This window comes from Pristis pectinata, chromosome 9 (genome assembly GCF_009764475.1).
Source record: "Pristis pectinata isolate sPriPec2 chromosome 9, sPriPec2.1.pri, whole genome shotgun sequence".
NCBI lineage: Eukaryota > Metazoa > Chordata > Chondrichthyes > Rhinopristiformes > Pristidae > Pristis > Pristis pectinata.
The window spans coordinates 47,533,091-47,605,179 of NC_067413.1; positions in this window are offsets into that span (position 1 = coordinate 47,533,091).

Here is a 72,089-nt window from a genome sequence, read left to right on the forward strand (position 1 = left end):
GAGCCCATTTCTGTGCTGTATGACTCTGACTCTATATTATAGGCAGCTTAATGTATCAAACAGGATCAAGGAATGTCAGCCCATTCAAAGTCTGCATTATCCAAAGCCCAGAACATACCAGGGGCCTGAAAATATATCAACATTTCTGGCCCCTGACAAGAGGAACAGAAATTAGCAATGTTTTCTGAAGGGACTTGACAAACTTGGCCACCACATATGTACAAGGTATACCCTAAATGACACAGGTATTCATCACCACATTTACCGCAAAAGAAGGCAGAAGTTCACTGGCACTAAACACGCCAAGTTCCTGCCACTGCACATTACATTACAGGTCTGAAATTTGCCTCCATTAAAGTCAATAGTAGCAATCGCTACTACATTGTGCATTTACCACTGTCAAGAGAGGATGAATTTCTAGGTAATGATGTTTCCTAGATCACAGATGGGCATCCCTCAGAACCAACGCCAGGGTGCTTGGGTCACAGATTTTAGCCAGAGAGGAATAATCCACAAGGTAAGTAAGCAAAAACAACCTCATGTTCAGCTTCCTCTTACTTTTTTAAATAACTGTGTTGCTAAAGGTGAGAGATGTGCTGAGGAATTGAACACTTTTCATTCTGGTTACATGAGGGATAATTTGCTGACCTGCTGCTCCAGACAGCCAGATTGCCAGAGTGCATGTTAGAAATTCAGGCACAGGCTTTTTATGTTTTTCATGAAAAACATGATTTTCAGTCTGGTTTGATCATCATGCGATATGTGTCCAGTTTTCCAATGCGCCAAGGAAACATATTCCCAACTGGGAACACAGCCTGAAAATTAACCCTCCAAGTTCAGTGTTGGTCACTCACATATCAAGTACGGTATTGCTGGATAAAGTCATAGAGTTATACAGCATAGAAACAAGCCCTTTAGCCCACCACATCTATGCCGAACATCATGCCTGCCTCTATTACTCCCACTTGCTTACATTAATTTCCCTTCTCTCTACGAACTGCTCATTCAAGGACCAGTCCAGATGCCTTTTAAATGCTGTTACTGTTACTATTGTTACTGTTGTTGCTGCTTCTACCACCTCTTCTGGCAGCTCATTCCAGATACCAAATACTCTTTGTGTGAAAAATGTACCCCTAAATGTCCCCTTTAAACCTCTTCCCTCTCACCTTAAACCTATGCCCTTTAGTTTTTGATACCCCCACAATGGAAAGCAGATACTCGCTATCTACCCTCTTCATACCTCTCATCATTTTATAAACCTCTGTCATGTCACTTCTCAGCCTCCTTTGCTCCAAGGAAAACAGACCCAGACTATTCAATCTCTCTGATAACTCAAGCCCTCCAATCTAGGTAATATCCTTGTGAATCTTTTCTGCGCCTTCTCCAACTTAGTCATCTCCTTCTCATCATGTAGTCACCAGAACTGCACACAATATTCCAACTGCAGCTTAACCAACATTTTGTACAACTGTAACATGACATTGCTACTCTTATACACAATGTCTTGGCTGAAATTGAACAAGGTTTACTGCTAGTCCACACCTCAACTTGCCATATGTTGAGGGATGTTTACACTTTTTCTTCAGCACCCATATTTAGGCCAGTCTAAGTGGTAATGCCAATTTACAGCCATTTAGTTTTGCAGTTTCTGTCCTCCAAGAACAATATTGAGAAAGGCTTGACTTTGCCCAAGGCCTCTAAGGCAACTGATAGGGAGAACCTCTAACTCATCAATAAGATGTGCATTTTAAAACTGGCTTCCAGACTGAAAAGAAAATCTCAAATATATGATCCTTTCCACATCCAAAATAAAGCTTTATTAAGTGGGTTGGCATGGAATATTCTGCAAACATTTACCATTTTACCTTTTTATGAGCCCAGTTATCTACTGAACTTGCAAAATACCTCACTCCTCCGTAATAGCTCACTTTTTTTCTTGACCTTTGCATTGCATTGATGTCCACTGTCTCAACACAAGGGTCTGGCCAATTAGGACAGAACTGGGAAGAAAGTTCTTCACCCAGACAGTGGTAAATCTTTGGAATTCTCTACCCAAGTGAGCTATGAAGTCTCAGTCACTGGGTATACTCAAAATAGATATTGTTGTATTTTTAGATATTAAGAGAATGGAAGGATATTGGGTTAGTGAAGGAAAGTGGTGCTGGTTAAAAGATTGTCCAGAATCTTATTGAGTCAATTGGTCTACTCCTGCTTCTATTTCTAATGTTCTACTGTCCAAGGTACTTTTATTTCTAAATCCAAGGTGTAGACCAGAATAGAAGGAGTTCTGTACTTCTGTTCAGAAATATCATGGAATCTATTAGAGTTATTTGTCTAGAAATGTATCATCCCTGGTTGCTAGCACCAAATGCATTTTATAATGGTGGCATGGTGCGGGACCCTCCTTCCAAAATTTGGTTCCACAGTGGGTTTAATACAGGGTTACAGGGTGCATTTAGTCAGATGAGGATCACCCAGAGGGAGTCTCTAGATAAAGGTTAATGAGAATGCACAATGAGATGAGGTAATGTGACACCCCCCCCCCCTCCCCCCCACCCCCCCCAGGCAGCAGTGTGAGAACCAAGGAGTATGCTTTGGGGGAAGGGGGAAGTCCAATCAGAACCTTACATGGATCTTTTGCAGAGCCTGAAGCCAATCCTTTCCAACATGGAAGTGGGGCCAAAATTCTTGTCAACACTTGTAAATTCTGCCATGTTGCTGCATCAGATGGCAGGTGTCTCACATTCCGCTGCAGTACGAGGCACCCTGCCTGGGAGCATTGCAAAGAAAGCTCTGATTCTATTATGCTTGTGCATTCTTGGCTCTGGATTCCACTGTTGCCAGAAGTTTTATGGCTGTGATCACATTTCAGTGGTTTGTGCTGCAGCAGATGTCCTGCCCTGTAGAGGCAATGGTGGCCCATGGAGTATGAATCTCCTGATGTCCCACAGGACAACACATTCATGCTCCTAATACTGCCACACTGGCACTCTGTCAGTGCTCCCCTGATTGCCATATCCCAGCCTGAAGTTGGTCATAGTGAGTTGGTGCCGTCCAGGACTAATTATCCATACTTTGAGCTGCTTGTTCTTCATGCTTACCCTTCTTATCTTTCTAGGAACTGGTTCAGGCTTCTTCTTTTGATGGGAAGGAAAGCCTTCCTGCATTGCTGAGATTCAGTTTGAAGCCAGCAGGCGCTGTGAACCTTGCTTCATTGTTGGAGCTCAGGGTTGTTACAGGTCTGGCAGTGCAAGGAGCTGCTGTACAGTGAATGTGCCAAAGAATTGCTCCGTGTCTTCGTGGCTACACTCATGTAGACAAGACTGTCTTTCGTGTGATCTTTGTGCTGTGGCGAACTTTATCCGTAGCCAAAACTTGAGCTTTTTGGACAATGCAATGGCTTAATAAGGTCAGGAACTGATTCCCTCAGTGCAGCAGATGCAGCCACTATATCCTATTAGCCACAGTACTATATTATCAGATTCAGATAATGTTCTGGTCAATGGTAATTTCTGTTCAGGAAGTGTTGCGTGCTAATAATTTCAAGAGGAAATCTTGTTGCAGAATGGCCATTGTTAGGCCATATTGTGGTACAATAATAACTGCCCACATAAAATTCTAATTCCACATGTTGACCAGGCCTTTCTGTGGTCAGAGATTGCAGTTGTGCTCTCCTGCATGATTTGGAGCCCAGGCTGAAGTAAGGAGCCAAGATCATTGAAATCATACTTGTTTCTCTGTCAGTCCACCCAGCATGGCTGAAATACTGCAAGCACTGTGGGCTCCCTGAGGATGGATACAACATGCACTTGTCCAGAAGAATGTTGATTCTTTCATTGGTCACATAATTGACTTTGTGGTTCCTGAGGTGCTCCAGGTTCACATGTGGAGCTCAGAGTAATACGTGATTGATATGTCACTCTCTGAACTTTCAGGAAGTCTGACATCTAGAACATAGAACAGTACAGCACAGGAACAGGCCCTTTGGCCCACAATGTTGTGCCAAACTAATTAAACTAATGACATCTAATTTCTTCTGCCCGCACACGGTCCATATCCTCCATTCTGTGCATATTCATGTGCTTATCTAAGCGCCTCTTAAAGCCCTTTATCATATCTGCCTCCACCACCACCCCTGGCAATGCATTTCAGGCACCGACCACTCTCTGTGTAAAAAACCTGCCCTTCACATCTCCTTAACTTTCCCCCTCTCACCTTAAATGCATGCCCTCTAGTATTGGACATTTCAACCCTGAAAAAAAGATGCCAGCTGTTTACTCTATCTATGCCTCTCATAATTTTATAAACTTCTATCAGTTCTCCCCTCAGCCTCTGCCACTCAAGAGAAAATAACCCTGGTTTGTCCAACCTTTCCTGATAATACATACTCCTGGTAAACCTCTTCTGCACCCTTTCCAAAGCCTCCACATCCTTCATGTAATGGGGTGACCAGAATTAAATATAATACTCCAGATGTGGCTTAACCTGAGTTTTATGAATAATGGAAAATCTGTATTTGGAACATCTACTGGTCTGTGTTTCAAGAGGAGACAATTTTCCCTCCCCTTGAGTGCAGCGCATCTCTGAAATCCTGAATGTAAAGAAGAACTGCAACCTTGGAAATGTGGCACACATTAGCTGCCACACTTGGAATGATCTGGAGGCTGAGGATTTCAGGGTGGGAATGAACTTCACAGATATGGAACATTCCAGGCATGGATGCACAGCTGGATCCCTACCTAGTGAAGTTGGTAGATATTTGTTAACTCTGTCTTAGTAAGTAGTCTCCAAATACATGTTTCTATAGACAGTTGAAGATAGGATTAAAGCTCCCAATAAATTCTTGGGAAAAATCCCCTGCTAAGTCAGAATCCACTGTACTTTCTTCTTTGGCTTCTTCTGACAAGTCACTCTTGCCTGTGACTCCTCTCTTCCTGCTTCTCCAGTGTCTCAGACCCCACTCAGACCTGCAACATAACTTCAACATGCATTCTTTGACCTTGTGCGATGAGGAATTCTCCTCTAATGGAATCTCTAACAGGCCTGCAAGGTATTGCTGATTCTTTTTGATAGTTCAGTCTCGTCTCTGCTGTATACATCTGTTTTCCTGGATACTGTTTACACTGAGTGTTAATTACATATCCACAGCTTCACACGGGAGTAGCCAATTGGACATCGTTGCATGAAAGTTGATATGATCCATGTGCTTGGTTTGAACGTGGGCATGGAAGTGCATGATGGAAAGTTATGAGTGTGATAAGATCCCAAATTCATTTTGGGATTGATTTCATGCTGGGTGACTTCATGCTGAAAGTCAATCATGCACCATGATAGAATTTGGAGACCAGATTTTCATGCAGTTAATATATATGTCAATGACCATATGCACTTAGCAATGAAGTTCCACAGCTAATTTCAGCTGAGAGAATATATTAGTCAAGGAAAGTGAGTGTGTAGCACTTTTATTTTTTAAATCATGTGAATAATAACCCTGGAGTGTAATGCAATGAAATTAATTTCAGGTTGTTTTATGTCACTGTAGAAATTCAACCAGGCATTTCCCAGGAATGATTTGCACTCATGTGAATAATATGTTTTCAGCCATACAGCACCACATCATTCCTTGTGTAATGCTCCTTATCAGTGTTGCTGAATGAAGCTCAGTATTGTTTTATCAAAACCTAGACAAAGGAGGAGCTGAAAAACCTGAGGGAGGATATCCAGAAACCTCAAAAGAAGAGGTGGAACTACAATACATAGTGAGCTGGGCCACTGGGTGATCAGAATGCCAGACAGTGCCAAACTAAGCCTATCTGTTTATACTGTCAGGAGTTGTCCAATCTATAGAACCTCACGATACTCAGAGTGCAGCAGTTTCTAGCCCCTTCATGGACATCAGACAGTGTTGGTCCAATAATGCCCAAACACGATAAATGCCATTTGTCATCATCTTAGAAGAACCCTTGGTATATCTCAGAAACTCCATAAGTGAAGAAACTGTGATATAGTTTTATTCATTTCTACTCCATTTTTCCATTCCAGTAGACCACATTGAAGTTTAGAAAAAGGTGCTTAAAACTGCAGAATTGTTCCTTAACTGAATTTAATTTTATCTTGCTAAATCAACTTGATGGGCCGGATGGCCTACTTCTGCTCCCTTGTCTTGTGATCTTGTGTGATCTTGTGATAAATGTGGAACCTTGGTTCGGGTGTGAAAAATTACTGTTTCAGCATCCAGCGATAGATCCAAAAATAGCAACACTGCACTCACTGAATAGTTTCTTTGTCTTAAATTATTGCACATCAATGGTTTCGTTTGTGAAAGAAGTTTAGAATATAGGCCCATTATACCTGCTATAATTGATATAACTCTCCAGACAGGCTAATTCCTCTTATGGAAAATAATTATTTCATTATGCATCTTTGGATACTTCAATCAACTGTAGTACTATAAAAAGTTTGGAGTCAGTCACCGTTTTTCAATTTTGCAAGTCAAGTGATAGCTTATAATTGATGGCACACATTGTTGAAAGAGGAGGTAAATGGTGGAAAGAAATAGATATTTTGGGTGGTGGATGGTCTGCCAATCAAGCAGGCTGCTTTGTCCTGCATGATGTTGATGTTCTTAAGTACCACCAAGAAGGGCAAATATAGCAGGCACACGGAAAACCATCACCGGTAGGCTCCCTTCCAGGTCACACATTATCCAAATTTGGACATGGATTGTAGTTCCTTCATTGTTGTTGGATCTAAATCCCAGAACTCCCTGCCCAACAGCATTCTGGAAATATATGTCAGTAGCTCACCATACTTTCTCAAGGCAATTGGGGATTGGTAATAAATAGCAGCCTTGTCAGTTATGCCTACATCCTGTGAATGAGTAAAGAAAATAACATTTTCTTCAGAGAAAATAACATTTCTCTTCTCCAACCTCATCTGCTGTCTTTGGTGCTCCTGATGTGGCCTCCTCTACATTGGCGAGACCAAGTGCAGACCTGGCAACTGATTTGCAGGGCACCTGCACTCTATTCGCAACAGCCAACCCGATCTCCTGGTTGCATTCCATTTCAGCTCCCTTTCCCATTCCCACCTTTTTGACTGTCAGGGTGAGGCGAAACAAAAACTCGAAGAACAACGTTTCTTATTCTGCCTGGGTAGTCTACAACCCAGGGTTATGGCTCCATCTGCCCATCATTCCTTACCCTTCATTAATCCACCTGTCACCCGTTGGTCCTTGCCTCACCCCTCCTCCTCTCCTCTTTATACCAGCTACATTCCCACTCCACTCTCAATACTGATGTAGGGTCTAAACCGACAGGCCAACAAATTTTTTTCCTTCACAAATGCTGCTCGACCTGCTGAGTTCCTCCAGCGATTTGTTTATTTTCGCTCCAGATTCCAGCATCTGTTGTGTCTCTATCTCCCTTATCATTCTTGCCTGTTACAATAATTTTACCCTTGAGCACTAGAACCTCTTCAAGATTACTGTGAATTGGCTCACAAACCAGTTTTTTTTCTTTATCCTCCCTTTGATTGGCCTGGATGTGTTTCTGCGATATATTGTTGGTTTTAAATGATTTATTTGATGAACATCAAATGAGAAAGTAATATATTTGACCTCCATACAAGAAAATGATTCATATTTATAAGATTATTCTGTAGGAATACCAGTTGAATCAGGAAACCGTAGCATCTGGCAAATAAACTGCATCAGTGAACATGTCAGATCTAAAATGATAAACTTATAAATAAGATGACCTATTTTAAACTAGGCCATAAAGTACTGATTTCTTCATTCTCCCCTTTATTCCCATTTAATCATATAATCCAGGGTGATAATTCTGAAGCATAGGAAGCTGGAAACAGGAGTAATCCATTTAGTCCATTGAGGCTGTCCCGCTATTCACTGAGATCACAAATGATCTGTAATCTAACTCCATAGCTCCACCATTACCAAGTACATCTTTGGTTTACCTAAATTTACTCACATCAGATTAAAAGTTAATAATTGACTAATCACCAATAGTCAATTGTTGACTAGCCATGGTTGAGTTCCAAACTTCCGTCATTCTTCATATGTAGACAGTTTCCTATCTTGATACCTAAAGACCTGGCTCTGAGTTTTAATCTGTGGTCTTTAGTTCAAACTAGTACTTCCTCAACTCAGTTGCACTTAATGAATTGAAAGTGCCAACGAGATTATCACTTAAACTTTTAAATTCCAGGGGAAACAGGGCTGTTGTTTTAGAATGAATGAAACCTTTGAATATCTAGGTTTCCTTCTGGTAAATCTATCAGGCCTTTCCACCAAACTAACATCCATTTATATCCATTGAAATATTGACAGGAATGCCACGAAAGAGGTATGTTCTTCAGTTGTGGGGCTCACTTTTTTTTCATTTGTGGTTCCTTGTGATATTTTGCACATGAGGTAAAACAGCCATCCACATTATTCTACCTGGTAGGTTGCTTGAAATGCCTAGATTCTCTGCACATGAAGCCCTTCTGGCAGACTGAGCTGCTGGAGGAAGAAGGAACACCAGCTGTGGATGGCAACAATACAGAGCCTAATGATTCTAGGTTATCCTTTTGGTAATTGTTTAGAACTGCTTCCTTCCTGGTTTGGAAGGATATTTTATGTAAGTGTGTCCAGTGGTCATACCTGCAAAAAACTGAGGCACAAGACTGCTAATGCTCCTGCCAGCTTTGCTATTGGAGGAATGTCGGGCCAGCAGGGATAAACGACAGGAGCACGTGCATACATCAAAGAATCTGTAGACAATCCCAGGGCAATGTGTGACCGACACATGATATACATGCCTGATTCCTTTTACCTTTATATTGTACCTAAAGAAGTCAATCCCCAATCCGTGTATACGAGGGAAATCTACTATTAAATGCATTTCATAATTATTTGTAAATGTAAAACTCTTTCTTTTCATCTCCCAACCAAGCTGCAGCAGAAAAGCAGGACAACCAAAACATTTTAATTCAGCTAATTCTCTGGATTTCCTCTGATCCTCTGCTGGAGAAACCCTCTAGAAATGTGGAAGAACTTATCTCACTACATAATACAGAAAAAGGAAAACGAATCAATCTTGGCAATTATCTGATCCAGTTGAAATATTTTGAGACATTGCAAAGCTTAGAATTTCATCAAACAAAAATATCGATTTCTTCTTTTCTAATTTTCTGCCTTTTTGACGTAAGGTGATTCATAATATTTTTGTAATATCAAGAGTATCAGCAACCACCATTAGTTCAAAAAGAATGCAGAACTGGAGAGTCACTGATGCTTCTCAATTCAATGTAGCGTCTGAATAGATTACGTGTCCTCTCCAGGTAATGGCAGGGCTCCTTACCTATGAACTGTTCATAACCTGAACAGTTTGCAAGTTGGAAATGCAGCCACAATCCAAGCTCCCACATGGCAGAAGATGCCTGCAGCCCCGCAGCAACCAACAAATCTGTCCCGCCAGGCTCCCAAATGCTTGTTCATTTATACAGGCAGTATATAAGTCAGGCACTCGTGAGTTGAGGAGGACCTGAATACTGGATGCCTACTCAATCAGGGAAGACATCAGATTTTTGTCAGGATAATGACCCAATGAATGTTGACTGCTTATCCATCAATAGATCAGGGCTGCAATTATTCCCCACGTTGGATCAGTTATCTTCTCACTGCTGTTCTGTGCCAGTTACCTTGCTATTCTGTATGGCTGCATTTCACACTATGCAATGCATTTACCTATTTAGCCAAGTGATATTACTGATCGATTTACCACACATAATAATAGTGACTCTGCATGATACTTTATACAGTTTGTTCTGGAGGTGTGTTAGTTAGCAAGCTTTTTCATAACATCGTACTCTGTCATTTTTACATTTTTCTTTCTGTTTCTCCAACTTTCTCTACATCTCTCCCAAGGTTACAGCAGCAAGGTTTGTGATATCAGTATCTTTCCCCTGCCATTTGCACAGAGACTTCAGCCATTCCATTCTGGAACTTTCTCATCACATCTCTGGTTTAAACTGAGCAGGTGCAGCAGGAATGGGACGAGCTTGGGTTTACAGCCTGTTTGAAATTTAACATATCTTCCTTCAGAAATGTCAGATTAACATCAGAGCTTAAGCGCCTTTATATACATACATCCCTTGCAATATTTTCCCAAAAGTTCCTTACAACATAAAAGGAGGCCATATCGGCCCATTAAGTCTGTGTTGGCTCACAGAGAAATTTTAATCCCGACTAATTTTCCCTGTAACCTATCCTCCCTACATTTCCATCGACTCCACCATGCCCCCCCTCCCAGATTCTACCCCTCACCTACAAATTAAGAGCATTTTACCTGCCAATTCACCTGCGAACCTTCACATCTTCAGGATGTGGGATGAAACTGGAAGCCTCTGGGGAAACCCACGCAGCCTCTGAGAGAATGTGCAAACTCCACACAGACAGCTCCAGAGGTCAGGATTGAACTCGAGTAGCTGAGGTGTAAGGCAACAGCTCCGCTAGCTGCACCAGTATACTACCTGTGAAAACCTCTGCTTTTGATTTTGTTTGTATCCACATCCTCAAACTCCTCTCCTGCTCCTGTAGAAGATATCCAAAATGATAAAGGAATCAAGAAGAAACAATGATCAATGTCTTGGTCTTGATGAAATAGCCTTACATAAAGAGAATGCAGTTCTAGACCCATTGCTCAATATCATGTGAGTGTCATGGAGTAAATGGTTGGAGGTTGAGCCAGTGTCACAGACCCCAATTTCTAGAACATTGGCTATTTGGAAGTGAAATGAGGCTGTAATGCTGGCACACATACACTGACTACATTCGCATTAAACCAGGTCCTTTACCAAATTGAGGAGTAATTGTGGGTATGCTGCTTGAACAGTTTAATTTTGTTTCGACACAACATATGCTTTATATGCCAAAATAACAGTGTCTGGCCTCCTCAAGCATGCTAAAATGAAAATTCAGTGCTGCAAGTATTTTAATAGAGTCATACAGCACAGAAACAAACCCTTCGGCACACCATCTCTCGATCTCAAATGAATCTGTGTGTCTATTTGTCTCTTTTGTGTCATTGTGAGCAACTGGCCCTATTGTAGAGAAACGAAGGACTGCAGATGCTGGAATCTAGAAGGAAAAACAACAAAATGCTGGAGGAACTCAGCAGGCCGGGCAGCATCTGTGGAGAAAAGCAGGCAGTCAATGTTTTGGGTCAGGACCCTTCTTCAGGACTGAAGATAGGAAAAGGGGAAGCCCAATATATAGGAGGGAAAAGCAGAGCAGTGATAGGTGGACAAAAAAGGAGAGGCAGGGTGGGCACAAGGTGGTGATAGGCAGATGCAGGTAAGAGATAGTGATAGGCAGGTGCAGGGGAGGTGGGGAGAGCAGATCCATCAGGGGATGGGTCAAAGGTATGGAGGCAAGTGTCATGGGGGGAGGGGAGCAGAGGAAAAGGAGAGAGAAAAGGAAAAAATGGTGAGAAGGAAAAAGAAAGATAGGCTAGGAAAGGGAAGAAAAGAAGAGGCAAGCTGGCAGTGGGGGGGAGGGGGAGGGTTGGTTTACTTAAAGTGGGGGAATTTGATGTTCATCCTGTTAGGCTGTAAGGTCCCAAGATGGAAAATGAGGTGCTGTTCCTCCAGTTTGCGCTTGGACTTCTCCCAGCAGTGGAGGAGGCCGAAGACTGATGTATCAGTGATGGAGTGGGAGGGGGAGTTGAAGTGACTAGCAATGGGGAGATGTCGATCCACTTTAAGTAAACCAACCCCATCCCCGTCCCCCCATTTTGCCTCTTCTTTTCTTCCCTTTCCTATCCTATCTTTCTTTTTTCTCCTCACCTCTTTTTATCTTTTTCTCTCTCCTTTTCCTCTCCTCCCCTCCCCCCATGCTGCCTGCCTCCATACCTTTGACCCATCCCCTGGTGGACCTGTTCTCCCTTCCTCATCTGCACCTGCCTATCACCATCTCTTACCTGCATCTACCTGTCACCACCTTGTGCCCACCCCGCCTCCCTTCTTTTGTCCACCTGTCACTGCTCTGTTCCCCCCCCCTATTGGGCTTCCCCTTTTCCTATCGTCAGTCCTGAAGAAGGGTCCTGACCTGCAACGTTGACCGTCTGCTTTTCTCCATGGATGCTGCCTGACCTGCTGAGTTCCTCCAGCATCTTGTTTTTTACATCTTGGCCCTATTGTAAATTGTCCTTAAATAATAAACTGCAGCATTTTACAACACTCAGCATATTTCCTGATTTGAGCACAGGTTATGTTCTCACAGAATGACTTTCCTGCATTCATAGACAATCTCAGATGAAGAGAAATGGAGCAGTACAGTGGTTCATTGAGTAGAGTCGCTACCTCACAGCACCAGCAACCTGGTTCAATCCTGACCTCTGGTGTGGTCTGTCTGGAGTTTGTCTGTGACGTCTCCCTGTGACTTCATGGGTTTCCCCCAAATGCTCAATTTCCTCCCACACCCCAAAGATAATGTGGTTTGTGGATTAAATGGTCATTGTAAATTGCCCCTTATGTGTAGGTAAGGGGTAGAATCTGGGGTGGAGTTGATGGGGATGTAGGAAGGATAAAAGGAGATTAGTGTAGGATTAGTTTAAAAGAGTACGATGTCCAATTGAACATTCTCCCTGTGACCAGATGGATAGCCTCTGAATGCTCTGGTATCCTCCCTGATCACAAAGATGAGCTGGGAGGTTAACTGACTACTATAAATTCCTCATAATGTGCAGGCAGGCAGCAGGAGAATGGAGGAGAGATGATAGACATGTGAGATACAATAGCTTCTTGCAACTAAGTAGGGAATGGGGCTGATAGGAGAGCTCGAGTGCTGACTCAAGCCTGCTGCACCAAATGGTCTCCTTCTATCTTGTAAGAAATATAAAAATATGAAATTATACACACTATCTTTAAGCTCAGAACAAGCAGTGTCATCGAGAAATTAGATTTGATGTTTTTACTGGATTCTACAGATAAATTCAATACATTATGATCAGCCCACTTGTGCATGTTACATCTCTATTTACTCTTAGATTTGCAACAGTGCTTATTCTTCAACTCCTGCTGTATTTGAATAAATTGATCAACTTTGGATTTCATAGTTCTTGCATAACAAATAGAATTTTGTAAGTATCACAAGTTACATTGAGATGCTTTGCTTTCCCATGCAGACAATTTAGTTTCTTCTCCAGCTGATAGGTTAATGATTCAAGTTAACTAATCTACCAGATAATAGATTCATAATTTATCATAATATGATGTGCATCACTATAAAGGATGAGGCATTGCTCTGGGCAGCAAACAATAAATTAACAACCTTATCAATCTTTTACATTGTCTAAGGGTCTCCAGAAACATAGCAACATATGGCTGGTCTGCAGCTCAACTCCAGGGACCTCATCAGCTGTAGTTCAGCAGTGAATTCATTGCACTGCTGGAGCAACAAACAATAATCAAATAAGAATATGAAAAAGAATATTGTTGGCTATGAATTTTGGCAATTAAAAGCACATACATTTTCCAGAGGAAATGAGAAATATAATTAAGAATCCTGCCAAGTCTTAATGGTGAATGCTGCAGGTTTTCCCTTAGTGCACACAAATGTTCACATAAATAGAGGGCTAAGGCATACCCCATCACTTTTTTTTCTCTTCCTACATCAGGCTATGAGGAATGATATTTTCATGCGAATCTGCTTGATTGAAATTTGTCACAAAGTCACTATTATTATAATGGCCAAAGAATCATTAAATAATTAACTAGATAAGATAAGATTTCTTTGTTAGTTACATGTACATCGAAACACACAGTGAAATACATTTTTCTTGCGTAGTGATTTGAGGGGCACCCCGCAAGTGTCGCCATGCTTCCGGCGCCAACATAGCATGCCCACAACTTTCCTAATCAGTACGTCTTTTGGAATGTGGGAGGAAACCGGAGCACCCGAAGGAAACCCACACAGACACGGGGAGAATGTACAAACTCCTTATAGACCGCAGCTGGATTTGAACCCGGGTCGCTGGTGCTGTAAAGCATTATGCTAACCACTATACTACTGTACCTGCTGGATTATCCAGCTGGACTGAGTCTGGACTGAGTGGATAGTCCAGCAGGCACAGTAGTATAGTGGTTAGTCCAAGGATAGAGTCTAGCCATTTATCTGCTTCCGCTAACCGTATGATTGCTTTTGCTACATTAATGGCCAAACGATCCATTTTGCTTAAGTGGAAGGATCCAATGCCCCCTACTACTTTTCAATGGTTTTTTCAAATTATATCATGTTTAAACTTGGAAAAAATTAAGAGTGGTACTGTTGATCCTTCACTTAAATGTGAAGATATTTTGAGTCCATTTATTCAATATTTTCACATGATGTAGATCCCCTTTCAATAACTTTCCAACTTAGAGGAACGGAGTTGACAACATAATATTGCTCTGTTTCTACTGAGAAATTTTAGCCCAGTTTTTTTTTCTTTTTTTTTGTTGTTTTTTTTTGAAATTTTTTTGTTTAGTTTAGTTTAGTTTATATTGTTTACAGTTTTTCTTATTGATTTGGGTTTTTTATGAATTTATATAATAAATCTTTTTCTTTCCTTTCTTTAATATTATATTCATTTACTAAGAATCGTTGGATCTACAGATTTTTTTTATATTTTGTTGTTCTTTATGATTATCTATGCTATGATTGTTATCCTGATCTCTTTGTATTACATGTATAAATATTGATGCTATATATCAATCTGTATTAATTTGAAAACTAATAAAAAGATTGAAAAAGAAAGAAAATAATCCATTTGTTGACCATTGAGTGCAAAATCCAGGTCACTGGCCAGACTGAGCTGACTGACAACTGCAGTTCTATAGGAAACAGTCAGCTATCAGCCCTACCGGCTCCTGCATGTTTCGATTTATACACATGTATAGGAAAACATGGAAGAACGAAAGGAGCAGGAGCAGTATCTGATCTCTCGCTCCACCACTGGGCCCACAGGCAGACCAGTGAAGCTCTGAGGAGAGGGTCCAGATACACATTGCATCAGCACCCAGCTTTATGCCAGGGAGGGCTGGCTTAGGAGTGGTGACACCATTCATTTGAATGGCATTACCAACCTTGTGGAAAAAGATAAGTGCACAAGTTATTTACATTATTTTCATGTTTTCAATTATTTGCTAGCACTTAAAGTGTCTGAAATACATTTTTTTATTATTTTTAAAAATGTCTTAAATAAGTTTTAGTTTTCACATTATTTGTATTTATTCAGATGTTTCTATTAACAGAGGCAGTTTGAGAGAGTTGAAAGTTTATTTGACAGCTCGAACACTTATAAAGGTCAATGGGTGCTTTAAGGGTGGGGTCTTAGGACATAATGCCTGAGACCTGGTTACTGTTCAAGTCCACTTGACCTCAATGGATGCTTCTCCAGTATAGGGAGTGTTGAGAAGTGTGGACAGCAGAAATGTGATGTCTCTCATCCAGAAAGAGTAAGTGTGGGCAGGAGGGCAACATGTTCAGGCAGCAGGCAGGGTCCAGGTTGTATTGGCTCATTATGTCCAAAGATCAAGATGGCAGTGGTAAACTGAGCTCTGTGCAGCAGTTAAAATACCTCAGCAGACTGAAGTCATTAATTACGTGATGTACAGGACAAAAACAAACCTGAGTGAAGGTTTGAACCTGTATTTCGTTTCCGGCAGAGCTTTAGAAATTGTTTTCAGAGTTTCCAAGGTTTATTACTGTAAGAACAAAGGACAGAATTCTAAGAATAGGAAAACATGCAGACAATAAATATTCTCATGCAAGATTGTTGTGGCAAAGTGAGTCAACATAACTTCTACCACTGCAAGAACTGATATGGAATTCATAAGATATATTATATGTTTCACAAATTTGGCTAAGCCAACTAATAACTGTTTCTAATGCACCATCCTGTGGGAATAATAAATCACCTACATTCTCAAGCTCTTTCTGTGCCATTACTTCAATTTTTATTTATTGGAGGAACACATACTTTCTCATCTCTCTGGCCTCAAGCTGACGGCTCCTTTGCTTCTCCTACTTTACTTCCCACTTCCCTCACTCAATTTTGAAATGGAGAGTCTTTTTCATTTTCTTCATCATCATCATTGCTTGAGCTTTGAGCAGAACCTTCCTGTCTTTTATTCTTATGGAAAACATAACAAGTTGCAATAACTTTGCTGCTTCTCAATAGAATCTACTAAAAATTCTTTGTTCTTGAAATCTACCTACAGATTCACTGCTGGCATCATAAACAATAACTGTGAAAATTCAATCTGACACATGGCTTATGTCAAATCAAGTTGAGTTTATTGTCATGTGCACAAGTATGGTGAGGTAAAGGTGCAGTAAAAAACCCTCCTTGCAGCAGCATCACAGACACATACTGTAGGTTCAGACAATATGCTCACCAAGGATGGTACAGATAACTCTCACCCGATAAGAATCACCATGATGACTTCCTAGATCATAGGCAACAGTGTGTATGATCAAAGTCAAAGTTGAGTTTAAAATTGAGTTTATTGTAATATGCATGAGTACATGAATGCACAAGTGCAAAGAAAAACTTACTTACAGCAGCATCACAGGCACAGAGCATCATATAAGCTGCATTCACAAGAAAAACATAAATTAAGCATTAAATATACACAATTTTTAAAAGAAGGAACACAATTGGAACAAAAAAGTCCATTGTAGTGCAAAGTGATCGAAGCGGTCATAGTGTTGCTATACTGAGGTAGTGATTAGGATTGTGCCAGTTGGTTCATGAAGGGAAGTTGCTGTTCTTGAACCTGGTGGTGTGGGATTTCAGGCTTCTGGAATGAGATGAAAAACACGATGATGCTGAAGGAATTCAACAGGTCAGGCAGCATCCGTGGAGCAAAGCAGGCGGTCAACGTTTCGGGTCAGGACCGAAGCAGGACCGCCTACTTTTCTCCACAGGTGCTGCCTGGCCTGCTGAGTTCCTCCAGCATCATCGTGTTTTTCATCTAGATTCCAGCATCTGCAGTCCTTTGTTTTTCTAGAATGAGATGATTTAAATCACAAACCAGACAGATACTTATTGAATAAGAGTGTTTCCTGTTAACAAATCATACTTGGAGCACTCACCATCAGTTGCTCCTTGCATAGATTTGGGCTACTGACTGTATTTGGGTCATGTGCCAGGCATGGTTGAATAGCTGGCAGTGTGTCTATGGTTGTGAGCCTTGGTAGGTATGTAAAGGGAAGGTGAGGAAATGTGTATGTTAGAATCAAGTCCTGTGTGATACGACTGTTGGCAGATGAGTGATGAGGATGCATTGCATTGGGCAATATATGGGACAAGTAGTAAGCAGATAAGATTTAAAATGTGTTCACTGACCTGGACCATGTATGTGAGCTTGTTGAATTCATTCTTGCACCGGTATCTAAGTCCTTGGCACCTGACATTTTGGGTTGAACTTGATACCTTTCTCTCCCCACTGCCATTTTAACAATTGCCCAGAGGGCTTCCTAATCCCTTGCAAGTAGGGAAACCTTTTTTTCTGTTCTCACGCTCATCCAGCAATGTCTTCATGCTGAAAAATCTGAGTACCTTCTCCCACTGATGTTCAGCAGAAGTTCCATTCTTCAAAGCACTCTAATGTTAAGGGGTGCAGACTGGCTTTAATCAGCACTCAGTTTTCTCAACCTTATAGTGCCAGTCGCTCATGAAATTAAGCCCTGTTTTGGCGTGGTATGGCCATCAGCAGTGTGGTTTGAGCTAGCTGGTCCCCAAATCATGATAATGACATAGCAGCAAGAAGTCCATCCTGCAATGGGTTAAGTGGGAATAAAAAGGTTGGGCAATACAGGACCAAGAGATCCTGCTAGAAATACTCAGCAGGTCAAGCAGCATCCGTGGAGAGAATGAATTTTCATCAGAGCTACGAAAAGTTACATATGGAACATGTTTTAAGTTTCAGAGAAGAGAGAGGGGGCTTCGATGGATCAAACAGGTATGGGTTAATTACACATCCCAACCCCACCCCCGCTTTCCCATTGGAATACTTGTAGTTTCCACAGATGTCACTAATGTAGATCAGAAATATATTGATTTACTTGAGAATAGGGATAGACATATTTCCCCACAGAAAGAATAACACAAGAGATTCACTAGAAAATCAGGTTCCAGGTAATAGCTATCAAATAAAATTGTACAAAAAGGTTACAGACTGAAATTGAAGAGGAAGGATATTGGTTGAAATCCCAGAAGAGCAATAAAGAAGGATAGATCTGGAGTGTCCTTCATAGCTCCCTTGAGATGCAAACAATACCCTTTTTCAATCTCAGTCAATAATATTAACAATTGGCATTTCTGCACTCTTGATTACCTGCAAGAATCATCAAGGGAATTCTTGTATTAACCAGTTGGAAAGTAATTATGTGTTTTGATTGATTTTTCAAAGACTATAGTTCTAGATCTTTCAAGATCTGAAGTGAACTGGATATCCAATATCAGTAAGATGTTTTATCCCTGTAGTTCAGATGTTGGGTTTGAAGTAAATATCCTTTTCTTGCACTCTATCCATATTCCTGCAGCAACAATTCTGACAGTAAACACCACTGCTGTTTCCTTGCATCATCTCCTAGGCATCTGCCTGAATGGCCTCCAGGAACCTGCACCTTCTCTCCCTCTTGTCCACCTTTGCCAGAAAATCTCGGTGTTTACTGTCACATGTTCAACATTTGCTCCAAGTTTCAGAGTAAAATTTGGTGGGGATGAAACTCGCACCATCTCTTACAGGAGATGCAGGCTGTCTTTACGTAATTTTACCAGATTGAGATAATGGGACCCCTATTGATGTGTGTAGCTTATGTACATTCCTTGTAATGCTATTCACATGCAATAATCATGCAAAGCAACAGGCAAAATGAATTTATTATGCTGCCAGCAGCACAATGAACATGAATTTCATGTCTATTTCTGTCATTAATCAATTTTGCTCCATGTCTTGCATGAGAAATACATTTTTGCCTGAAAATTTATCTCTATATTGTAGCAGCTACACATTTTACTCTATTTCTGAAATTCAGTTCAATCACCATAGACTAAAATTTTGGAAATGATGTAGATTATGATGCTGCTGGAATTTTCCTTTGATAGTTGCTCAGGATTGCTTTCCCTCAGGTTTGGTAGGTTCTGAGGTAATGGATGATCCCAACATGGGAAATACAGACTCTTCACAGATGGGGCAGGAGGTGGCTGATGTGTTATAGTGTGTGAGGTGGTGCACTCTTTCTGCCACTTACACAGAGCTTTTGTGTGTTTCTGATGCATGGACTCAAGGTTTGCAGTACCATCCTGAATCTTCCTTCATCACCTTGAGCCATCATGGACCAAGGATTTCCAAGAGTCAGTGAGGATGTTGCATCTCTTCAAGAAAGCTTTGAGCATATCCTTGAATCTTTTTCTGTGTCCAACTGGTAATCTCTTCAAGTGGCAGAGGTTGGAATAGAATATCTATTTTTGGGAGATTGGTGTTGGAGATGCAAGCTGAGTGTAACTAGAGCCTCAATGCTCAGAATGTTAGCCTGGAAAAAGACACTGACGTTAGGTTGTTTATCATCCAGCAAATTCAGAATATTTGGTGGAGCCATCAATGGTAGTATCTTTTTGATGCCATGAGGTGCCTACTGTAGGTACTCTGTGGCTCAGAAACATATAAGAATACAGGGGTCACTGCCGTTCAGTAGACCATGTATTTTGTGCCAGGTCTGATGTCTTGATCTTCAAATACCTTTTTCCTCAATCAGCCAAAATCTGTGCTGGAGCATTGAAGGCGATGTTGAATCTCATCCTTGATGTCTCCCATTTGCTGAGACATGTCCCCTGCGATATGGAAAATGGTCCACGTTTTCCAATGTTTCACCAAGACCCTTTATAGTCAAGGGCAAGGAGATGTTTGCAGAGGACTTTGGTCTTGTGGATGTTGAGCATAAGGCAGTCTCCTTATATGTTCCAGTGGCCAAATCAATGATGGGCTTGGAGCTCAGCCTTTGAATGCAAGTAAATACAAGCATTGTCTGAGTGCTACAACTCGACCACTGAGGATACTTGCAGACAGCTACTATATAATACATTTAGGCCCATCACCCAGGGGTGTACCTCAAGGCATTTATGTTTACAGTTAGACTGATGGGCTTCATTTTTTAATGTTCTGAAAATGTTAAAAAGAGCAAAGAAAGAACTTCTGTTTATGCAGTATCTTTCACAAGCTCAAAGATATGCCAAAGTGATTTAAATCCACTGATGTACATTTAGTCACTGTTATAAAATGGGAAATGCAGCAGCCAATTTGTATCTCCCACACTGAAATATGATAATTAGCAGTTAATCTGTTTTAGTGAAGTTACTTGAGGACACATATTAAGCAGTACATCAGGCCTTCTCTTCTTTGAATAGAGTTATGCAATTTTTCAAAATAAGATAGGCATGTCCTCATCTTCGTGCCTCATCCAAAAACTATGAATGCTATTCTTTATAATATTATTCTTTAACCCAACAGGGTCTAAACTTGAGAAAATATTCATTGACTTTAAAAGGTTTTGTAATCTGCTTCTGATGATACTGAAGAAAACTATAGAATTGCAAGGACTTAATTTTTTTGCTTTCGCACTTCCCCATAAATTTGACCACTCCGATATGGAATGTCTGGACTATCTCCAAATTTATTGTACAGGACTAAAAGATTCACTGTTATAAACATGTAACCAAGCTGGTAAAAGTTTCCAAGTCATTAAAGATGAATGGATGTTATAATTCATCCTTAAATATATCAATAGTTGGGTGTGCATATCTCAGAGTCACACTGTAACAAAATTCCAAATCCTAAAATAGGTGAATCTCATTCCAATTCTTAAAAAAAATGAACAATTTGCCTCTGGGTTAGGGCAGTCACCTTATTTGAGTACCTGTATGGATGACACCTTAATGGCTTTTGTCATTCATTCAGGTTGCATTTATTAAACAGTAAATTAGGATTTTTCATTAATATCATGAATAGGCAATGTGTGCTGATTTGTATTGCTTCCTCTTTTATTAATTGTGTAAATTAAGACCATTGACATCTCACAGACTATCACTTTGTATACTTTTTCACATTCTAAGAATCCAATCTCCTGTAAACATATTGCAGCCAGAAGCATTTCAATTGTACAGATAGAAAATGTAGTGAAAAACAGTTCAGACACAGTGTTCATTAGCCAAAGTATATAAATTTATTGTGATTCTTTTCTGGCACACAGCCCTTGAAATCCATGATGCTTATGTCTTATTGAGGTAGCACTGGGAATTATATGACCAGTGTCAACTCCTCCAGGCTTTTTATCACAGCCAAACTGCTTATTAAGCAGGTAATGAACATCATGGACAGTTGGGACAAAAATAGTCTTATTAAAGATTAATAATCCATTGAGGAGCTGTTTAAAGGAAGATGTTTGGTGTAAACAGTTTTCTTCTTGTCAAATGAGCACATTCATTTATTCTCTCTGCTCAAAATGAAACCACATAACAAATGAAACACACACTGGTTGCTAAAACCCAAATCTCAAGGGGGAATATCAGTAAAAAGAAAAGCCAACATGGCTTTATATGTGACAGTAAAAAAAAATGAGTATTTTCAAGCTGTAATGTGAGCCTGACTGATACTGCTGGGAATAACTTGGACCATTTCCTATATCTCTGGAGCCACAAAGGCAAACATTGATGATGAAATTCACCATCGACAGCATAGCTTTTGGCCACCTGAAGAACAGATTGTTTAAAGATGAAAGCCTAGCACAAGCTTATGGTCTACTAAGCAGCAGTAATCCTTGCCCTCCTATTGAGTACTGCACTACTTACAGCAGGCACCTCAAAACAGTGGAGAAATACCACCAACACTGTCTCAGCAAGATCCTCTTGAATGATAGCATTATCAGTATCAGCATAATTTCCAGGCCAATAACCCTAGCACTGAGGTCTCAATTACCCTCAGCTACTTCCAGTGAGCAGGCTACACCACTTCCATTCCAACACCACATTCCTAAATTAGACCCTTAATTCCAAGTTCCATCATGGCAAGAGATTATCAGGAGATGGACAGAGGAAATAATTCAAGACTGCTTTAAAAGCTTCCTTGAAAAAAATTGTAATGTTCTCACTGACTCCTGGGAATCCCAGATCTATAGTTGTTCAAATTGTAAAGATACATTTGGGATGGTGCGAAGAACCTCGAGTCTATATTTCAGAAGCACAAAGAATCCCAGCATAAACTGCAGATGGAGCACACCACCTTCGAAACTAACCAACCACCTGTGTAGTGCCTCCTTCCACACCTGAGGCAGAGTCCATTGGTCTTACATTGTCCTTTATCAGCCACTGCAGATGGAGGGGAAGCAAATTATCCTTGACCCCAAGGAGTTGCCTAAGGGGAAGAGTATATGAATACTTAACACTTTGGCTGACATTCCTCTATCGTTAGCTTTGAAATTACTCAGGAGTCATTAAGTAGAAGGCTGAACATCCATAAGTTTAAAATGGCCCGAGGCAGTTTATAGCCAAGAAAATATTTCTCAGGTGTAGTTTTGGTTATAATGTAGAAAATGTGGGAACCTACATTCTGCATTGCAAGGACACAAAGTAGCAAGGAGTTAACAACAGGAAATTAGATTGGAAATTCTTTTCCATGCCACAGTGTTTTAAGTGGTACAACAAAGAAACTTAATCTAAAATCTCATCATAGTTCTCCCTTCCCAAAAATTTGTTCTGATTCTACTATGTGTATAAGGAATAATTCCAGGGAGGTGCCTGGGTGCAGGAAGTATCCCAACATGGTGTTGCTTGAGAAGTATGAATATAAATGCAATTGTCACTGCTCACTGTCTCATCTGTTGCCACAAGATTGGATTTGAAAACTGATAGAAGTTTATTCATCTGAAATGTTAACTCTGTTTTTTTTTCTCTCTACAGACTGTCCCGCTGAGCATTCCCAATATGTTGTGATTTTACTTCAGATTTCCATTTTCTGTTGCATTTCCTATTAGTAGCCTGAAATTAGAAGCCTCTACAGACTGATCCTAATGGTGTTTATATCTCCAGTTGTGTTTTGTCACTGATGGCCTCAGAATTCAATAATAACAGAGCCAATAACTCAAACTGCAGTACTACAGCATCTGACAGGTCAGACTGGACTCAAACAGACATAATATCTCACACTACAGCTGCACTACTCACCAGCTCAAACTGGAATAACAATGTACCTGCGATTTTACACTGCAATGATACTGCATCTGATAACACAATTTGCAGTGATACTATACCTGACATCTCACACTACATTGACACTATACCTGTTAATGCAGACTGCAGTGAAACTGTACCTGACAGTATAGATGGGAGCTATAATGTGCCTCACAGCTCACACTACAATAATATTGATGGTTACCAATTACATATTTTCTATTGAATACTACAATATTATGTTCCATGTCTAGTTACTGTAGAAGGCAGTTTGTTCTAATTTTATCCTGGTTGCTTGGAAAATAGATTTTTTACCCTAAAAACAAAGAAATATTCATACTGGAAATCTGAAGTAAAAACAGAAAATGCTGGAAGCCCTCAGAAGGAAAAGCACCAGTAAAGAGAGAAAAATAGAGTTATGATTCAGAATGATACACTTTAATCCCTTTCATTCTGATGAAAGGTTATCAACCTGAAGTGTTAACTCTGTTTCTCCACAGATTCTGCCTGACCTGCTGAGTATCTCCAATATTATCAGATTTTGCAACATGATAATCGAGAGAGTCAGAGAAGTGTTTCTTATTCTGGATCACTATGTACTTCTGCAGTCTCAGATGTTGGGACACAGCCTATTGCTTGCTTACTGCCAGGAGAAAAGAGCCATGGAGCCAAGATTCCACCATTTGCTGTCAATTGCTACTGTAGCTCTAGCTTACAATTACCAGCACCCCCACAGCCATGACTTATTCAGAACTTCAGAAGGTGACTTTGATTTCATAGGACATAAAACATAGAAACAGTACAGCACTGGACAGGGCATTCAGCCCATCATATTGTGCCGATCTTGATGCTGATTTATACTAAATGTCCTCCTCCTGTTTATCATCCATATCCCTCCATTCCCTTCATATTCATATGTCTATCCAAAAGCCTCTTAAACTCTGCCAAACTGCCTGATTCTACTACTACCCTTGGTAACCCATTACAGGCACCTATCAATCTCTGTGTAAAACACTTGGCCCTCACGTCGCCTCTAAACATATTGCCACTAACCCAAAAAGCATGTCCTCTGGTGTTTGACATCCCCACCCTGGGGAACAGATTCCAACTGTCAACCCTCTCATAATCTTAAAAATCTCTATCAGGTCTCCCTTCAGCCTCTGACACTCCAAGTTTGTCCAAGCTATCCCCTTAGCTCATACCCTTCAATCCGGACAGCATCCTGGTAAACCTCTTCTGCACCTTTTCCACAATCTCTACATCCTTCCTATAATGAGGTGAACAGAACTGCACACAATACTCCAAGTGTGGTCTGACTAAAGTTTTATATAGCTGCAGCATGACATCCTTATTCTTATATGCAACACCCCTACCAATGAAGGCAAGCATTCCATGTGCTTTCTTTATCACCTTACCCACTTGCGTAACCACTTTCAGTAAACTATGGACCTAGACCCCAAGATACCTCTGTACCTCAATGCTATTAAAGGGCCTTCCATTAACTGTATATTTTCTCCTTTCACTTGACCTCCCAAAGTGCAACACCTCACATTTACCTGGATTAAACTCCATCTGCCACTTCTCTGCCCATATCTGTAACTGATCTCTATCCCACTGTATTGTTTGATAGTCCTTAACAAATCTTGGTGTCATTCACAAACTTGCTAATCCACTCATCTACATTTTCATCCAAATCATTGATATATATCACAAGCCACAGAGGTTCCAGCACTGATCCTTGCGGAACACCACTGATGATAGACCTCCAGCCAAAATAACAGCCTTCCACCCCTACTCTCTGTCTTCTATGGGCAAGCCAGTTCCGAATCAATGTACTCAATATCAGCAAGACCAAGGAACTGATTGTGGACTTCAGGAAGGGGAAGTTGGGAGAACACACACTGGTCTTCATTGAGGAGTCAGCAGTGGAAAGGGTGAGCAACTTCAAGTTCCTGAGCGACAACATCTCAGAGCATCTATCCTGGGCCCAAAACATTAATACAATCACGAAGAAGGCACGCCAGCGGCTCTACTTCATTAGGAATTTGAGGAGATTTGGTATGTCACCAAAGACTCTTACAAATTTCTATAGATGTATGGTGGAGAGCATCCTGACTGGTTGCATCACAGCCTGGTATGGAGGTTCCAATGCATAGGATCGCAAGAGGCTGCAAAGGGTTATAGACTCAGCCATTACGGACACAACCCTCCCCATCATCAAGGGCATTCTCAAGAAGCAGTGCCTCAAGAAGGCAGCATCTATCACTGAGGACCCTCACCATCAGGACATGCCCTCTTCACATTACTGCCATCAGGGAGGAGGTACAGGAGCCTGAAGTCCCAAACTCAATGATTCAGGAACAGTTTCTTCCCCTCTGCCATCAGATTTCTGAATGATCCATGAACCCATGAACACTACGTCATTATTATTTTTATTCCACTATTTATTTTTGTAATTTATAGATGTTTATATCTTTGCACTGTACAGCTGCCAGAGAACAATAAATTTCATGTCATATGTCAGTGAAAATAAATCTGATTCTGAATCCAAACTTGCAATTTCCCCTGAATCCCTTGCATCTTTATCTTCTGAATCAAGCTACCATGAGGGACCTTGTCAAATGTCTCACTAAAGTCCATGTAGATAACATCCACTGCCTTACCCTCATCAAACTCCTTTGTCACCTCCTCAAAAAACTCAATCAAGTTCGTCAGGCATGATCTGCGCTGAACAAGGCCATGCTGACTGTCCCTAAGCAGGCCATGCCTTTCCTGATATGCATGAATCCTATCCCTCAGTATCCTCTCCAATAGCTTCCCTACCACTGACGTGGCCTATAGTTATCTGGATTATCCCGATTTTCTTTCTTGAACAAAGGCACAGCATTTGCTACTGTCAAGTCCTCCAGAACCTTTCCTGTTGCTAGTGAGTACACAAAGATCCTTGTCAAAGCCCCAGCAATCTCTTCACTTGTTTCTTTCAGTATTCTGGGATAAATGCCATCAGGCTCTGGAGATTTATCCGCTTTAATGATTTTCAGAAGACCCAGCATTACCTCCTCCTTAATCTCAAAATGTCCCAGCACATTAGCATGCCCCACTCTGTTTTCACTATCCTCCAATTTGTTCTCCTTGGTAAATACTGATACATTTAGTACCTCAGCCACTTGCTCAGACTCCAAGCACAAACACCCTCCTTTATCCTTGAGTGGAACTACCCTCTCCTTAGTTATCCTCTTTTTCTTCATATCAACTTAAAATTAGTATCCTTGACCTTGCAAGCCAAGGAATTTCATGGCCTCTTGTGGCCTTCCTAATAGCCTGCTTGAGCACCTTCCTGCTATCTTTATATTCCACAAGGACCCAGTCTGAGTTTAGCTTCCTAACCCTTATGTATGCTTCCTTTTTCTTCCTGACTAGGTTTAGGACCTCTCAGGTCATCCAAGGTTCCATTACCTTCCCATCCTTGTCCTTACTCCTTACCGGAACATGCTAATCCTGAGCTCTGATCAGCTGGTTTTTAAACATCTCCCACATGTCAGATGTGGACTCGTCCGACAGCAGCTGCTCCCAGTCAATGCCCTTTAGCTCCTGTCTTATCCTGTCGTAATTTGTCCTCCCCTAATTTAGTACTTGTCCGCAAGGTCCAATTTTATCCTTCCTCATGACTATCTTAAAACATAATGAGTTGTGGTCACTATTCCCAAAATCTTCACCCACTATCAGGTCTGTCACCTGGCCAGGTTCACTTCCCAAAACTAGGTCCAGTATGTTCTCTCCTCTAGTTGGACTCTCCACATACTGTTTCAAGAACCCCACTTGGATGCACTGAATAAATCCTGCCCCATCTAATCTTCTTGTATTCAGAAAGTTCCAATCAATACTGTGGAAGTTAAAGTCCCCCACTATGACAACCCTGTTGTTTCTGCACCTTTCTGTAATCTGTCTGCATATCTGTTCCTCCAACTCTTGGTGGCTATTGGGGGCCGATAGTATAGTCCCAGCAGCATAATTATACCTGTCCTATTTCTGAGCTCCACCCAAATTGCCTGTGTGGATGAGCCCTCCAGTGTGTCCTCTCTGAGTACTGCTGTGACATTCTCCCTTATCAGTAGTGCAACCCCTCTACCTCTTTTACCCCTCTCTCTATCATGTCTAAAACAATGAAACCCAGGAATGTTGAGCTGCTAGCCCTGTCCCTCGCACAACCAGGTCTCTGTAATGGCAACAACATCGTAATTCCATGTACTGATCCAGGCTCTAAGTTCATCCTCCTTAGTCATAATACTCCTTGTGTTGAAATAAACACATTTTAGCCCATCAGTCCCACCATGTTTATTAGCCTGTCCCTTGCTGTCCTTCCTTTCAATCTTATTTTTCATGCCATTTTTCTTACCCTCAATCCTACCAACTGTTGCCCTACTGCTGTGGTTCCCATCCCCCGCCACTCTAGTTTAAACCCTCCCAAGTAGCACAAGCAAACCTCCCAGCGAGGATATTGGTTCCCCTCCAGTTCAGATGCAAACCATCTTGTTTGTATAGGTCCCACCTTCCCTGGAAGGGAGCCCAATGACACATAAACCTGAAGCCCTCCCTCCTGCTCCTTTCCTGTTAAATGGTCCATCTTAGAGTTTGTTTTCCCAGCATTGAGAGACAACCCTCCACTGCAGGAGGGTAAGGATGGAAGGAAAGTTGTGGGGCACACAATTGTACATTTGTTCCTTGATATAATGGTTTTCTTATAAAACAGCATATCCTGTGAGAGTCACATATTGGGAAAAATACCAATATTAAGTTATATTTATTACCCTTTCTGAGCATTAATTTCTATGTTTTATCTCAACCTAGCTGATTGATTGTCCTCACAGATAATTCACTGTGTGTAAAGGGGGTAAGTTATTGCTTTTTTGTAACTAACACAAACCTTAAATACTGAAATAGTAAACAAATGCACTGGGATGATGTATTCAAAGTGTTTCTTGTGTTTGTTCACTAACTTCTCCATTTCTATTATCAATTCTCAATTCTATTATTATCCAGCCACAGCATTTGTCAACAACAGGAGAACAAGGTGAGACATGATGACAGAAAGAATGCAGCAAAGATTCACCAGAATGATCCTTGGATGCCAGGTCCATCTTAGGGCGAGAGACTGAATAGGCTAGGAATCTATTCTCTGGAGATCAGAAGATTGAGAAGTGATCTCACTGGGACACAAAAATGCTTAGAGCAATCAACAGGAAAAAAAAACGAGGAGAGTGTTTCCCTGGGTTGTGGTGTTCAGAAACTAGGACTCGCTGCCTTAAAATAAGAGATAGGTCGCTTATGACTTAGAGAAGGAAAGGTTGTTTCACTGTGGAAAACCTTTGGAATTCTCTATCCAGGATGGATGCGGAGGATCAGTCATTGATTTCACTTAAAATAGAAATTGATAGATTTCTGGATATTAAAGGAATCATGGGATATGGGACATGGCAAGAAAATGGTGTTCAGTCATTCTTTGGTTGAATGGTGGAGCAAGTTGAAGACACCAACTGTCCTATTCCTGGTTCTTACGCTCTAATATGTAGAATCAATCTTGCAGCAATTAACAACTCCACAGTTCCCAGTTCTCGGGGCTCCAAATATATTGGGAGCATCTCATGGTGCTTCATACGGCTGATCCAGAATCCAGGCTCTGACCCACAACAAGGCAGTTTTGAATCGCACGATCAGCTTAAGTAGAATCAATTCCATGCATGTCTGGTATATGTGGCAAATTGTTAACATAATTATAACTTGTTCATGAATAGCCAGCCACTTTATTGACTCCTTAGACCTTCCACAGACTAGAAAGAACATTGGAATGGACAAAATATCCATCTCGTAATATCCATTGCAGAGGTGGACAGAGGATTGATGAATTCTGCACAAAACATGTTGACCTGAGGAAAGAATGGAGAATTCACACATTTCTTTTTAATTGTGCAGTTGCACATTTGGACAAATGTTTCAGCTTTTCAGAGGAGAAACAAGTTTTTGTCCTCTCTAGCCACTGTCATTGTGGAAATACCAGGGAGTTATCTTATTTAGATGTTGAGAATGTTGTTGAAATCTTGTGAGCAGGTTACAGTTGGATATGAATCAACAGTTTGATAAGTTTTCAATATTCAGAACATTTTCTAACAAACTGAAAGCAACCAAGGACTGGAAGTTGAAGAACATTCAAGTGGAGGATTCTATTCAAACCATTGATATTTTACCAAACACACTGTCTGTACTCTCATTTGTACCTGCAGCAACTGAATCTATTGAGTGCATACTTTTCTTGCAAACTAAAGGAAGGGAGAACATTGGAGTGTATTCTGCAGGACTGACAAAGAAGGTTCTTCATGAAACAAAGTTCCTTGTGAATCTAAATTTTGCTTGAGTTGTTCTGATGTCCACATTATGAAATTGAATTGGAGGTCTGATCAAGTACAAAATTAAAACTTGATTGAATCTGTGGCCATTCAGAACTTATGGCTTCCACACTACCTGATCTGCTCAGGCTATTTTCAAAAGTACCATACAGGAATGAGGATGCAGCCCACACCAGACTTGACCCAGTTCTGCCAGGCTTCCATTTGTGTCCAGCTTATAAAACTTGGTCCTCATGCAAAACTCTTAAGTGCATTTCTTTCTTTTCCTCCTTGTCTTCCATTCAAACTCAGTGGCTCTCTGCTCTCGGGTTTTTCTGAGTCCAAGTCATGTTTCCTGTCCAATCAGCATGCATCTTTTCCCAGCCTGGCTAAATACGTCCAATTTGGTCCAAGAGCAGCAATCTTTCATCCCAAGGGACTTCCTCACAGTTTCTGCACAGTGACGGTTTCCATTTTATCCTTCCCCACTGACCATGGGATAGTCATGTGCAAAGGCCATCCTATCTTGAAAGAAGTCATGCAAAGGCATCTTCCACACCTTGGAACCAGCAAGGAAGGAAATTATCTTCACTCCTTAGAAATTGCCTAAGATAAAACAGAACAATATGACAATGTTTTATTTAACTTAGGAACTTTGCTTTAAAGCAATGAAACATCTAGCAACTTCATTGACATATTCATTTAAAAGAGCCAGCAGCTTCCAGCCCAGCCGAATCTGATCCAAATGACTTTTCCTTTCACAGCCCAATTGGATTCAAATCAGACATGTGGTTGTATCCAGTCAGACTTAGGCCAGGGTGTCTTATTCTATCTTGAATGACAAGCCTCTTCTCACTGCGGCAAGGAGTAATCAGAAATACTCATAAAAAAGAACAGAGGAACTGTCAATAACAGGTACTGCATGACGGCAAAAATTATTACAAAATTCTGTCCTTGTAAAATACTATTAATTTTCTGACAAACATAATATGCCAGTTTCTTAAGGACTTCCAAAAATTACCTTGAAATAGGATTGCACACAACTTTCATTCAATGCCACACAATCCAAGATCAATTTTACGTAAAATAAATTGTATCAGTGATCATTTCCAAGTGAAATCATACCAACCACGAAATTGGTTGAGGCTTTTCCTGCATTGATCCATGTTAGTGTTCCTGACAGTTTCCTAACATTTGATATGCATCTAATGATGTCATTTGCTGTGAAGCACATGCTTCAGCAAGCGTTAACATAAATTGGAGCTCAAAGCTCCACACACCACTGGAACAGTCTCAGGAGACCAAGAAGAACACAATGCTTCACTCACGCTTTCAAGCAGTTTAAAGGGACGCTCTGCTAACACATAACAAGGCAGCTCCGAGTTGCAGTATTGGGCTGCTGAACTATCTCTGCAATATATGCCTTAGTGTACTCCATGTTTGTAGGCTTCAGAAAAGGTATGGCAAGTGACTCAGAGAGGGTCAGAAACCTTGGACCAGGAGACACAGATTGTTCCATCTGAGAATAGACTATGTATAACAGTCTTCAGAGACAAGACATTGTACCCCAATCTGTCTGATGAGCAATATCTTTTCAGTGTTGGATTCTCCAAGTAAACAATTATAGATATATTTGATATTCTATGGGACCTCCTTTGACCACATTCTCTCTGTTGAGGTGAAGGTCATGGTGACTCTCAATTTCTTGGCCATTGGGTCATTCCGGGATTTCTGTAATATTCTCAGTTTGTTGTTCACTGCACTGTCAGAGGGGTCACCGAGATTCCGTACTTGGGTGAGGAGCAAGCTTTATTCTGGTCACTGGGATTTACCAGCATCATTCATTTCCCAGCAAATTAGGCAGCCATTGACTGTACTTATATACCCAAAAGGGCTTTATTGAATCTTTTGTTTAACAGAAGTATTTCCAATTCCTACATGCCATTGGATCATGAAAAAGATCATGAGGTCTATTGCCATATTTCCTAGCAACACTCATGAATCCTTTACCCTGTGGGATTCTCAATGGTTGGCACTGCTCTGAGGGATGGATTCTGAGGACAAGGGCTACCCTCTGCTTCCATAACTTCTCGAACCTTTCCACATTCTAACCACATTCGCCATGCACGGTTACAACAAAGGTCGCCAAAAGAGCAGAAATCAAGTGAAAAACAACATTTGTCTCCTTAAGGTGAAATCCTGCTACCTTCATCAGCCTGAGGACTTCCTGCCAATACATCCAGTAAGGGTGGAGGCTTTGCAGGAGTTTGCTGTCTGCTGCATTTGTATCTAAAGAGGCGGCATCCAATGCCTGAGCAAGGACATCCAGGGGATCAGAAGCCCAATGGGCAGAAAGCAGATGCAGAAGCACAGTAGCACAGTGGCAGAGCTACTGCCTCCCAGCGCTGGAGACCCATGTTCAGTCCTGATCTCCAGTGTTGTCTGTGTGAAGTCTGCACGTTCTGTGATGTGTGAGTTCTCTCTAGGTTCTCCAGTCTCCTCCCCCAACCCAAAGTCATGTGGTCTGGTTGGTTAATTGACCATGCTAAAAAAAAATGGCCCCTAGTGTGCAAGTGAATAGTAGAATCTGGGGGGAATTGATGAATATTGAGGAAAAAAAATGATCAATGTAGGATCAGTGTAAATGGGTGGCTGATGGTCAGTGTGGACTTGGTGGGCTGAAGGGCCTGTTTCTGTATTGTATCTCTCTATGACTCCATGACACTAAGATCAGCAGAAGCAAGAGGAGCAGGAGAACGATAAACACTCTCAGGACAATATCTATCAGCTGAGTCAAGGAAGAAGACATTATAAGACCATAAGAAAAAGAATAAGAATTAGGCCATTCGGCCCATCAGGTCTGCTCCGCCATTTACTAATGGCTGATGATTTCTTCAACCCCATACTCCCACCTTCTCCCTGCAATCCTTAACCCCCTTACCAGTCAGGAACCTATCAATCTCTGCTTTAAATACACCCCATTGACTTGGCCTCTACAACCCTCTGTGGCAATGAATTCCACAGATTCACCATCCTCTGGCTGAAGAAATTCCTCCTCATCTCAATTCTAAAGAGACATCCTGTAATTCTAAGGCTGTGCCCTCAGACCCTAGACTCTCCTACTAAGGGAAACATCCTCTCTACATCCGCTCCATCCAGGCCTTTCAGTATCCGATAGGTTTCAATGAGATCCGCCCTGATCCTTCTGAACTCCATTGAGTACAGGCCCAGAAACATTATCCAGACAAGCAAGATTCTCTTCTAGAGAAATATTTCTCCTAAAGTGCCAAAAAAAATCATAGTTCACATGCAAACAAGTGTTCTGTCCATTTGGTGCTTCACCAGATGACCAGAATTGCTTATCACACATCATTGACTTAATCCCTGCTCCATTTCCTTAAATTGCTTGCTGCAACATAACTGTTTTTCATGTTCAATAACATCTTGCTTAACAAATTTTGACATCTGCACAGAATGCATATTACTCAGAGAAATTTCACTCTGAAGGTGTAAACAGTATCAAGAGATTGACTGCCTTCAGTTGCTGTTCAATTCCAATAGCAGGCATTTAACATTGTCTTCAATGTACATCTTTATCAATGAACATCATATCAGATTGACATACAGTGGGTAGGGAGATTTGGTGAGGGAAGAACATTTCAAGCCAATGAAATCCTGATTCATTTAACATTGAGAAATTCCTCATGGAAATTCAAATGGGTTAAATTTAACTTATTATACCAATTATCCATTTCACGGTGCAAATGGGGATGAACTAATGAAGACTCAGCAGTAGAACCATCACCTTCTTCTTAGGTAATCACTTGGATCAAGGATGATTTGTTACCACTATAGTTCTGTCAGTGTTGAGGTCAAAGTGGAGCCTACAGACTCTGCTGGAGTTGGGACAGGAGGTACGATGGGATGGAAAGGTGCGTAGTTTGGGAAATGGGACACCCCTTCCACCTTTCTTGGTTAGTTTCTGCATGCTCTTGCTGAATGGACTCTGGGTTCTCAGTTCCATCCCAAATGCTTCTTCTCCATGGAACAGGATTCCCATGTGCCAGTGAGGATGTTACATTTTTTCAAGGATCTTTGCATCATGTCCTGTGTCCACCTGGACTTGGAGGACTATTGAGAAATAGCCTCATTTGTACCTGTTGTAGGCCCATGGATTAAAATGGCAGCTTGCATGCCATCTTAAAGCAGATATAGAAGGAAAAAAAAATCTCCAAATCCAGTCAAAGTTGAGAAAAATACTCCACGGCCCCTCTTGACTGACGGTCAAAGTCTTTCGTAAGGTCAAAATAGACAATCTATAGTGGTTGATGCTGCTCCTTACGTGTATTTTGGAATCTCCACACAGAGAAGATCATGTCCATTATGTCTCCAGACCATTGGAACCTTCACTGGGATTCAGGGAGCCACATGTTGGCTGGTAAGAGAAGGCAGTTCATGAGGGCCTTTACCATTGCAACATTAACTTTGTTTCTCTTTCCACTGATGCTCTCTGGCTTGCTGAGTATCTCCAGCATCTTCTGTTTTCATTTTCTTGGGGTAGCCCTGGTGATCACCCGGAGACAAGGTGGTACAGAATCTTCCTCCTTGGCATGTACCTCATCGATCAGTACTTCAGTGTCCCTTTCAGTGAATCTGACAAACTTCTCCCTCTCTCCTGCAGTCCCTCCCTCTCGGTGACAGTGTGTGTTTCTACACTCAGTGTTCATTTCTACACTCAGACTACCATGGGGAGCGTGTACTTGAGGCCTTTCTCTAACTGCTGCACAAAAAATGTTGCAGTTGTGTCAAACTGAATGAGGTCCATTGAGAGTTGTGCACGTCACATTGGCCACATAGTTTTGAGTGTAAAACCAGCTAAGACTGTCGCACAGTTGTTATGAATGAATTTCTTGATTTTTTCTTGACCCAGTTTGGGGTTAGTATGAGAGTTTTTAAGAAGCACAACAAAAATAGGCACAATCCATTTTCCAGGTAAAAGTTCCATATTTGAAGACCTTAAGATGGTAAACCTACGCTTGTCTGCCTCCTCTGCTTTCTACACCTAGGCCTCAAGAGTGGTTTCTGAAAACTGTGGAACCCACTCTTACCCATTGTATCATATCTCTTTTGACGATTTGCAATTTCCTCCATGATGCCCTTCATCACCTTGTATATCCACAGCGCATCTACCTTTTGAAAGGTGCAGTGTGGGTATTAGGAGTGCATGCAAACTTCAGCTGACGCTGGACATGCACAGAAATGGACCATCCACTGAGGTGTAAAATCCATCATCAACACTCTCTGGATACTGCAAACATTCTATTTAGCAGGTAGCAAGAACTTGATGTGCTGCCTGTTTGGGCCATGACTTCTGCACCTGTTTCTGGGGACTCCCCAATTTAGGCCCCTAAGACTGTTCTGCTGATTCTCATATCAAGGTCACTTGGGCTGAATCTCCTCTGCTGGTTCCAGCACTCTGCTTCTGGAAGTCACGTTGCAGACTGTGATTAAAAGTTAAAGTAGGAGGTATGTGTCCTCCCCTTCCCCTGTGGATTCTTGCCGTGTGAATCACACATGCTATGTGAGAGATTTATGCATTATGACACATCAGCTGCTTCTGTTGGCACACAGCCTTCAGACTGTTTCATTGATAGCAATCAATTCACTTGTTGTAAATTAAAGTTGGAACAGGAGTAGTTAGGGACATGTTAAGTTCTGAATGAGGAGTTGATTGGAGTACCAAGCAAAATTGTGAGGTGAGCAAGATCAGTTTTACACACTTCAGTGGTTGTGCCAATACAAGTTACTACAATGCTATACAATGCAATGCTTTTAATTGCGGGAACTACAGAAGGTGTATGGGTTCATAATGCACATTGATTAACACACATAGAGGAAGGTTGCTTCAGTCAAAAGGTGATGGCTAGCAAACATTAAGATCAGCTTTTGAGATCCTGCAGTGAGATTGTGTTATTTTAATGTATCAATGTTTAACTCGGTCAGTTGATATTCTTCTCTCTTCGATTTTAATGGAGATGTTATCTCATTAAACAGACTCACATGTCTGCTAATGAGAAATAAATTGCAGATAAGCCCATTAAGCATTTGTGTACTAGGGTCTCACAGAACTTCAGGATTCTTTAGATTTTAGAGCGAGAGGAGAATTTGATGAAGGTAAGAAGATTCACAGTTGCAAGAGTCTGGGAAGGAATGAGTCAGAGCAGCAGATGGTGCAATGACTCTTGAATCGATACGGTAAAGATGCTGGTGGAAAGGGAAGAAAATAGAACTACATATCCTGAATTCAGGAGGCAAATTCATAGATAACAAACAAATAACGGTACAGACATCAGGTTTTTCTTGTAATAAAAAGAAGGAAGAAAAGAGAAGCTCCATCAGCAAGGAAATATTGTGGAATAAAGGTGAGAGAAACATTCCTCATCAAGTATATTCTTGTATCCAGTAGCACTTCACAATGGATGGTTATACAGCTTGGAGCAGTATTTTACAAGAACCTTTTATTTAACATTTTTATTGCCTTTGAAGTTAGGGCAGTCATTTTATTAATCTTCCTGATAATTGATATAACAGATTATGTGGCATGATTGACGTCTCCTTAAATAATCTACAACTCCAAACAAGAGCAAAGGTTAATTGCCTAAGAGCTACAGGTCCTCATTGTTTTAATACTAGAGTCAGAATGCAGAGTCTGTTTTTTTTAGCAGTTTTGTTAGGTGGTGAAAATGATCCATTTAGTTAAATGCTGATACAGACCCTTTCTGTAATGAAGAGAACAAAAATCTCCAGTGCTCTGAGAAACAACTGCCGGCCCAGGTAGAGCAATCCCTGTCCTACAAATCATCAGCCTGTACAAAAGCTTAATTGGTCTCAGAGGTTTTTATTGCACATCATCAGGACTGAGTGATAATATTTTGATGGATATTTCCTCTGCCACACTGTATTTAGATTTTCCACTGAGACTATAATAGCCCGTGTTGTAGTGGTATCCCCTGGGTCACACGCAGTTTAGATATCAGTCTATCCCAGAATAAAAGAAAAACAGATGCCTGAAACAGCATAATGTGAGTGGAATTTTAAACAAACTCAATTTTGTACAGCTTGAACACTGTACAACGATAACAAGGGATCAGGACAGGAAGAGAAATAAAAATATAAACAGAAAATGCTGGAAAATTTCATCAGGTGAGGCAGCAACCGTGGAAAGAGAAATGTTAATGTTTCAGTTCAAAGGCCCTTCATCAGACCTTCAGATTCCCAGTGTCTGCAGTTTTGTTTTATAGCTTGCTGGAGAAAGGGAATTCATGTTCATAAGGGAAAAGGATTGAGACATGTCATAGTCAGACTTTGGGGAAGGGTAAAGATATTTCATTTAGTGTGGTGTGGTAGAGGTTGAATTCAAAGTCAAAGTTGGAAAGGAGTAAAGTTGTGTAAAGGAGTGTCAGAATCTAGTTGGCTGTTTAAAATGGAAATGCAGCCAATGAGGGCCCAAAAAGTGGAACTTTTACTAAAGGGAGGCAGATCTTGTATATTTTGTTGGTGTAGGTGTGGGTGTGAATGGAAGTATCAACATTCTCACAATAAATAGGAAGGGGACTAAGCATGGTGTGGTATTTGGTAGCCAATAATGTACACAGTGGATCATTACAAGCTAAAATCTTCCCGAGTGTCCGAGAATGAGCCATGCTGTCTGTAATGTTGCTTGTTGATAAGGTCTGGAATAGAGAACCAATATTGTCATGCAAATGTTGTTTTTGGGTGGGATTGTTGAGGCCACTATCCTATCACAAAGGGGGGGAAGCACATTTCATCCTCAAAAACTGATCTGCTGCAGATGCAGCTATCCATGACAGCATTGGAAGAAGTAACTACTGCCCAGTCCTAATAAAATAAATTTCCCATCTTATTGAGGACACTTTCTCCATCCTGTTGTGTGGCACTACCATTGCACTAATTGGTATGGCCTATGGCATTTCTGGCAGCTCACAAATGAGCATTCATGGAGCATCAGCGGAAGCAGAAGTATATTCCTGCCAGTATCTGCAACCTCGTGTCCTGGGATGTTCCTCACTCTACCATTGCAGTCAAGTCAGTGGACCAACTCTGGCTCAGTAAGGAGTGCAGAGTAGCATGGAGATAGGGGTGACGGAGGTGGTGGGGGTGGACTGTAAGCACATCTATAAATGACATTTCAATCTGACTAAACTGCAACACAGCTGAAAAGCATGCAATAGTTAGAGCTAAGCCACCTCACAATCAACCAATAAGATCAAAGTACTGCAATTGGCCATGACAGCTGATGAATAATTAAACAGCTAATGAGAGGTTAAGGTTCAAAGTCATTCCCAGCTTCAAGAAAGGAAGGGCCCAGCATTTGGACACTTCAGACAAGACTAAAACTTGAGGATGATCCATCTGGGCTTCCTCTTGAAATGCCAGCATCACAGAAGCTAGTTTTCCATATTTTGATTCACTCCAAACACAATCAAGAATTGGCTGAGAACACTGGGATATAGCTAAGGTTATGGGACCGGACTGCATTCTGGCTGTACTGTTGAAAGTTTGGGCTCCAGAATTAGTAGTGGCTCTAGCCAAGCTGCTCCAGTACAGTTACAATATTGGCATCTACCAGACAACATGGAACATGGAAAAAAGAATAGTACAGCACAGGTACAGAGCCTTTGGCCCACCATATCTGCACCAACCATGATGCCAATCTAACTAATCCCATCTAACTTCCACATAAATGAATAAAAAATTGGGTGCTAATATTTTAAATTTTGCAAATCGGGAGAATAGCTTGAAAACAAAGGGAATGTTCAATGAGGGATGAAAGGAAGAACCAAAATGTTGCTTAGTGGGGAGAGAGGTGGGGATGTGGAGGTGGTAGGCTATGTATTCCCATGCTGGAGTGGGAGTAAACAGACTGCTCCATCTTCAGTAAGTCAACATAAAATTAGGCTCAAATTCTTTGTAATCATTTGTTCATGAGACTCTGTGCTGAAAATGCCAACTACATGTGTAAAGCCAGTATTATCTTCAGAATATTCACTATTTTTCCTGCCTTAACTTAGTTTTGTCTCCTGATCACTGTTCATCTGGCCCACCAGCAACAACGATGGGCATCAAAGGCAACTAAGTTTACATCGAAACTGCTCTAATGTCACAGTTTCTTTGGTACTGATGCTGATATAGATGGCAAGAGTCCTGCTCTTGATAGTTGTGATCATGGCAATTGTGTTGATGGTGTTATTGGCAATGATGTTGATTGACAGTGTCTTTTGTGATGGTTGGAGCTGCAATGTCCCACCAATGATGTCCAACGCTGAACTTAAGTTGACACTCTTTTCCCTGTTAAAAATAAAAGATATTGCATGAACAAGACAAGGATTTAGGCTAGAAATTCCATATTTTCTTTGTTAACAATAAAAGATCAACAGAGGCTGGAATTATTGCCTCCACAAACCAAGATTTAACAATGTGGGTGATAAATAAGCTACTTTTGAATAGATTGGAACTTGGTGTCCTGATTCAATTTAAATATTTCTGTTCAGTGCACTGACAAATGAGGTTGTCCACTCCAAAGTTCATAAGAAGTTACATTTTGTTTAAAGTGGATGACATAAATGTTGCTTTTGTAATTGCACAAGTTAAAGAGATGGAATGCAAACTCAGAATAGCTTGAAAAACTGGATTAAATTTTTAAAAACCTCCTTTTGCTGATCCTTTTTTATTATACTACCATAATTTACAACACATAAAAGATGTCCCAAACTTCCTACTGGAGAAATTATATAAAAAACAGCCCTCCATTACATATTTTTCACTGGTCTCACAAAGGCTGTCAAATGGAAGTCTTAGCTAAAAAGATTATATATTGCATATTAATAATCAAAACATAATATTATTATTTAGACACTTTACTGAAATAAATTTAATAATTCCAATAATGTAAGCATTTCCATGCAGGTGTTTCAGTTCTTTTGATTCAAGGTTTCTGAGAATTACTCAGAATCACACACCGAAGCATCTCAAATGTCATCCTGTCTTTTGCCACATGGCTGACACCCATGTCTATAAAGTCTGAACTCTTGTTAACCATTTATTCTCAAAATCCAAACCAAACAGATTATAATTGTTGAAATTAGTTATAAAGTATAATTTTTCAGCCTATTCTTTTTTTTTCAATATTCCAAAATGAAGTGACACTGAAAATCTCTTGCCTGCATAAAATCTGCTAATTGGCTTTTCACAAACTTCATTGCAACAGAGTGCTATCCAATGGTGCTGCTCAGAAGAGTGCTGCCTAAAGCTATACAGTGGAGAGATGTAATCTGCATGCAAATCAGTTAATCTGGTAGTATGGTTAAGTATTATAAAGTTTGATGAATATCAGCACCCCAGACTTGTGCAAATACACATCACTGGCTCTCCACAGACATTTTAACATAGAATCATAGAGCACAGAAACACACCCGTTAGCCCACCAGATTCATGCTGACCTCTTTGCCCAGCTACACTAATCCCATTTACACCCATTCAGACTGCATCCTAATGAGTGATAGGCAGCAGGGTAGTGATAAACTTCAAAGTTTAAGTGGGCTGGAAGAAAGAAAGATAGCTGGTGTCACTAACATTACTCAGCACCAACATTATTCAGCACCAGCAAACATAATACTTGTCCCATTAAAGCTGCAGCCCTCTGGGCACTATTTTGAACTACTATAATTGGACTTCCTATTAGAGCTCATAATTGGGATGTCTAGGCCTGGCTGCAATCAGTCTAAACATACTTCCACAGAAAAATCAGTGTGAGAGAGCCATGCTTTCTTAGGTCACGTTCTTACATCCATGCATCAACCATGCATGCTGATGAATCACAATTGCCAAAGGCACTTCAGCACTAGTTGGTTATTGCATTACTACTAGCTAACCCTGTGATACAATTGTAAACTATGTTTATTGTATTTGGAAGAGAACACTGGAAACATACACTGGAAACTTGTATGGATTTCTAAACAAAACTAGATTTTAAAACAAGTTATTGCAAAATTGGCAGATACCTCCTTGCATCAAAATAAAATGGATAGGGTGCTAAGTGAATAGAAATCTAGCACAATCAATCTCTGCCAGTATTTTTGTGATTGATGATCCACACTTTATGTTAACAGCACTATGGCAATACAAATCACCCACATCATTACTTTCTGCGCTGCTTCTAATGCAACAGCCATCAAACAGTGTCAGAGAATACTGTGCTGCATTCTTGCTTTCCCATGGATCCTGTTTCCTATTTGTTGTGTCAGCCATTGGGTTCTGTCAGGAATCTTTGGTGCCCAAATGATCTTTGAAATGCAAGATGTAAATATATGAACATTCACACTGTTTTGTCAAGATTACTAATGTTTTGGTGCTATGTGTGGTCGAGACAGAATCGAAGGATGAATCTCAATTATTCTGGATGTACTGAAGAGCTCAGCTTGCAATGCACAAGCATGGCTACATACTTAACGTTATGTGACCATTAGCTTTAAGTGGTCATATCTTCTAAATCTACCCATTATCCAAGTTAACAGCCTTTTACCTGTCATTTCTTATCAACGAAGTAAGCAAAACAAAACTGGCTGGATTGGTGCTGAGAATGCACTTAGGGTCACAAGGGAAATGTTGTTAATCTTGTTGAATGAAGGTGAAGTCTGAGAGTCACTTGAGAATTGTTCCCCATCACTTTCAGCAATGACGTGGTTCAAGTGAGGTGAGATCATGCTGATGGATGATGTCAGCAGCAGATGCTCAGAGACAGAAGCCAAGGCAAACAACACTGTAGAGGGAGAATCTAGCAGTCTTGGTGACAGAAGAGCTGAGGGCTTAGAAGCTCAGGTCAGCGTCAAAAGGACACCAAGGCTGCAGACAGTCTGATTCAACCTCAAAGATGACAGGGAGAGGGATCATTATCATACTTCAAAAGACAAATTATTCAGAAGAATTGTGACTATTTTTAATGTTGCTTAGATTATTTTTTTTCATCATGGTTTTCTTGATTTTCCTCGATCCTTTTGAATAGGTAGGGAATAAGGAGAGGAGTGCACATTGATTGGCTGAGGACAGTTCATGAAACTATCAATGGAAAATAGAGCCACAGAGTCATACAGCATAGAAGCAGGCCCTTGGGCCCACCACGTCCTCACCGACCCATGTATTTACCTATACTAATTCCATCTACTAGCACATAATCCAAAGCCTACTATATCTCGGGATTCAACTGCTTGTCCAGATGCTTCTTAAATATCACGAGAGGACTTGCCTCCACCACCTTCTCAGGTAGTGCTTTTCAGGTTGGAAACACCCACTACATGAAAAAAATTCTTCCTCGGGTCCTCTTTAAACCTCTTACCTCGCCTTAAATATATGCCCTCTAGTTTTAGACCCATGGGGAAATGTTTCTTTCTATCTACCCTATTCATGCCTCATAATTTTGTATACCTCTATCATGTCCCCTCATCCTCCTCTGCCTTGAGGAAAACAAACCCAGCCTATCCAGTCTCTTATAACTGACACATTCCATCCCAGGCAACATCCTTGTGATTCCTCTCTATACCTTCTCCAGTGCAATCACATCCTGAGTATGGTGACCAGAACTGCACACAGTACTTCGGCTGTGACCAAACCAATGGTTCACAAAGCTCTACCAAGACCTCTTTGCATGTATATTCCATGCCCAGACAAATGAAGGCAAGTATCCTGTATCCCTTCTTCACCATCCTATTTACTTGCCATGCCACCTTAAGAAATCTTTGGGTTTATCCACCAAGACCTTTTGTTCCTTAGTGCCATGCCTTTCATGGTCTATGTCCGATCCTTACTGGACCCCTTAAACTCATCATTTCACACATTAGAATTAAATTCCATTTGCCATTGCTTTGCCCAGCTTACTAACTGTTTAATATCATTCTGTAGCCTAAGACTACCCTCCTCACAATGAACAACACTACCAATTTTCATGTAATCAGCCTAGGTGCATTCATGCCAGTGGCTGTGTTCATGGAAATGAGTGACTGATGAATCACATGGGACCTAGGTCCATTTCAATTGCCAAAGGTTTATTATATATTTACGTATCACTGATGGGGAGAATTGCTGAAAATCTCAGGCAATCAATTCTACCAAACATAGTGAAACATCCATTATTATACCTTTTTCCAGTTTTTCCTAGTTTATTACAAACCAACAAAATTAACAATTAATTACATACATTATATGCATACCCAACCATGTGTTTTACAAATATAAGGTTACTCTTTAACCATCTTATGGACAAACAATAGACTAGCACTGTTATTCCTTCCAGTTGTACCTTCGTTGTCCTCTGCCCCAGACTTGTTTGATCTATCAGCTCCTTCCCTGACATGTGCCATAAGGTATCTCATGATCCATTAACTGTTCTACCTTCTTGTTTCATCCTTTATATTTAGTGAGTGAACTATTGTGTTCCCAGCAGTGAAACCCATTGCAACATCACTCGCAGTCCCTCTCTGAATCTGTGGTATGTGCTATGTTCTTTAATCCCCATGGCCCCAGTGGCATCAGCAGTTTGTTGCATTACAATGTAAGTTAACATTTAATACATATCTCCCACTTTCACTGAGCAAATTGCAGTCACTCGAATGCCTGAAACATTGATCAGCAGAAATAGTTCATGCCTGACGTTTTTATCTGGCATCTCTCCCTCATTCAGTAATATGATGTATTAGGATCCCCTTGTTGATTGGGGGCAGTTCAATTCCAATACTAATGTCAATACCAATACCATACTGGTTGTGAACAAAGTAATGGGGGCAGTGTTGCCACGAAGGGAAGGAAGAACACTGAGAGTTAAGAGTACTGGTGTTTCCACCTGCTCATCACGTAACTACATGCCCTTTGTGTGTTCCTCGTGCCCATGGGAGGTGCATAAATGATCCTAAAAATACATCACTTCTCCTTGCTTCCCTTTCAGAAATACATTTAACGGGTGCTGAATCAGTGAAGTGGTGCACTCTTGCCCTCCCTGGGTATAATCTGAGCTATGCATTAGAGTGGATTCAATCTCAGCCTGAGTCTTTCCTCCAGGATATGCATTCCCAATCCATACAATCCATTCTTTTATTCCTTGTTGAAATTTGTGGGAAATCCATTCGAAGATCCCCATTGTATGATCTCAATAGTTGTCCTATTCCTTTCAACAGTAGGATCATGATGCACACAGAAAGGATAACCCTTTCATCTTGGCTTGTAATCCCAGACACAGAGGGAAGAGAGGGTTTGGTTATCACCAGGCAATTAGATCGTACGTACCCAGTTCGTCCCTTGTATGAACTGAATGTTCTTGAAGACAAGGGTTAGTCAGGTTAGATTCCTTTTAAACTCTCACCATTTCTAATTCCACAAAATCATGCATGTGCCCTGGTCCTACCTGCACTCAGCTAGTCACTCATCTAATAATAATTCAGAAACCTACTGCTATTGGTATTATCTCTTCCATATCAACACAAGTGCATTTGTTGCTACTCATAATAAGGTCATATGGCCTGTCCACCTTGGGGTAAATCCCATCTGCTCAGAGGTGACTCAGACAAAGACTTTCTCTCGAACACCTGGGATGTTTTTTGATACTAATGTCCCTAGAGTTCTAGATCTCATATTCTCTGCTGGCCCTGACACAGCTCCTTCAATTGCTGACCCAGCTGAGCCATATACTGTTTAATCTGATCATGGTGAGGGCACATGTCCTCTCCCCCTTTTCTTTCACATCCACACATGCACATTCATCATTGACACTTCAAAGGTGCTCTTACCATCACCTCGGCTGCCCTGTGGTTCTAAATCTCCTTCCCTCCCAAGTTTCCTTCACTAGTTGCATAATTTCATTATATATTTCCTAATCCTATTTCTCAGGACTCCTTTGTCTCCACCTCCTTGGAATTATCCTTCAGGCAATCTTGCGGATGATCAATTATTATCTCTGCTCAGTTCTCACCTGTTTCCATCCATAAATCTTTTAAGTCCTAACATTCGAGCAGTTACTAAAATTTGCTAAACATAATGCAACATGGCACAACTCACAGAGCATTCATTCACTTTGAACAAAATATGACTTACTCTCAAGGCAAACACAAGGCAGTGTCAAACAGAATCATTCACAGACCTCAAAGAAGCCCTTCAAACCTGTAAGGCTTTAACACAAAAGAATGTTGGAAGGTATTGATCATGCAAAGACATACATTCTAACTTCTCACACCTCAACTAAAAGTCCAGCAGCTTCAAATTCTTCACAGAAAGTCAAAAATCATCTCCATCCCATTGGTTAAAAGACAATATCTGCAATTAAATATTTTATCTTTTGTCTTTGCCTCAAAATTCCTTCCTTAGTTTACAAACGCAGAGAAATCACCAAAACTACAGTCAAGACTAGAAAGGGTTAACAGCTCTCAGTGTAAGTAACTGGTGCCGAAGACAAACTGTGGATACTGTTTAAAGATGTGCTCCCACACAAAGATTTTAGCCAGGCAGGCATTCAAACACACTTTGATAGACAGTGACTTTCACGACTCATTACTCCACCTCTCTTGTTTGACGCAAACATATACTACCAGCCATCCCTAAATAGAATCTATCATTTTGTTTATTTCTGCCAGAATTTGGTGTTCTCATTTTGGTTTTACAGCAGTCAGCTCTTTCAGGAGAACCTGTTTTTCCCCAGGAGTGAAATGTGACCATGCTCTGGTCTCTTAGAGTTCAGCCAAGACACAGATGTCATCAGCACCCCTCCTTCTATCACCAACAGTGCACGTCACTATCCAGGGCTGGCAGAATTGTTTCTCCGAACTCGACTGCAGCCTGATTCATGTTCACTCATTTTGTTAATTCAATGTGGGCTCTCTTCTCTTTTTTTTGCCACCTCTCCCTTTGTTTCCAGAGAAGATCAGAAGGATTCCATTCCAGCTTAATCATCTTATCCACAAAACTTTGATTCTTCTTTGTTGTATGGAATCACCTGGGACCCAAGTCTGTTTCAAGTACCAAAGGTTTATTATATGTGTGTAAATGGGGAGAGAAAATCTCAGGCAACCAACTCCACAAAACAAGGGGGAAAATCCATTAATGTACCTTTTTTCAGTTGTTCCCAGTTTATTGCAAACTAATAATCTTAACAATTGATTACATATATCATATGCACACTCAACCAGGTGTTTTAAGGGAATGATTTAACCATCTTATGGACAGATGATAGACAGCTCTGGGTTGTCACATGATACTTACCACATACCCTGTTCACTGTATCTGAGCCTGAATAATGGCCCTAGAACTCAGTGACTTTGCATATCCAGCTCAAACTGCCTCAGTACTGCTAAGTAGAGGTTTAAGCTAGTTAGTTCTGTCTATGAAATGTGTACAAGTCCCATAATACCAAGTCAATTCTCCATTTTGTAACATAGCATGTGATTATTCACCATTTTGTAACAAATCTACCTGTGCACTTCTGCATGTCAAATTTTGCGATGCTGCTTTTGCCCTGGCCACTTTCAACAGAGTGCATCTAAGTGTATGGAAGACATAGATTACCAGTTCGGTTAAAATAAAATTCCAGTTCACATTTGACTCAACTCAATAGCTGGTGTCTCTGATAATGTCTGTGCTTACTACAAAAAGAGAGAAATAAACTGAATTATTCTGAAACTCCTGTGAAAAACTGAAACTATTTTTAAAAGACACACTGAAAATGGTACTTGTCTTTTATCATGTAGACTGTATTATATCATTTTAGTTGGGTTCACACTGATGGTGGGAGTAAGCTTTGCATCTGCAGGCAAAGAGTCTTTATAATGTTATATTGGAAAGTGGTCATTCAATTGCATGTTAATGTGTTAGTCATGGTAGCATTAACATCGAAAGTGGACTGTAATTCATCCTGGAAAGGTCTCCTGCATGCATTAAGAAGTATTTGTTTATATGATAAGCAGTTATAGAGAGGTAAAAAGGAAGACAAAGCCATTATGAGTCATATTCACATTGCGTGTGAACTGATAGATACAGACAATAATCTCATTTATGAAAATCTGATTTTAACCAAGCCAGAGTCAAAATAGAAATAGGAAGCAATAAAAGCTTAGAGTAATGAGGTGCACAAGCAAAGACAATATAGTTAGCCTCTTCAAGCTTCTCATCATGCATACAGATTCTGATTAAAAAAAAGTAAGTGGAGCACAAACATGCCAATATTATAGATGCTTACAAATCCTCAGTGGGATGTGTGGTGCAATTTCATAAATAAAGATGCAGCAAACGACATTTGTAGCATAATCAGAGGTAGTAATTAGTATTATATATTCAACACCCATTTGAATATGAGTTGCTAAATTGCATTACTTTTATCACATTTTGAACTTGAAGTTAGTTTTCTGAGCAGGGTAATTCACTTAGCGTGAGGTGCCTAGAATATCATGCAGCTTTCAGTATGATTGATGAGTATGTGGGTATAAAAGTGCAGCACTCTGGAAAACAAAATCCAGTAGATTTCATAAAGAAAACATTGAATGGTGTCTATTAGAGTGAGTTTACTGATAGTTCAAATGATAACACAGTGCCATTGCTAGTGGGCTTTTGTTTAATGTTTGAAAAAAAAAGAAAATGCTCAAAAATGCCTTCCTGAATGATAGCTCACAGAGACAGTATATCTGTAGGAAGCTCTGGATCCAGAAATAGCGAGATCATAGCCAATGACCTTCCCATTCATTCAGCTAATAGGTTGCAGATTCACTTATATTCCTGTAGAAATCTTCAAAAGAAGCCTCAGACCTGGTGGTAGAACAGCCCGCTCAAGTCAATTATCACGTGAAGGATGTGATGGAACTTGAACCTTGAATTTGCTAAAAAAATTTCTGGCAGCTCAAAAGTGAACTGCCAGCATTTACTCTCAGCAGGTGTCAGGAAGCTCATGACTAGTAAGTTAACAACATGTCCCAAACTTGCTGGCTGCACTTTGATGAAGATTCCCAGCTGTGCTCTGAGGTTGGACTTCTCACAGAGTCCAATGGGTGTGCACAAAATCTTGCCACAATTCCTCAGCAGTTATGCTGGAGAATCTACCTGCTGAACCTAAAACAGGTTAGACCTAAAGCAGGAACAATAAGCTCATTCATTTGAAGGGGGAGGAATGGCAGTGGAGGAGATGAGTACATATTAGGTAATTGACATTCTTTGATTGATTAACTTTGTTCAAATTGGTTAAAATGTTTTGAAGAGTTCTAAGTGCTTATTTTTAATTCTGTAATATTTCAATTGTTCATACAATTGTTAGTTTAATTGGTTATTAATGATTTTGGAATGTTTCTGAATGCCAGGAACATTCAGCAGCATTCATAATACATCATAGCTTTGACAACTGAAGAAGTTGGTGGGTAATTTTACTGGTTGTCGGAGTTATTGGGTTGTTTTATGGGCAATGTTAGTCCTTACATCCACATGACAACATTATGTTGCCCAATGCCCTACCGCATCTCTAGGCCTCTCTGTTAAGGATCGAGACATTTCTTACAGGCAAGTGGATGTCATGGCATTTTCTAAATGTTTTCTTAGCCTCAAGAATTCGTTGGCTCACAAACTTAATCTAATATATGCCTCCATGCTTGGACTTAGCCCTTATAACCATGGAATTTCGTCCTCAGAAGAATCACTGGCTTCATCCTCCATCCCAGGCACTTCTTCATTGCACTGTACTGCTGCAACAAAACAACAAATTTCACGACATATAAGTTGGTGATAATGAACCTGATTCTGATTCCGATTCTGGTCGCTGGGCCAGATAAGGTTCTGGTGCAATATCTCTTTTGGGAAACAATGGAAAATATTGATGTAGAACCAAATGAAAACATCATGTCAAAACTTCTTTTTTCCTGTTTGGGATACTGATAATCCTTCACTGAATTCAAAATATTTCTTTGTTATGGATGTCCCAAATTTACAGATTTTTCTTTTTATTTCGAAGTTAAAAATATTCATTTTGTGAAGTTTGGAACTATGAATTACATATGAATGAAATATTTAAATACAGGAATGAAATAAAATATTTAAATACAGGAATGATTTTATTAAAAGAATAATATAAAGTAATATGTTTTAGTTATCTAGCTTTTTCATTATGTCAGACATCTATATCATTAGTGCTTCTCCAGGGGCATACATTGGAAATAGTTGGAGGCATGTATTTTGGAAAGACCAGTCAGTGATGAAGGGAACACAAGGAACTAGGGATTGTAACAATTGCTCAGCTTTTGATTCTCTGGCTGAGGTAGGGTCAGGCATGAGGAATATCAGTAAATGGAAGGGAGATAGGATTTGGTGTTAAGAATAAGCCTATCAATGGAGGTACACCTGGAAAGGAGGATAGCTAATGACCAAAAGAAGAAATTTTCCAGGTTAGAAGCTAGGAATGGACCTGTTCTTAGGGCTGTGTCTAAGCACAGGCATCCTTGATTCTGAAGCTGGGAGTGAATAAATTCCTGAGATTAAGGCTGCAATTAATGGCTGACAAAAACTAATGAAATCATGCTTTTCACTTTTTCTTATTGTTTATCCAGAGAAAGTGACCTAACCAGCTCAGAAGTATTACTTCCTTTTAACCCATTTCAGCTCCTGAGCAGTATACCTGGGAACCTTTGCATCCGACTCACCCTGAGTTTCTGCTGCCTTCACTGACGTCCGGATTAAATGCAGAAAATTACCAAGTGAGCCAGGAGAGCCCAAATTACTGAGATGTAATTTCTCATTTTGCTTCTCTGTGAAATGGTAACTTGATCAGGTGAGCTATGTCCAAATAAACCTTTTACTTGGACTGTTGAAGTATAAATTGCAATTGGTTGCGATTTATCCACAATAATCCAATTGTATTTCTTACTCAAAGAAAACTCAGAATTTGTTGAACTTAACACTTGAATTAACAATACAAATTGCAATATCTGTCCTTTTTGTGAGCAAAATCTTATAAATAGGCCCTGATAGAACTTGTTGACCCTGGACACCTCTGCCCACAAACTTTATTACATAGCATTGGTTTCTGCAGTGAAAGCCAATGAAAATTGAATTAACTCAGAGTAAATCGCATTTACGACCAAAATACCCCAGTGTGAAATTTGACCAGGCACTTTCAGTGTGAGACATTCTATTGTGATTTCCCCAAGTTGGTGATGAAGTCATTTCTCATAAAATGTTCGCTTTGCATTGTAGGGGAATTTGGAGCATATTGTCCTGGGGATGCTCATTTTAGGTAACTCCACGGAAAACATGATTTTAATCCTGCAGCATAACCAGGGCATTCTACAGATAAGTGAGGAACACAAATATATCCTCCCCACCCTCCCATGCACTGAATGTCTCCCAAACACCAATGCCTAACAACCAATATTCCCTTCCAATCCGTGGCTTCCTTGCATCCCCATCCTGAGTGGCCACCTCCGACCACCCACCACCCACTGAATCCTGACTCCAAACTCCCTAATTTCACCCCCTCCCCCACCACCAATACAGTGGACCAACCTCCTTAAGAGTCTCCTTTTGCTGCTGGTCATTCTCTCACCCCTCCAATAGCCCTATCCCACATTCTACCCCGTCTCCACCCTCCCTGATGGTGGGTATGGCCTGGCCCTATAGCTGACCCCCAACAAATGAGAACTGGGTGAATCATTTCATGTGGTGCCTAATAGCTTGCAACTGGGATTTGATCCAAATGAGTGTACCGGCTTTAATGGAGGATTATTGCCACATTTGTTCATACTACCTCTTTTCCAGGGTGTTCCCCTGTGTGGTGCAGCTATTGGAACAGCAGAAGAGGCATTGGAGGCAAGATGGACATGCCCAAGTATCCTGAGGGAAGGTGGGGAAGAAGAGCTCATGTTAGTATACTGTATGCCATAAGAGAATTAAGGGAATATAATATCCTGGTGGGTCATGGAGTCTTGGGTCATGAAGTAACATAGTACAGAAACAGGCCCTTCAACCCAACTCATCCATGCCGACTAAGATACCCTTCTAAACAAGTCCCATTTGCCTGTGTTTGGCCCATTTCCCTCTGAACCTTTCCTGTCCGTGTATCTGTCCACGTGTCTTTTAAATGTTGTTATTTTACCTGCCTCAACCACTTCCTCTGGCAGGTGAACATGGAGAAAATGTACCTGCTTGTGGGAGAATTTAGAATTTTTAAAAATAGCAAGCTATCAATTTAAGACAGGGATGAGGTGTGAGGTGTTTTTTTTCTCTCTGAGAGGATTGTGAGACTTAAGAACTTTCTTCCTCAAAGGGCAGTGGAAGCAAAATATTTAAATATTCTTAAAGCAGAGACAGAGATCTTACCTGATCAGGACACGATTCCAGTATTTGCAAAACAAGGGGCACCAAAGACAATTCTTTCATCACAGAACAGTAATGAATTTGGGGCTGACTGCAGTCTGTAGCAAGGGAATAGAGCAACTATTGGGGAGGCAATGAGTGGTGTCAAGAGTTGCCCTCAGATTTACTATAGGGCATCACATTCCTATTCGAGATTATGGAGACTAAAGATGTTCATTCTTATCCATTGGGTTTTGCACTCCTTAAAAGAACCATATGCTTTCCAAGTCAAATCAAGTCAAGTCAATCAGAGACAGGTCCAAGGTAGTGCATGCAGTGTTCTGTTGCTGAAGTAGGATTAGAGTTGTGTAGATCGGTTCAAGAACCTGATGGTTGAGGGAAGATAGTTGTTCCTGAACCTGGTGGTGTGGGACTTCAGGCTTCTATACCTCCTGTCCAATGGTAGCAGAGAAAAGAGGGCATGGCTGGATGGTGGGGAACCTTGATGATAGATGCTGCCTTCATGAGGCAGCGTCTCCTGTAGATGCTTTGAATGGTTGGAGAGGGAGTGTGATGGACTTGGCTGTGTCCACAACTCTCTGCAGCCTCTTGCGTTCTTGTGCATTGGCGCTGCCGTACCAGGTCATGATTCAACCAGTCAGGATACTGTCTGCTGTGAAACTGACCATATGCTGCCAGTTGCGAACATAGTTTAGAAATTGATCTGAAAATTCAGCACATGTAAAAGGTCTGAAGTGTGTTTTAGGCATTTGTCTTGCACATCTACTGTAGGGCTTAACCAATACTGTGGCAAGTAGATTTTTGCGTAGAATGATTGCGTTTATGCCACCCACTTTTTTTGACCCTTAGATTAAGGCGCTAAAACAGGCACTGCATGAGCCAATTCCGGAGTACTCTAGTTTTAATAAGATTCTTTCCATTGCACCCAAGGTGCTTGCATCTAAATTTACACTTGCTTTGCCAGCTCTTAAAATATTCATACCACCAATTCATCTTTCAATCTCCATGGAAACCAGCTTGAATTTACCCAAGCACTATGGAAAGTGACTGTCCTTACTCTTCCAGATGCTTTTACATTCGTTGATTGGCTTTCTGATTGTGTCACAACTATTCTACTACACAACTTGTAGCTGCAAAGATCAGGAGAGATTTAGGTTCAGATCTGAACTGTGCTAACTTGGTCAGTCTCTTAAGAGATAAAAGTAAAATCACTGCAAAATATCTCAGTGACTGTAAAGAAAATGAGATATTTCATAAAATCTATCTCTTTTTGGTCACTATTCATAATATTTTCAACATGGTTCAAATTTTGTGGGATAACACTCCTATGAAACAATTTTGAATGTTTAGCTATGTAATAAACTGCCATATAAATGCATATTGCAATAATTATTGTTTTGTTTCACACTCTCAAAATTTTCACTCGAAACCTCTCTGTATTTCACACCTCCCTCTTGTCCTTTAAAACCATTACTGAAGCTCAGTTTTTTGATGAAATTGGTCGTCCATTTAATACCTGGTCCTTGGTTCAGTGTAAAATTTTATCTTATCACATTTAAATCTGTCTGGGACAAATTTGAAAGGGATGCAGCATTTATTTTGTACCTTTCATATCGTATGTCCTAAAATGTTTGACAGCTAATGAAGAACCTATTACCATATTGTAACTATTGTAATCTTCTTTTATTTAGGCATTTCTTTGGGACCAAGGATAGCTTGATTTCACTGAGGGCTCTGAGGTGTCTGATGGGGCCAACGTGAGACCAACAGTCTCTGCCACAGATGCTTGATGGGTCAGATGGATGGTGACTTTGTGAAATGGTGAGCTGTAGCATCGCTTCAATTATTGTGGCATTTCAAACATATATACAAGATTTGTCATTAACACTAGGTTTCTTTGAGTTCTTGACAAATAGACTCAAAAGCTCTCAGTGCCATCCAGAAATCTCTTTCTCCACTTCGAGCAGTCCTGGGTCATAGGAGCTGATGGCGTCGAGGTACTTCTTCAAGGAAGTTTTGAGCACATCCTTTATTCCTTTTTTTTGTCTGCCCGGTGATCTCCATTCATGACAGAGCTCAGAGGGAATGTTTCCAAAGCCCAGTGTCTTGGCCTGTCCAGCAGAGCTGACTGAGTGTAATTAAGGCCTCAGTGCTGGTGATGTTGTTCTGGGAGAGGATACTGATGTTAGTTTGCATATTCTACAAGTACATTCATAGGATTTTGTGGAGATACCTTTCCAAAGTTTTATATGAAGGACATGGCAGAAAATTTGTATACAGCTGGCTTCCACTAATATAAAAGCAAAAACAACAAGAGAATCTATTATTGATGATGATGAGAGAACGATAAATGGAGAGGTAGATTTTAAGATTTGTCTTTCTTCACAATCATCAGGGATAACACACCCAATCCTCTTAGAAATAATCTCAAGGAATTTTTTTTCATTCACAGAGAGTAGTAGGTGCCAAGAACAGGCTGTCAGGAGTACTGGTCTAAGCAGATACAAGAGTGGCATTTAAAAGGTTGTTAGACACATGAATATTCAGGGTATGGAGGGATATGGATTATGTACAGGCAAAAGAGACTTAGTTTAATTTGGCATTGTGTTCAGCGCAGACGTCATGGGCTGAAGGGTTGGTTTCTGTGCAGTTATATGTTCTATATTCACTAGAGAGAGCAGACAAAGACTCGGTTTAATTTCTCAACTAAATGATGGAGCCTCAAATACCGCAGCACTCTCTCAGCACTGGGCTAGATCAACAGCTTAGATTTTTGTGTGCAAGGGTTTGGAGTGAGACTTGACCCTTAAACTCCTGGTTTGGAGGTGAAAGCAATACCCATAGAATTGCAGCTGGCATATTATTTTTGTATTTTGGTCAATGATATTTGAAAACAATTGTGCGTTGGCATGGGCACCATTTACACTGTTTCTCCAGAGTTTCAATGTACCTTCTAACTTGATGAAAAGAAATGTCTTCATCCAGAGGGTAGTGAATCTTTAGAATTCTCTGCCAAGAGGACAGTGGTTGTTCAATGAATCAATTTATTCAAGACAGAGATTGATAGATTTTTGGATGTTAAGTGAATCAAGGGACATAGAGTTTGTGCAGGAAATTGGCACAGATGTAAAAGATTGATGTTATTGAATGGTGGAGTAGTCACGATGGGCCAAATGGCCTTCTCCTGATTCTATTTTCATTACTTCTATGAATTTACAGCAGAAAGGTGACATAAGCTCTGTGGAAATTCAACAAATTTATCTGGCAATCGTGGTTAAATATTATGGTTTGAAGGTTGCTAGAGCCCTGCTTCAATCACTGTGATATTTTTAAAATAAATATAGAGGGGCATCTGATGGTCACACAGAGGAAATGACAAGGCTTTCAGCAAGGAAAATAAGGAAGTATTACTTAAAGTATTATCAAGTTGAAATAGGAGGTTGTGCAGTGTTTCCCAGAATAAATCGCTAACAGTAGAGAGTCTTGACTTTACCGATGACTTGCATTTTAGAGAACCTTTCCTGTCTCACCATGGCATCAAGCTCTTCTTTGTCTTAACCTGCAGCAAAGATGGTGAAGGTGGAACCTGTAGTGCTCCTTTAATCTTGTAGAGTTGCTGTGGAGTGCAAGGCCATTCACTGTGAGGGTCGATCTTTCAAGATGGGAAATGGCTTCTTGAAAGTTTTATCCACAGGAGGAAAGGAGGGAACAGGGACAAAGCACATAAGGATAAGATAAGATGAGATGAGATGAGATGAGATTATAAGGTAAAATAAGACAAGATTTCTTTATTAGTCACATGTACATCGAAACACACAGTGAAATGCATCTTTGCATAGAGTGTTCTGGGGGCATCCCACAAGTGTCGCCATGCTCTGGCACCAAAATTGCATGCCCACAGCTCCTAACTCGTATGTCTTTGGAGTGTGGGAGGAAACCGGAGCACCCAGTCACGGGGAGAACGTACAAACTCCTTACAGACAGCGAATTTGGATATACTGTAGATCTATGCTGCAAAACATTTAATGAGTTCACACAACTGGGTATGGGAAGATCCTATCTCACAAATTTACTGTAGAACAACTGCACAACTATCAGAAACAGCACAATCTCAAATCACTGCACCCACCATCAAGCAGCCCACAGTATTTCATGCTCCAATGGCACTGTTATCATGCTCTTTAACAATGTGAGCCATTAAACTTACACAACACACCAGTGCACTCATTCACAATTACTACTTGTTCAGGAAACCAGATAACAGGCAGTAGTAAGGGCAGTGAACGTGAAGCAAAACTTCATGCACGCACCTTAATTAGTGGGAGTCAGTGACCTCAGGGTCACAGTCAAAGTAGTGAGCATATTGCCTAGAGGTACATTTCAGTTCTAGATTCCTTACAATGTGCAATCTTTTGAGTCCTTAAATCCTCCACAAACCTATCCTTGATAGTCACGTCATCCTAGAGGATCACACAGATTGCATCAACATTTTTATCTAGAAGTGCTAACAGAAGCAAGATCAATCTCTCCCACAAATGCGACTCATGTACATGAAGAAGAGGTGAAAGAGGACAGCAAGGAGGGAAGGGCCACCACAACCACCAGATCAGAGACTGGGAGCCTGTGGAATATATGTGTGGGTTCTTAGTTTCACAGCATGTAATGCCATCAATATAATACGTAATAAGAAATATGGAGAACTACTTAAGCACATGAACCTTGTTTATTCCAGCCACGCAGCAACTGTGGGCCTATTCATTCACATATCATGCATTTGTGTTCTTCTTTCTATTTCCAAAACATATTCACATGATTTACAAATTTAACCACTCTACAGGTTTCCTGAATCTCCTTGCATTTCTCAAAGGAACTTACACCATTGGCATTACATGACCTGAGGAAGGTGTCATTTCTTGACTCAATTCACAAGAACACAAGAAGTTAGGAACAGGAATACACAACCAAACCCCTCAAGCCTGGTCCACTATGAGCATGGCTGATCTATGCTGGCCTCAACTCCTGTTCTAGTTACCCATAGCCCTTAATTCCTCGATCTTTCAAATATCTATCTATTAATATACCTTAAATATTACTTTAAGTACGTCCTCCAGACTCTTGGGGGCAGAGAATTCCAGAGATTTGCTACCATCCAAGAAATTTCTATGCACTTCAGTTTTAAATGACCAGATCTTATCTTGTGGTTATGTACCCTTGTTCATGACTCCCCTACAAGTTAAAACCTCTCAACATCTACTCTGTCAAGCCTCGTTAGGATGTTATATGTTTGAATAAGATCAACCTTCATTCTTCTGAACTCCAAGGAATAAAGACCCACACTATTTATTTTCAATGTTGGTAGCACAACCCTCTCAGCCCAGGAATTAGCCTGGTGTATCTCCTTTGGACCATCTCCAATGCTACTATGTTCTTTTTTAGGTAAGGGGGCAAAACTGTGCACTGTATTCCAGCAATATCCAGTACAACTGTAACAAAGCTTTCCTGTTTTTAAACTCCATCCCCCTGTTATAAAAGCCAAAATGCCATTTGCCTTCTTAACCGCTTGTTGGACCTGCCTACTAACGTTTTGCAATTCATACACTAGAACACCTAGATCCCTCAATACTTCACTCATTTTGTCTCTCTCCATTTAGATAATAATCCACCTTTTGATTCCTCTCACTGAAGTGCATGACCTCACACATTAAACTCCATTTGCCAGGTTTTCACCTAGTCACTCAATCTATCTGTATCCTGTGGCAAAATCACAATGTCCTCATAACAACATGCCCTTCCATCTATTTTCCTACCACTAGCAAACTTGGATACATTCATTTTGTTCCCTCCTCCAGTTCATTAATGTAAGTAATAGACAATTGAGGATTCGGAATTAAACCCTAAGGTACTCCACTAATTGCATCCTTCCAGCCTGAGAAGGACCCATTTATTCCAATTCTCTGTTTCCTATGTTTCAGTCAGTGTTCAGTCCATGCTCACCTGAAACATCAACAATTCCTCCCCCCCACAGATCCTGCTCAATCTGCTGAGTTCCTCCAGCAGATTGTTTGTGGCTCCATATTCCAGCATCTGTAGTCTCTTGTGTCTCCTCTTAGTTTTAGCTTCTTCTTGTGTTGGAAGATTTGCCACCAGCTGTACTCTTCTTTATCAGACACAGTCTCACTATTACCATCAATCTCCTCCATGTTATTTGTTCCACAAAAATTGTTTCCATCAATTTTATGTGTGAATTGAAATGTTAACTCCCAATCAAATACACCAAGGCTGTCAATGTAACCAGTTTCAGTCTGAGCAGTCCTCTTCTTCTCATACTGTTCTTGCCAAATCTAATGACATCATACCAGGATGCACAAAATTTTCTATATTTTCAATGACCCTTTTGTTTAATGACTGCACCCTCCATCTCATTAAATTAACCTGAACATCTTTCTCAATGCAACTCCTGTCCTTTCGAAATATTGCAAACTCTCTTATCACGATACACAAACGCACAGACACAGACACAGACACACACAGACACACACAGACACAGACACAGACACAGACACACACACACACACACACACACACACACACACACACACACACACACACACACAGTCACTCCATTGAACCCACTGTGTCCCTGTAACATCACTCTTCTTTGTGTGAATTTGAGCTGGTCCTCACCTTAAGTACTTACCCAGAAGCCTCTCTCAAACTATGCTGTTCCCCCTTCTACTGCAGAGCTTTGTCAGTAATGTATCCTATCTATAGCCAAACTTGCTGAGACTTGTAGGCTTAGACAGTAGTGTATTAGACAATGCTATCTCAAGCACTGCTGGGTCACAGTGAATTTTCTGACTTGACTGTTCATTTTTGTCTCTTCTTGAAGCTCCTGTGCTTTATTCTTCATGGAAGTTCTGTTCTTTACATCCTCTTTGTCTACTTGTAATGCACGTGTGGGTTCATATTCTAACTGTGCATAGTGTCAGACAAACAATGAGTCACTGAAAGTTATGAAAAACATCAAAAATACTTGCACCTTGTTTATTCCACTGCCCATGTCAGACATTGAAATGCACTGCACCAAGTATAATTAAGAGACCAGCTTGAAAGACAGATCCTTACAGTGAATGGGCCTGGTATTAGTGGGCAGCATCTCCACAAGGTTAAAGGAACACCATAGGTTCCTGATGGCCCGTTTGCTGAAACAGAACTGGAGTAATTAAAAGACTAGTAGCAGAGCCACTGAATTAATACCTGGACAAAAAAATCCAAAAAGTGGCAAGGATTTCTCCTCTCGACCTGAAATGTCAACAATTCCTTTCCTCCCACAGATGCTGCTCAACCTGCTCAGTTCATCCAGCAGATTGTGTGTTGCTCCAGATTCCAACATCTGCAGTCTCTTGAGTCACCACAGGTCCCACCTTTACCAACTTTGCTTCGAGTTTAAACAAAGAAGTGTTTGATGCAATGATGAGCCTGTCTGAAAGCCTGTTGCCATGGCTAAAGAGATGGAGGACACTAGTTCTGTTTCAGTCCACGAATCCTCTAAGAGCCTTGAACTCATCCTGTTCAGCCAGAAGAGAATTGTCAAATTCACCAGTGACCTTGCAGCCTGACATCATGCAGAATCTGACAAAACCCACTGTTTCTGCTGAAGTCATTGCACTTTTGTGTGGAACATTCTAACTCACCACAAGGGTGGCTCAGGACTTGCCATGGTTTACTGGTTGAAAAAGCCGATCAGGGTACCTGCAGCTTCTGGAGATTCAACTTCCACTAGACTACTGGGCTGGTTGAACAATTGCACTGTGAAGTTGGTGTAGAGAGGAGCTCATTGTCCTTCCTCTGATTGCCAGTGATGCCGTTCCATCTTCTGTGACACCAGTCTTACCCTTGCAGTTGTCTCTCCGCATTTGGGTCAAACTAGTAAGATGGTGAGTCTGAGGCAGGGCCACCAAGGTGCACAACCTCTCAAAGTCAACCCAGAATGTAACTTGAACTGCCTCTTCAGAACATCTGTGGCCATCCAGTCCATCAACTACACATACACATGCATATACATTGTTAGTCACCAACCCCTGTTGCAAGAATGGCTAACTTCACCTAATTTAATGGGGTTGGGCAGCTGCACAATCAAGATAGTTTATGGTTCACAATTCTAGAAAATGACCAAACATTTAATATCCTAACATGTCCTGAGAAAATCAAGGCTCTGTGAATGGACGTATAAGCTGTGAGAATAGAGGGAGGGAGAGAGGGAGGGGGAGAGATGCTTTGTGAGAGCAGCATCTGTGGGAGCAATAATAATGGAGCAGTAATATTCACAAACCTGTTGTAAACTAGAGAATGCCTGGAATTCTGTGCAAGAACATTTAGAAATTCAAACAGCCAAAAACTGAGCCAGTTAAAAGCCCTTAAAAAGACTGTTAAAGGATGTGTTTGATTGCACATGACATTTCATATCACTAAGAAGTTAGCTTGGTTTGAACAGAGAGCAGATGCTGGGAAGTTGTAAAGGATATTATTTTCCCTACCTGACATGTTACCCTGTTGTGAATGTGTAATTCCAAATAAGCTACTTTCTCACAAGTCTACAACACTCTAACACAACCACCATGCCAAAGTACAGACCCCTCATGCAACAGCCTTGGGGGATATCAATAGAGGAATACAGAGAACCCTTCTCACCTTCTGTTCCTCCCTTTGGGTCTGCTCTGCCTGTCGTCATCTCTTCCTCTTTCTCTAACATGCCATGCTGAACGAATCTCTAGTAAGTTACCAATAACCGAGCATTTCCTTTCTCATCCATGACACCTGCAAGGTGGTGTTGCACAGTACTCATTGTTTTTAGATAAATTCCTAAGGATATGGCCAGGAAAGTTTTTGATAGAGTCTTGGCAAAGTCTGAACTGTGTGTCCTCAAAATCTCCAGGGGTGACACTGAGACTTCAAATGTTCTCTGCAGCAGAAAATGTACAGCAGAAACTGAGCATGTTTAAAGTACAGCTTGGAGTTCTTAGCAGGAATTTGTTAACTTCTGTCCAGCTTGTCACTGTTAGGTTAGGTTGTTAAATGAATCATTATTTGCCAAATGGCATGCAGCTGTGTCAATTAGCCAGCATAACTTCTTGAAGAAAATGACGTTCAATTGCTATGAAGTTTTACCTTAGGCACCTACTGAGGTTTTGTTGTTAATGTCATGATTCTACATATGAGTGCAATGTTCTTGTAGTTTAAAAATTACAAAAGCACAAATTGTTTTCTGCAAGATTGAGTGCACTCGTCTGATATGTCACTTACATTCCTCCAATAACTTGCTAGATTTTAAATTTGAATACTTCTGATACAAACCCATTGAAAGTTAAACTTATGCATTGCTTTGGATTGCTTTGGACTGACAAATGAAACCTCTTTTGAACCTATACACCTCATTTCTTCTGCACTCATTGGTGTTAGCTAGAAATATGGCTTTGAGGAATTCCTTGAGCCATTTAACTCTGCAAAAATCTCATCACATCATGTTGTGCTGATTTGTTTGTGGCCAGGATACTTACATGAAAGTTTATATCATTGGGATTATTGGGTCTGATAATAACTGCGAAAGGTGAGACCCAACATCTGAATTGTATTGATCTTCAGTATCATCAACCTCTAGTACTTATAATTTTGCTTCAACCCTTTTTTTCCATTGAAGAAATGAAGATATGTCAATGAGTATTTTAAACCAAAGTAACAGAATTCACAGCAGATAGCGTCTTGTGACATTGATAACTTGATCCTACATGCTCCTGAAAGCGGTTTCATAATTTGTAGTGCTTAAATTTCATTCAAACAATTAGATAACTAAGGTACCCTTCATGTTAAGCACAGGCACTGAGATGACTTGCTCGCATGTTCATCAAGCAAGAAATATTTATCTCATCCCTTGGAAATAACCAGATCTACTTCTGGTGAAAATTCACTTGAATCTTGGAATGACGTATCTTGAAACATTGATGATATTTAGAGACCCAGGATCAACAACAACTCAAACTGAAACATTTCCAAAAGTTAGCAGAAATATTTTTCCAGAGAACTGATGATGTGCTACTCTGATATTATGACTATAAATGCACCAATGACCCTAGAGCTGCTTGGAGTAGATTGTGCTTCAAAAACCTGTTGTTGACAGCTTACATATCGATGGATATGTCACATGAAATGTTTCATTGGGTGCTTATCTATAAGTCTACAGCTGTATGACTAATAAAAGTAGAAAAAAAATCTTATTTCTCATACTCCCCTGGAGAATCAAAATGCAGATGCTACTCTCAGTCATCTGATTCTTTCTTTTATCATACCTCAAAACGTCACAATTAAAGTAAGTTATGGAATTTTATTTGAAAAAGAATCATTAGAAGCATTTTTCATAAAGCCAAGTAAATGAAGAAATGTGGAAGGTAAAACATAACATTTCTGAAATAATAGATAAGCACATGCATTTCAAAACTGAACATCAAAGACACCAATCTGCATTTATATACCACCTTTGATATCGTCCAAAGGTGCTTCACAATAGCGTTATCAAACAAAAAAATGGCATGACAATTACATACAAGGAGATATGAGGCTAGGTTACCAAATGCTTTGATGAAATGTAAGGCTCCAAGAGGCATCCTAAAGGAGATTCAGAGGGGTGAAAAGGTTTAAGGAGATAATTACACAGCTTACGGGCTTGGGTAACTGAAACAATGGTTATCAGTAGTGGGGTGATGAAACTCAAGCAGGTAAAAGAAAACACTGGAGAATAAGGATATTAGAAAAAGCTCTTCAGCATGGATACAAATTAATTATCAGTTTTTGTAATAAAAATGTGCTGGTCTCTGATTTTACTGCATAAGGCAAAGTGCATAAGAAAATCTAAAGATTTCGGTGGTCAGGTGATGATTATGTAAGACAGAAATCCCCCTTGTACCAAACTGGCTGAGCTTAAGAGGACTGGGAGGATAATAGAGCAATAAGAAGGAACTTGCCTTTATACATCACCCTTCACAACCTTGCCACTCACAGCTAATAAAAGACCTCTGAAATAGAGTCACCATTATAATAAGCAAATCAAAGAACACACCCTTCCTTCAGTTATAGTTCACTCAGACCAACATAAGCCATATAATAATAACATATGAATAGGCTTGCAGGATGTGAAATTTCATGGGAAGTCATCAATGATTGTCGATTTCACCTCACATCCACAGATGAACAAAAATAGATATTTCTATCATTAATAATATGAATTGACTAGCAGGCAAAGCTTTTTTTTTAAATGGAGCAAGCTGTTCAAATGATTTATACCTGCAGTTTCAGTTCTTTCTCTTACAAATGTGACTGACAAATGAACACAATATTTATCTTCCTGATATTTGACTGATGATTATGTGAAACTTTCAATGGTCCACTGGTACTAATAAATTGTTTGGCCCTACCTTCTTAATTTTGAATTATCCTGAAAAATCAGGTCAGTATAACTGGAAATAAATACTTTAAAAAACATTAATTTTAATCTCATATATTCTCACATTTCCTTACCAAACAGAAAGAAGCTTTTCAGCCCATCAAATCTATGCTAACTCTCAGAGCAACCCCATTCCCATCTGTCCCACTTATCCTCCTGCAACCTATTCTCTCTCACATGTCCATCAACTCGCTCCAGCTGATTCTCCTACAATGCAGCTACTCCAGGGATAATTTACAGTAGCTATTTAACCCAATGGCACATCTTTAGATACTGGAGCACCAGGGGAATCCCATGTGGACACTGGGAGAGTGTGCAAACTCCTCGCAGACAATATCCAAGGCCAGGATGGAACCCAGATGGTTGGAGCTGTGTGGTAGTAATGACAGTAACTCTGATCTTGATAGGATGTGCAGAAGCAGTTCCTAACTTCAAATACTTACTTAGAGAAGTTTTATTATGAAATGATTAGAATGAGGAATAAGTAAAATCCAACAGGATAAAATCTACCTGAAACTTACAAAAGGATTAGCTTATTAAAATAGCATTTTTTTCAAATATACAGGTACAACATTGAAGAATTCGTATGTGATTCTCCTCTCTTGCCAATAGTAAAGAATTGATATCATCACTTTATCTCATATATACAACAAATAAGACTTGAAAAGTTGATAAATGTTTGAGTATAATAGTTTTATTTACTCACAATAAAATTTCTATGTTGTCTGTACTGCACAAGTGCTCACTCTAGGATATCTTATCAATTTATCACAACTTACTGATAGAGTGCAGAAGTATCTCATAAATGCAACAGCACAAAAAGTACAACCATTAATGAAATTTTAAAACACGGTAATGAAGTACAAAGGATCATTTCATTCCTTGGAACGATACAGGCTAATGTATTGATCCTGAGCCCTATAAGTTTGTACAAGGAGGAGTTGTGAAGACTATGAAGGATGCCAACCAGTCTTCCTTTGACAACTTATAGCTAAGCACATTTTAGATGTTAGTGAATTTAGGGGTTGCCTGTACATATCATATTAAGATTAGAGTTGCAAATCTACGACTACAGGGGATTTACTACTTCAATCTTTAGACACATGTTGAGACTGAGTAGAATAAAATTGTTAACTTTTGTTTGGTTGGCACTTAATGTAGGTGCTGACAGTTTGACATTATGTGCCTTTTTACACATCTCTGCCTTTTATCAGGCTGCTTTTCTCTGCTTGCTCCATTGTATCTTCAGCTCTTTTATTTTTATTTCCTTTCAATATTTTCTTTTCACCATCCTTGATGCCTTAATGCCATAATGGATAGTTGTAGCCTGAATAATAGCTGTTCCCTTTACTGGTTTTTCTCCTTTCTTGGAGTGATGCTATTTACAATTTCACAGGAAATGGATGGAATATGTGACACATTTTATTTATGAAGTAAAAAAATAGAATCACCATGGCTGGATGTCAGCATCTAAAGAGGTTTTGGGGGCTGGGAAGATGGGAGGTCAAGACTCCCCAGCAACCCATCCTACAACAGATTTCTAGGATTGCTAAGGTGTTGTTCTGGGGAAGCCTCAGTGCCTCAGCATAAACCACCCAAACTGTCTCAGGATGCCACATTTGCGATCCCATCATTACCACTCTGCAGTTGCCCTTGCTCTTGCCCTATCTGGTGCCACCCACAGTGAGATTACAAGCTGTCTTTTGAGTTCCTCCACAGTATGTCAGTCTCCTCTCACCACATGGCTACAGCCAATGAATGCAAGTAGTAATAAAGAAAACAGCTGTTGCACACAGAGAAAATATATAAAAGTGATTAATCAACTAACTATGGTTTTGGACTTGATTGAATATACAAATGCACTATTGAGTTTTTAATTACATTTTTAATTAAATTTTGGGATGCACTGGGATGGCCTACGTTTATTGCTCATCCCTAATTGCCTTTGAAAAGGTGCCAGTAATCCATCTTCTTGAATCACTTCAGTCCTTCTGATGAAGGTGCTCCCATAGTACTTAGGGGAATCAGGATTCAGACCCAGTGATATATTTCCAAGTCAAGATGGTGGTGTTATCATGTGCTTGCTATCATTGTCAATTCTGGCGGTGGAGGCTTGGTTTTTGGAAGGTGAAGTGAAGGTAGCCTTGGTGAGTAGCTGCAGTTCATTTCATAGGCAGCTCATGCTGCAGACAATGTGAGTTGGTTGTGGAGGAAGTTAACATTTAAGGTAGTGGAAGAGGTGCCAACCAAGCTGTATTCATTCAGGCAAGTGGAGTGTATTCTGTCATGCTCCTAACTTGTAATTTGTAGATGGTGGAAAGGATTTGTGGTCCCAAGAGGTGAGGCATTTGTCTCAAGATTCCCAGGCTCTGTAGCCAAAGAATTTATGTGGCTGGTCCAGTTGAGCTTTGAGTCAATGGTGACTGCAAAGATATTTATAGTGGGTTACTTTGCAATGGAAATATCAAGCAAAGACAGATGATTAAGCTCCCATGAGTTGGAAGTGGTCACTATTTTGGGAACAAATGTGGCATGGTTATGACTTGTGTCTTAGCAGTCCATGGCTGAATGTTCTCTAAATTTTGCTGCCTGCAGGGATAGACTGCTTCATTTTCTGAGAGTTGTGAATGGAATGAAGCATTTTGTAATCATGTTCAAACATCCCCACTTCTCATGTTCTGATGGACGGAAGACCATTGGTGAAGCAGCTTCAGATGGGATTGTTCACATTGGAGTGAACTAAACTGATTGACAACTAGCTTTTTTGAAAGACATAGACCATGTAGAAAAGTAGGAGCAGGAGTAGACTACTTGGCCATTGCAGCCAAGATTCAATACAATCTCAATGCCACATTCCCACACTCTCCTCACATCTTTTGATGCATTTTATGTAAATCTCTTTCTTAACTATACAGAGTGACTTGATTGGTAAATTGGTTTATTACTGTCACATGTACCGACGCACAGTGAAAAACTTGCCTTGCATGCTGTTCATAAAGATCAATTCATTACAACAGTGCATTGAGGTAGTTAAAGGTAAAACAATAAAAGAGTGCAGAATAAAGTGTTACAAGACAGAGAAAGTGCAGTACAGGTAAACAGTAAGGTACAAGGTCAAACAAGGTAGAGTGTGAGGCCAAGAGTCCATCTTATCGTACCAGGAAACTATCAATAGTCTTATAACAGCGGGATAGAAACTGTCCTTGAGCCTGGTGGTACGTGCTTTCAAGCTTTTATACCTTCTGCCAGATGGAAGGGGGGGGGTGAAGAAAGAATGTCTGGGGTGGGTGGGACCTTCGATTATGTTGGCTGCTTTACCGAGACAGCTAGAAGTGTAGACAGAGTCCATGGAAGTGAGGCTGGCTTCTGTGATATGCTGAGCTGCATCCACAACTCTTTGCAGTTTCTTGCGGTTATGGGCAGAGCAGTTGCCAGACCAAGCCGTGATGCATCCAGATAAGATGCTTTCTATGGTGCATCGATAAAAATTGCTGAGGGTCAGAGGGGACATGCCAAATTTCTTTAGCCACCTGAGGAAGTAGAAGCTCTGGTGAGCATTTTTGGCCATGGTGTCTACATGGTTGGATCAAGACAGGCTATAGGTGATGTTCACACCCAGGAACTTGAAACACTCAACCCTCTCGACCTCAACCTTGTTGATGTAAACAGAAGCATGTGCACTGCCCCCCTTGCTGAAGTCAATGACCAGCTTTTTTGTTTTGTTGACATTGAGGGAAAGGTTGTTTCCTTCCTGTACTCCAACACATCATTATTTAAGATATGGCTTACCATGATGGTATCATCTGCAAACTTGTAGATGGAGTTAGGGCAGAATCTGGGCATACAGTCATGAGTGTATAGGGAGTAGAGTAGAGGGCTGAGGACGCAGCCTTGTGGGACACCAGTGTTGAAGATAATCGTGGCGGAGCTGTTGTTGCCTATCATTACTGATTGCGGTCTGTTGGTCAGGAAGTCAAGGATACAGTTGAAAAGGGAGGTGTTGAGTCCCAGGTCTCAGAGTTCGGAGTTGAGTTTGCTTGGAATGATAATATTGAAGACAGAGCCGTAGTCAATAAACAATAGTCTAACTTAGGCGTCTTCAATGCCCAGATGCTCCAGAGATGAGTGTAGGGCCAGGGAGATGGCGTCTGCCGTGGACCTATTTCAGCAGTAGGTGAATTACAGTGGGTCAAGGTTGTCTGGAGGCTGGAGTTAATGCATGCCATGACCAGCATCTCGAAGCACTTCATGATGGTGGATGTCAGAGCCACTGGACGGTAGTCATTAAGGCATGTTACTTTGTTTTTCTCAGGTACTGGTATGATAGTGGTCTTCTTAAAGCAGGTGGGATCCTCAGATTGAAGCAAGGAGACGTTAAAAATGTCTGCAAATACCCCCACCAGCTGATCTGCTCAGCATCTAAGGACACCACCAGGGACATCATCTGGGCTGGTTGCTTTCCGTGGGTTCACTCTCCGGAAGACTGATATAACGTCTGCAACGGTGACTGTGGGTTCAGGTGTATTGGAGGCTGTCGGTGTGAATGGTGACACTCCATTCTCCTTCTGTTCAAAGTGTTCACAGAAAGCATTAACCTCATCGGGGAGAGATGTGCTGTTGTCGGCGAATGCTACCCAACTTCATTCTGTAGCACGTTATAGCATGTAAGCCCTGCCACAACTGACGGCTGGTCTGGGACTTGATTTTGGACTGATATTGTCTCTTGGCATGTCTGTCTCTTTACGGAGGTCATAACTTGATTTCTTGTAAAGGTCAGGGTCACCTTATTTGAACACCGCAATCCTAGACTTCAACAGAGAGTGGATCTTCCGGTTCATCCATGGTTTCTGGTTTGGGAACACTCATATTGTCCTCTTTGTTACACAGTCCTCAACACACTAGCTGATAAAGTCTGTGATGATGGTGACATACTCATCTTTGAACATGGACCAGCCTACTGACTCAAAGCAGTCACATAGAAGCTCATCTATTTCCTCAGATCAGCACTGTACAACTTTCTGTACTGGATCCTCTCATTTCATAGAACGTAGAACATAGAACACTACAGCTCAGTACAGGCCCTTCGGCCCACAATGTTGTGCCAACATTTTATCCTGCTCTAAGATCTATCTAACCCTTCCCTCCCACATAGCCCACTATTTTTCCATCATTCATGTGTCTATCTAAGAGTGTCTTAAATGCCCTTAATATATCTGCCCCACAACCTCTGCAGGCAGTGCGTTCCACGCACCCACCACTCTCTGTGTAAAAAACTTACCCCTGACATCCCCCTTATGCCTTCCTCCAATCACCTTAAAATTATGTCTCCTTGTGTTAGCCATTGTCGTACTGGGAAAAAAATCTCTGACTGTTCACTCGATCTATGCCTCTTATCATCTTGTACACCTCTATCAAGTCATCTCTCATCCTCCTTCTCTCCAAAGAGAAAAGCCCTAGCTCGCTCAACCTATCCTCATAAGACATGCTCTCCAATTCAGGCAACATCCTGGTAAATCTCCTCTGCATCCTCTCTGAGGCTTCCACATCCTTCCTATAATGAGGCGACCAGAACTAAAAATACTCCAAGTGTGGTCTGACCAGAGTTCTATAGAGCTGCAACATCACCTCTTAGCTCTTGAACTCAATATGCCGACTAATGAAGGCCAATGCACCATACGCCTTCTTAACAACCCTATCAACCTGTGTGGCAACCTTGAGGGATCTATGGTGTGGACCCCAAGATCCCTCTGTTCCTCCACACTGCCAAGAATCCACACAGCTTCTGTTTGTATGCAGGGAGAAGGAACACAGCCTGGTGGTCTGATTTACCAAAGTGAGGGTGGGGGTTGCTTGGTAGTGTCTTTGATGGTTGTATAGCAATGGTCAAGGGTGTTTGGGCCCTGGTACAACAAGAGACGTTCTGGTAGTACTTTGGTAACACTCTCTTGAGGTTGGCCTAGTTGAAGTCACCTATAATGATGAAGAGGACCTCAGGGTATCCTGTTTCAAGGCTGTTCACCATGGAGTATAGTTCACTGAGTGCAGGCTTCATGTTTGCCTGGGGTGGGATGTAGACTGCCATCAGGATAGCTGGTGAACTCCCATGTCAGGTAGCATGGGTGGTACTTCACCATTAGATATTCCAGGCTGGATGAGCAGGAACTCGCCAGGACCGTCACTTCCGAGTGTCACGAACCAGCAACAAAAGAAACACACTGAGCATGATTCAGTGTTAAAAACTATTTTATTAATCACTACTTATGATAATACGTAAAATAAAAGTTAAAAAAAATGTTAGTATGTTAGAATTCAAAAATGTTAAACCTCAAACATTAACCCCAAAACTAAACTCTTCGTGTGTGTGTGTGAGACAAAGTCCAAAACTCCCAGTTCCTGAATGGTTCTTAAAGTTCAGTTCCGCAAGCCATAAGGTGAAACATGAGCAAGGGCTTCTTCAACAACCACCGTTGTCTGAAGATAAGATGTAGATGTAGAAAAACATAGAGAGAGTACATACGAAATCCAAATGTTCCACGATGGAACCCAAACGACACTTCAGTGTTTACTCGGTAGTGACTTCCTCACCCCGAAAAGCATCCGAACCGTGGTCGTCCACACACAAATACCTGTTTCCTTCTACAGGTCAGCAACAAAGTGAACTCCACCGGATTACTTCCAACTTCCATACATGGATTTCTATGGCAAACACAGTTATTGTTTCTCATCCATCGATAGAGAAAACAAGCAGGCTGGTGTCTCTCTCCCTTCTCTCTCTCTCTCTTTCTTCTTCTTCTTCTTCAACAACGTCATTACGTCCTTTATCTTCTATTGACGTAAGCACGCCCCACACACACATACACACACACTCTCTATCTTAAAGGGACTTTCACGGAGTCCGTAACACGAGCACCATGAGGTTTTGATTAGGATGTAAAAACCCTCCACTCTGACTTTGCCCGAGGATGCCTTGTGGTCCATCCAGTGAATTGAGAAGCCCTCAGGTTGTATGGTGCAGTCAGGTAAGGCAGATATAAGCCATGTTTCGGTGAGACAGAGCACACAGCAGTCCCTCAGTTCTCTTTGGTAGGTCAGTCTCAGTCTTAATTCATCAACTTTGTTCTCAGTGGCCTGGACATTGGCAAGTGGTATGCTTTGGGGGGGGGGGGGGGACTTGAACCCACACTGTTTCAGTCTCACCTGCACACAGCCCTCTTGTTAAATTTCCGAAGTAAGTGGCTGCGTCTGGTGGTCCTGGAGTGGAGCCACCTGGACTGGAAGTGACTGCTTACAGACAGACCTGGAAGGCCTGGAGTGGATTCACCTGGACTGGAAGGTGAGTGACTGCTTACGGACAGGCCTGGAAGACCTGGAGTAGATTCAGCTGACCTGTGAGGTAGGTTGTTTTTCCCATACAGGTCTGAAGGTTCTGAAGAGGAGTGGGCTGCCCCAGCAGGTAAGTGGGGGCGTCTAGCATTATCTCGGCATCAGGACCCAGACCCCGGTGTTCTGTAGGGTTGGGCTTCCAATCTAGAGGGGCCCCGGCTTCGGGTCTTGGCATTAGGTATCCCTGCAGATCAGGCGTTCGGTCGGGTCGGGTCTCGGGACGTGACACCCGCAGCCACCGTGGGTCAGGCTTCGCATCAGGTCAGGACTCAGGCCTTGGCCTCTGTTGCCTCCAATGGTTGGGCCTCCGGGTAGGTTGGGTCTCAGGGCTTGGCATCAGGCGCTCCTGTTGGTCGGGTCTTCACTCCGGTAGGTCCTCGGGTCTATGTGTTGGGTGCTCCAGTGGGGTCCGGGAGTTGGGTCTTGATGGCGGGGGCTCCATGGGGTTGGCTCTTCACCCTGCGCAGGCTTCCACATGGATGAGCCCATCCTAGGCCTCACTGGTCATTTCCATCTGGGTCTGGGAGTCGAGTCTATAGATCAGTCACTTCAGGAGGTCAGAAGATAACCAGACCTGTAAGTAGATTTAAAAGAACATTATTTGTGATTTTCATAGACATGGAATTTAGATTTAAGAGAGTAGAATGACTATCGGCACGGTAGTGTAGTGGTTAGCGTAATGCTATTACAGTGCCAGTGACCCGGGTTCAATTCCCGCCGCTGTCTGTAAGGAGTTTGTACGTTCTCCCCGTGTCTGCGTGGGTTTCCTCCGGGTGCTCCGGTTTCCTCCCACATTCCAACGACATACAGGTTAGGAGCTGTGGGCGTGCTATGTTGGTGCCGGAAGAGTGGAGACACTTGCGGGCTGCCCCCAGCACATTCTCAGTAACACAAAAAGATGCATTTCACTGTGTGTTTCGATGTACATGTGACTAATAAATAAATATCTAAATAAATATCTATCTAATGGAAGTAATGAGTCGATCTGGAGAGAGCAGCTTGCAATGAGTCACCACGCTCTGGCACCATCTTGCAAAATGGAAAGCTAAAATGACCTCCACAGTTTTTTGTGGCAGTGAATTCCACCACCTTCTGTATGAAGAAATTTCTCCCCATCTCAATCTTAAATGTTTTACCCCATCTCCCTTGTTCCAGATTCCTCCAGGCAGGGGAAACGTCGATCCAATATCCAACCTGTGGATAATGGGATCTCTTAGGAGGAAGCCAAAATGGATCATTCACTTGACACTTCTAGCTGAAAGTGGTTGCAAAGGTTTTCTTCTTCTCCTTGCCACTCACATGCTCACATTAGCTGTATAGTTGTCCACAACCACTCAAGTTGGCAGGATTCAGAGCATTGAACCCATTCATTCATTAAGGGGTAGCTTTACTCAATCTAAGGCATGTTGTTTTGATGGCTAACATGCACATGTGCTGCAGGTTGGCACCTCAGTTTTAGGTAAGCCTAGTGTGGCTCCTAGCATACACATATGCAGTGAATTTGCTGGGTCGCACATTCATGAATTACGATCAAGAAGGTGTGATAATTGGGAATAATGGGTGGATAGCAGGAAAACTGTGGTGGAATGAGAAGATGTTCTATCCACTCTTGGGACACAAATGTCACTGGGGTCATCATTCCTAATTTCCATGGGAAGGTAATGTGCTGGCACTTTTGTGAACTGATGCAGTGTTTTTGGTGAAGCTATTCCCACAATTCAGTCCAAGGAATCGACATCTCTGTGCTTTGTGTGTGCACCCAATGAAGCAGACTCAGGCTTGGCAACACTTAGTTGGCAGACCACCTAGATGGAACAAGTGCATTGGATTTACTGCCTGTCAAACAACTGATCCAACCAACAGAATGAATTCATGTCACAAGAAGAATTTCAGTCACAATGAATATGCTAAAAAATAAGTGATGTTAAGAGCTCCAGAAATTTGGTCCATTGACATTGATAGTGATACATTTTTAAAATCAAGTTGGTGTGTGACTTGGAGGGGTTCTTACATGCGGTGCTGTCCTCATGTGCTCAGTGCCCTTGTCTTGCTGGGTGATAGGACAAGCAGACTAGAAACTTGATCACATGACTCTGAAAAAAATTGCCACTATACTTTGAAAATTGCCTTAACATCATTGGAGTAATTTTGCACACTTTT